This window comes from Theropithecus gelada, chromosome 1 (assembly GCF_003255815.1).
Source record: "Theropithecus gelada isolate Dixy chromosome 1, Tgel_1.0, whole genome shotgun sequence".
Classification (NCBI taxonomy): Eukaryota; Metazoa; Chordata; class Mammalia; order Primates; family Cercopithecidae; genus Theropithecus; species Theropithecus gelada.
The window spans coordinates 18,350,546-18,421,997 of NC_037668.1; the positions used below are offsets into that span (position 1 = coordinate 18,350,546).

At 39.7% G+C, this 71,452-nt stretch overlaps 5 protein-coding genes across 10 annotated transcripts; 4 read left to right on the forward strand and 1 right to left on the reverse strand.

Annotated features, from left to right (window-relative positions):
* The first annotated feature begins 280 nt into the window (after window positions 1-280).
* Window positions 281-2,017, forward strand: LOC112635980 (cornifin-like). Of its 2 annotated transcripts, none has more exons than XM_025404194.1 (2): window positions 281-318; window positions 1,397-2,017. In XM_025404194.1, the coding sequence occupies exon 2, from the start codon at window positions 1,430-1,432 to the stop codon at window positions 1,700-1,702; it is 273 nt and encodes a 90-aa protein (XP_025259979.1). In that variant the 5' UTR covers window positions 281-318; window positions 1,397-1,429; the 3' UTR covers window positions 1,703-2,017. The 2 variants fall into 2 exon arrangements, with proteins under 2 accessions (XP_025259979.1, XP_025259989.1); XM_025404204.1 differs by having other exon boundaries at window positions 1,411-2,017.
* A 16,303-nt stretch (window positions 2,018-18,320) lies between these two features.
* On the forward strand, window positions 18,321-20,402 carry SPRR3 (small proline rich protein 3). Of its 3 annotated transcripts, XM_025394047.1 has the most exons (3): window positions 18,321-18,367; window positions 19,150-19,233; window positions 19,548-20,402. In XM_025394047.1, the coding sequence occupies exon 3, from the start codon at window positions 19,567-19,569 to the stop codon at window positions 20,074-20,076; it is 510 nt and encodes a 169-aa protein (XP_025249832.1). In that variant the 5' UTR covers window positions 18,321-18,367; window positions 19,150-19,233; window positions 19,548-19,566; the 3' UTR covers window positions 20,077-20,402. The 3 variants fall into 3 exon arrangements, with proteins under 3 accessions (XP_025249832.1, XP_025249822.1, XP_025249842.1); XM_025394037.1 differs by lacking the exon at window positions 19,150-19,233; XM_025394057.1 differs by lacking the exons at window positions 18,321-18,367; window positions 19,150-19,233 and having other exon boundaries at window positions 19,567-19,738; window positions 19,976-20,402.
* Window positions 20,403-41,961: 21,559 nt separating this feature from the next.
* Window positions 41,962-42,542, forward strand: LOC112630008 (small proline-rich protein 3-like). The gene has a single exon (XM_025393983.1). The coding sequence runs from the start codon at window positions 41,962-41,964 to the stop codon at window positions 42,253-42,255; it is 294 nt and encodes a 97-aa protein (XP_025249768.1). The 3' UTR covers window positions 42,256-42,542.
* Window positions 42,543-49,740: 7,198 nt separating this feature from the next.
* On the forward strand, window positions 49,741-51,452 carry SPRR1B (small proline rich protein 1B). The gene is made up of 2 exons (XM_025393997.1): window positions 49,741-49,787; window positions 50,879-51,452. The coding sequence occupies exon 2, from the start codon at window positions 50,898-50,900 to the stop codon at window positions 51,165-51,167; it is 270 nt and encodes an 89-aa protein (XP_025249782.1). The 5' UTR covers window positions 49,741-49,787; window positions 50,879-50,897; the 3' UTR covers window positions 51,168-51,452.
* A 6,789-nt stretch (window positions 51,453-58,241) lies between these two features.
* LOC112630844 (small proline-rich protein 2D-like) lies at window positions 58,242-60,438 on the reverse strand. Of its 3 annotated transcripts, XM_025395423.1 has the most exons (3): window positions 60,282-60,438; window positions 59,176-59,288; window positions 58,242-58,874 (listed from the first exon to the last, which is right to left on the reverse strand). In XM_025395423.1, the coding sequence occupies exons 1-3, from the start codon at window positions 60,320-60,322 to the stop codon at window positions 58,684-58,686; spliced, it is 345 nt and encodes a 114-aa protein (XP_025251208.1). In that variant the 5' UTR covers window positions 60,323-60,438; the 3' UTR covers window positions 58,242-58,683. The 3 variants fall into 3 exon arrangements, with proteins under 3 accessions (XP_025251208.1, XP_025251209.1, XP_025251210.1); XM_025395424.1 differs by lacking the exons at window positions 59,176-59,288; window positions 60,282-60,438 and adding an exon at window positions 59,588-59,629; XM_025395425.1 differs by lacking the exons at window positions 59,176-59,288; window positions 60,282-60,438 and adding an exon at window positions 59,584-59,627.
* Window positions 60,439-71,452: the final 11,014 nt, after the last annotated feature.

Sequence of the window (71,452 nt, forward strand, 5' to 3'; positions counted from 1 at the left end):
GAAGCCTGCTGCTCAGCCCTCCCTCAAGGCAAGCCCTGCACCTGGGTCTGAGGATGAGGGTGGCAGTGAAAATTAGGCCAGTGACATCAATGTCAGCCAGTGGCAAAAAATATCAGATGGCGTTCATCACAAAAGCTGAGCCAAACGGTGATGAGGGTGGTAGTGTGAGTCATGTGTGACAGGTGAGGAATGAAAACAGAGCACCTGAGAGCTTCTATTTCCTTGAGGCAGGGCTCGTTCATCTTATAAAAGTCAGCTGGCCATTGCCTTCACACCAAACCCAAGGGACCACACAGCCCATTCTGCTCCATATACCAGGTAAGTCTCTGATTGCAACAAAAGGAATTCTTGTTTATTTTTTCATTATTAGAAATTAGCCAAAGGCAAATATATATAAGAAGGTTAATCCAGGGTTTCAGTGGGAGTTAGAGAATAGTGGAATATCTTTATTTTAAGTTAAATTACAATCTAGATTTGAAAGGACCTTAGAGATGGTTAGGGCTCCCACTTCAGTAGATAGTCATTGAACTGGGAGTCCTGGAGGAGACTGTTCAAGTGCCCATGGGAAGTTCATAGCAGAACTAGGGCTCAGGCCCAGAGCACTCTCAGTAACACTGCAATTTCCCCCTAAGATATTTACAGAAATTTAAATTTATTAGATGGATCTCTAATGAGCATTTATTCCATTTAAGACAGTATGCTAGGCACTTTGGACAAATCAATGCCTAACGTACTTACTTAACAAACATAAAACCTAGCAGGAAGGTAATACATACATATAAATAAATGAAATGAAAAGTAGATAGTAATTGGCATGAGGGAGAGGGGCAGGGAAGGGCTGTGCAGTTTTGGGAAACCTTGCTCAAGGAGACCCTCCTGGAGGTGTCAAGTGATGTGAGCTATGATGGAGGAGTATTTGGACAAGCAGAGATGGGAAGAAAAGCATTTGGAAGGGACCGTGTAAGCACAGACCAGAAGCAAAACCGTAGGGGCTTAGATGAATATAAAGCCATCCTATAAGTCACAGGCTTTCTACATGGTACTGGGAGAGGATAGACTGCAGTGGCCTGATGCCACTTTCCAAAAGACCTAATGTGCGGGCCTCATGTCCCTCAGAAGCCAGCTTTCTTAGGGCATTTTTCTAGAACAGATATAAGATGACTTGGGTAGGAAGGGAGCCAAGAAAAGAACTCCAATAAAATGGAGCAGAAGAAATTGCCTTTTAGTTCCTCCTCTTAAAAGGACCTGAAAATTATCCAAGTTTATTTCATTTTTAAATGTATTGAGGGGGGAGGCTAGAGGAGATGAAAGGCTTTCTCTTCTAAAGGGTCCCAAAATGAAATCTATTTGGCATTGAATTTGTATCCATCTTTCTTTAATTGAATCACTGTGTCAGCTTTCTGTCTCCAGAAAAAAGCACATTTGAAGCATGAATTCCCAGCAGCAGAAGCAGCCCTGCACCCTACCCCCTCAGCCTCAGCAGCAGCAGCAGGTGAAACAGCCTTGCCAGCCTCCACCCCAGGAACCATGCATCCCCAAAACCAAGGAGCCCTGCCTCCCCAAGGTGCCTGAGCCCTGCCACCCCAAGTTTCCAGAGCCCTGCCACCCCAAGGTGCCTGAGCCCTGCCACCCCAAGGTGCCTGAGCCCTGCCCTTCAACGGTCACACCAGCACCAGCCCAGCAGAAGACCAAGCAGAAGTAATGTGGTCCATAGCCATGCCCTTGAGGAGCCAGCCACCAGATGCTGAATCCCCTATCTCATTCTGCGTATGAGTCCCATTTGCCTATTGACCCTGCGGTTAGCATGCTGTCACCCTGAATCATAATCCCTCCTTTGCACCTCTAAAAAGATATTCCTTTCCCTCACTCTGGAGGGCTCCTGTGCCTCTGAGTAAGGCTGAAAGTCTCACTGACTGAACTAGTCTTCTTGTTGCTCAGGGTGCATCTGAGGAGGGATTTGGGGAGGGATCAAGTGAACTATCCCTGGTCTTCCCTCAATAAATAACTTTTAACTCCACATCTGGCTGTGTGTGTGTCACTGGCTCATTAAATCTCTGTTGCCTTCTCAGCGTGAAGCAGGAACTAACACTATGAGGGCTGGTCGTGAGGTCTGTAGTCAGAAGGTGCCCGATCCTGACACTGAGAATGTATGTGAATGTGTATGGCTGCTGTACACACAGGACACTGCTGGGCTGGCAATGGCAGTGTGCTCAGGGCCATGCACCCAACCTGTTACTTTGGGTAGGCACAGCTAGAATAAGGCTTTTTCCTTTCACCTTAATGTTTATATCTTAATGACTTGCAGTGAGTTGCACGTGAGTGTAGATGGTGCCTGCTTCAAGCCATCATCATCTGTGTTTAGTTGATTCCTTTTTAAAATTTTTTCCAAAGAAATAGTGCTTGTGCATAGTCTAGCCTAATGATCTGTTCTGCACTCATCTTCCTTTTCTGATGCCCCTAACACCTGGAGCCAAGCACTTGAACACTCACACCACACCCACAAACACATATCCAGCCCCACACTCTCACACAAGGATATACTCCCATACACAGACATTCAAACACACAGAGACACACACACACAGATCTCCAAAATCCCGACATTCACATACACACACCCCTTCACACACTTGGATCTCCCAAACCACCCAACACTGACATACACGCACACACACACTTCTCTCTGCCTCTCTCTCTCCCTCTGTCTCTAACTTAATCACCTTAGTCCTATTTTTTTTTTCGAGTGCCTACTGTGAAGATACCTGATGCTGCAGCAGGAAGAAGGAGATTCGAATCCACACCACCTGCCCTAGCAGAACCCTAAGAGAGGTGATCTTCAGCCCCCTTCCCATACAAACATAAGCTGACACACATGCTCCTCTCTCCACACACACATGCATGAGCATGCACACACTGTACTTCTGTAAGTAAAACATAAAAGTTGAATATTTTATCCAACAACTGCAGAATACACACATTTGTCTCATCAGCACATAAAATATTACAGACCACATGTTAGACCACAAACAAATCTCAACGAATTTTAAAAATCAAAACCATATCAAGTATATTTTCTTACAACAATAAAATAAAACTAGAAATCAATAAATAATAAGAAAAACTTTAGAATCTGTGCAAACATATGGAAATTAAACAATATGCTCCTGAATGATCAATGGGTCAATGAAGAAATAAAAAAAATTAAAATTAAAAAAATAAAAATGTTTTGAAACAAATAGAAATACAAGATACCAAAAGCTATAGAACATAGCAAAATCAATACTAAGAGGAAAGGTTTTTTTAGTAATAAATGCTTACATCAAAAAAAGAAAAAAAAACACTTTAAGTGAAGAACTTAATATGTATCCCAAAGAACTAGCAAAGCAAGAACAAACCAAACCCCCCGAAAATAATAAAGATAGCGCAGAAACAAATAAAATAAAAACTAAAAAGCTTTACAAAAGATTAATAAAACAAAAAGTGGATTTTTGAGAGAAGACTCAAATAAATAAAATCAAAATTGATAAAAGAGACATTACAACTAGTATTATAAACAACAACAAACAAACAAATGGAAAACATAGAGGAAATGAATAAATTCCTGGACACATACAACATACCAAGATTGAACCAAGATCAAACAGAAACCCTGAACAGACCAAGTAATGAGATTGAAGCAGTTTTAAAAAGTTGCCTAACAAAGAAAAGCCCAGTGCTAGATGGAATTACTGATTAATTCTACCAAATACTTAAAGAAGAACTAATACTAATTTTTCTCAAACTATTTCAGAAAATTGAAGAGATAATTATTTTAAAATCACTCCATACGGCCAGCATTATACTAATATGAAAACAAGACTAGAACATGAATAAAAGAGAAAACTACAGGCCAAAATCCCTAATGAACATAGGTACAAAAGTCCTTAAAAATGCTAGCAAACCAAATTCAACAGCACACTAAAAAGATCATCTACTATGATCAAGTGAGATTCATTCCAGGGATGCAAGGATGGTTCAACATATGCAAAGCAATAAATATAATACATCACATTAACAGAAAGAAAGACAAAAAACTTATGATCATTTCAATAGACACAGAAAAAAAAATTTCACAAAATCCAGCATACTTTAATAGTGAAAATTCTCAACAAATTAGGTATAGAAGGTACATACCTCAATGCAATAAAGGCCATATGTGACAAACCCACAGCTAACATCATACAGAATGGGGAAAAGCTGAAAGCCTTTTCTCTAAGATCTGGAACAAGACAAGGATGCCCACCCTCACCGCTTCTATGCAACATAATACTGGAAGTCCTAGATAGAGCACTGAGGTAAGAGAAAGAAATAAAAGCCATCCAAAATGGAAAGAAGGAAGTCAGATTATCCTTGTTTGCAGATGACATGATCATATATAGTAAAAAACCTAAAGGTTCCACCAAAACACTCTATGAACTAATAAATGAACAAGTAAAGTCACAGGATACAAAATAAACATGCAAAAATCAGTAGCATTTCTATACATCAATACTGAGCTACATGGAAAAGAAATCAAGAACACAATCCCTTTTAAAATAGCCACAAAAAATGCCTAGGAATAAATTTAACAAAGGAAGTGAAAGGTCTATAAAATGCAAATTGTGTTACTCTGATGAAAGAAATGAGAGAGGATACAGAAAAATGGAAAGATATCTTATGTTCATGGACTCGAAGAATTAATATTGTTAAAATGACCCTACCACCCAGAGCAATCGATAGATTCAATGCAATCCTTCTCAAAGTCCATGACATTTTCAAAGAAATAGAAAAAACAATCATTAAATTCACATGGAATCACAAAAGACCCAGAATTGTCAAAGCAATATTGAACAAAAAGAACAAACCTGGAAGCATCACACCACCTTACTTCAAAATATGCTACAAAGCTATAGTAACAAAAAAAGCATGGTATTGGCAGAAAAAAAAAAAACACACACAAAAACCAATGTAACAGATAAAGCACTCATAAATAAATCCATATAGTCACATCCAACTGGCTTTCAAAAATGGCCCCAAGAACAGAAACTGGGGAAAAGACAATCTCTTCAATAAATAGTTCTGGGAAAACGGGGGTCCATATGCAGAGGGATGAAAATAGATTCCTGTCTTTCATCATATACAAAAATCAATTCAAGATGGATTAAAAATTTAAATAGAATCTCTGAAACTATGAAACTACAAGAAGAAAACATTAGGGAAATGCTACAGGACATTGGTGTGAGAAAAGATTTTTGGAGAAGAACTCAAAAGCATAGGCAACAAAAGCAAAAATAGGCAAATGGAATTACATCAAGCTAAAAGGCTTTTGCGCAGCAAAGAAAGCAGTTAACAAAATGAAGAGTCAACCTACAGAATGGGAGAAAATATTTGCACACTATCCATCCAACAAGAGATTAATAACCAGAATACTATTTGCTAGCAAAAAAAAAAATTGATTTGGGCAAAAGACATGAGCAGACATTTCATAAAGGAAGACATACAAATGGCCCAAAAGGTATATTTAAAAATGCTCAGTATCACTAATCATCAGGGAAATGCAAATCAAAACTACAATGAGATATTATTTCAGCCCAGTTAGAATGGCTATTATCAAAAAGACAAAAAAAAAAAATGCTTCTGATGATGAACATAAAGAGGAGCACTTGTACGCTGTTGGTGGAATGTAAATTTGTATAGCCACTACGGAAAACAATATGGCAGGTCCTCAAAAGACTAAAAATAAAACTACCATACCCACTTCTGTGTATACATCCAAAAGAAAGGAAATCAGTGTATTGAAGAGGTCTCTGCACTCCCTTGTTTATAGCAACACTACCCACAATAGCAAAGAAATGGAATCAACCTAAGTGTCCATCAACAGATGAATGTATAAATAAAATACTGCATGTATACACAACGGAACATTATTCAACCACAAAAAAAAAATACTTAAATCCTGTCATTTGAAACAAAATGGTTGAGCCTGGAGGACATTACCTTTACTGAATAAGCCAGGCACAGAAAGATATATACCACATGTTCTCACTCATAGGTGGAAGCTAAATAAGTTTATCTCAGAAGTAGAGACTAGAATAGTGGTAACTAGAGGCTGGGAAGGGTGGGGGAGAGGGAGGATAGGGAGATGTTGGCTAATAGATTCAAAAATATAGCTAAATTGAAGGATAAGTTTGATTGTCCTGTAGCACTGTAGGGTATCTATAGTTGACAATTATTTATTCTATATTTTCAAATAGCTAGAAGAGAGGATTTTGAATGTTCTCCACACAAAGAAATGATGTTTGAGGTGATGCAGATGCTAATTATTCAGATTTTATCATTATATATTGCATACATGTATCACAATACCACACTGTATCTAATAAATATGTACAGTTATATCAACTAAAAATAAAAATTTTTTAAAAGGCAAACTATCTCTACCCCTATCTCCAACGCAACATGCCATCGTGAAACAGGGCTGAAAAGCTTCAATCAAAACTTCCATGTGAAAGATGAAGGATGGGAATCATGATCTGCAGTGAATCTGAAATCCTACCTAACAAGGATGTCAAGCCCCTCCACCCCTTGAGTCTGCTGTCTGGAAGGCACTCCCTGGTCTATTGTTCTCTGTGCCATATGTCTACAGCATCTTCTGTGCTCATTAACAACCACGGCCATGCTTGTAAATGCTTATATATCTTAAGAGAACCCTTGGACAGAATTTACTTTACAGAATTTACAAAAATTTGAAAGTTTTTACTGAGTTTTTCCTGACCTTCTCTACTCTTGCATGTTGGGTAGGGGCTGTGGGTGAAGATAGTTGGTCTTTTAATATCATAGTTTTCTGGAACAGGAAGAGTTACATAAGAACCTGATTGAGAAGATTGTGTATCTTGAACAGGTGAAAATGAAGCTCTTTTGTGGGTTCATTATAAAGCATATTAGCAGAGTACTGTTTCCCAAACTTTAGCATCTGTATTTGTGCATTGTCCCAATACACATATACCTCATAATTAGTTTGTATTTTGCTTTATCAAAACTGGTAAGAACTGATGAAAAAATTAGACTGGCCTTAGGTTAAAAATTACTATGAAATAATAGCATCAATATGCAAGTTATAAATTATTTTAATATAGATTGATTAAAATATGTATTATAACAGCAATTAAACATGTTACTATTTATCAACTAAGAATGGTCTTAATTATTTATAGCAGCACTACCCACAATAGCCAAGATATGGAATCAAATAAAGACTCAGACTATTCTTAGTTGACAAATAATAACATGTTTAATTGCTATAGTCTACATAAGAACTGATGTCTGCTAATGGAAAATATTCTGGATAAATACTTTTCCTATTCTCAAAAGACATTTATACATGACTTTAATCAACCCTTATGTGGTAACTCTTCCTCTGTAGGGCAGAAGCTCTCAAAAATAGAAATATCTGAAGATTGTAGGAACATTTGAGCACTGAAGAGATATTCTTTAGTGTACTTTAATTGCTTCTGCAGACTAGGCAGCTCAAAGTAGAGTCCATAGGAGAGATATCATCGAATATTCCCTGCGCCAGGCAGATACCGCAGAACCCTCAGCCTCCAGAGTAAACCCCCAGAATTCTTCCCTATCCCTTTCACTCCTTCACTCATTCCTGTCTCTCCACTCTGACCTCCATACACACTGGGCATGCTTCTGTCTTCAGGTGGTGGTGGTGGTGATGGTGGTGGTGGTGGTGATGGTGGTGGTGGTGGTGGTGGTGGTGGTGGTGGTGGTGGTGGTGGTTTGAGACGGAGTCTCCCTCTGTCGCCCAGACTGGAGTGCAGTGGCGTGATCTCGGCTCACTGCAAGCTCCGCCTCCAGGGTTCATGCCATTCTCCTGCCTCAGCCTCCCCAGTAGCTGGGACTACAGGCGCCAGCCACCACACCAGGCTAATTTTTTGTATTTTTAGTGGAGACAGGGTTTCACTGTGTTAGCGAGGATGGTCTCAATCTCCTGACCTCGTGATCCACCCGCCTAGGCCTCCCAAAGTGCTGGGATTACAGGTGTGAACCACCGCGCCCGGCTGTCTTCAGGTTGTTTTATTAGAAATTCTCTTTGCCTAACTATTTATTTTTCCAGACATCCATATGTCTCAACTCCCTCACCTCCTTTCTCTGCCAAAATGTCAGCTTCTCAATGAGGACTAAGTTGGCAGTACATTCAAGTCATAACAACCCAGTCCACCCATTCTCATTCTTGCAGTTACTCACACTGCTTTACTTTCCTTAGCAGTAATACATATTTTTTGCTTTATAATTCTATGTATTATTTATTGCTGTTCAACCTCCAATCATTACCACTAGCATGTAAGCTCCAGGAGGAAAAGGAATGTCATTTTTCTTCACTCATGTGTTCCAGTTAGTGGGACACTGTGGGTGTGCAGAAAATTTTATGAATGAACACATAAAAGAGTGAGCTTCACTGACCTAAAATTAAAGAATTCTCTAATTGTCCAGTTGCTACAGTCATTCAAACTGCCAGGTGAAGCGGGACCTCCAATCTTAAGCCTTTGCCCCAGTGTAGCAACACAACTGCCTGATCTGTTTAGGAATTCCAGAGGGTTTTTGTGTTAGGTGGGAAATCACAGCCCAGCCTAGTATAGGCTATTCCACTTCTTTATCACTTGGGCTGCCTGACCGTATAACTGGATATTCTTCATAGCTACCACTCTTAAAATTAGATTCTAGGTCCGTATTAGAGAAGCCAAGTAAGTCAGAACTTGGTATTCATGTCTTTTTTTAATTTTTTGTTTGTTTGTTTGTTTGTTTGCTTTTTGAGACCAAGTTTTGCTTGTCACTCACACTGGAGTGCAGTGGCATGATCTCCGCTCACTGCAACCTCCACCTCCAGGGCTCCCACCTCAGCCTCCCAAGTAGGCTGAGATTACAAACATGTGCCACCACACCCAACTAATTTTTGTATTTTTAGTATAGATGCAGTTCCACCATGTTGCCCAGGCTGGTCTCAAGCTCCTGACCTCAAGTGATCCACTTGCCTTGGCCAAAGTGCTGGGATTACAGGTGTGAGCCACCACACCCAGCCCATGTCTTTCTTTTTTTCAAGAAAACATACAAAAAATGTCAGAATATGAGATATGAAAGTTCTTCTGTGGCAGCATCTGGATCATTTTCTAGAGCACTTTAGTTTCATGGTATGTAATGATGATAATTATTCTGAACACAATTCAGAGTTTGAACCAACATTTGTTGTTTCAAAGAAGCAGAATTTCCTTTGAATGATGGATAAGAATGGTGAAAAAAATGAAAATGGTGAGAAAAAGGGAAAAAATGCCAAATAAGAAGTCAGAAGCCATTTATTATCATAATTATAGATTTAGATGATTAGAGACTATCTTCTCAGATTAGAGAATTTCCCAGTGTTACATAAGCGTTGATTTATCTTACCTCTACTAACGCCTTTACCTATTTCCTTTAGACTCACCTGAGTTCCAGTAAAAGCAAGGGCAGCGCAGTCTTTTCTACTGCCACCTGTAATTCTACCTACATGGTCCCCTCCAATGCGTAGAGACGTGGACCCAAAGTGCCCAGTACCTTACACACCTCCACTGAGCTCACCTCGCCACTGTCAGGACTTGTTCATTCAGCGTCCACCTATGGAGTGCCCGACTCTGAAAAGCCCACCTCCCCACGGTCTGCCGCACAGTGTTCACCCAGCAGTACCCACCGCCACAGGACCAGCCAGTGGGAAGGCACCTCCGTCTGCCTAGCCGTCCTCCAAAAAGCGAGAAAAGCCTCAAAAGCTTGCAGGACTAAAACACAACACACAGAAATGGTGCTTTCCTTTGGGGGAGTTCCAAATGAACACATTTTCTTCAAAGCCTGTTATGACTTGAGGTGGCATCATCCTTAGGTTACAATAGTTGGATTTTTATATTTTCTTCTGCATCCAATCTGTTGTATTATGTTATTTTGGCTGAAGTATACAAAGACAATCTGGTCTCATAAAGATGTAGTTTGAAAAATGGATTTTTACATAATTTTACTTTTTACATAATTATGGATATTCTTTGACACTCTGCCAAATTCAGCAAGTAGTACATACTTTCTTAAAGATTAGTTGCAACATGGAGTCTCAAACCACATTAACTAATTGTTCGTAGTTTGTTACATTAAAATCCATTTGTCAGAAAATAAAAAACAAAATAATCTCTACAGAAAATGTGATTTGCTATATAGACAATGCCAAGAGATTTTCTAACTTCTTAGAACTAAAAAGTGAGTTCAGCATGTCACAGGTTACAAGATTAACACAAAAAATCAATTGCATTTCTACATGCATATGATGAAGTAAAAACTGAAAAAAATGCTTATTTAAAATTTCTCTATAGAAAGTTAAACACTATACATTTTTAAATATGTACAAGAGTTATATGGTGAATATAAACTAAATGGGTAAAAGAACGTGAAGAACACCTAACTGTAGAGACACACGGTGCTTATCTGTTAGATGACTCCACACGGTAAAGATGTCAATACTTTTAAAATTGATCTATAGCTTTAGTACAATTCTTATGAAAAATTAAAATGTCCTAGAATAGCCAAAAAATTAAAAGCAAGAATAGAATAGATTCATTCTTTCCAATATTAAGGACTACTCTATACCTCCATTAATCAAGGTGGCACAGCACTAGGGAAAGGACAGACACACAGATCAATGAAGCAGAATATACACTCTGAAATCCACACAAATATTCCAATTTTTTTAATACAACGTTAAAGCTATACAATGAAGGAGAGGCCACTTTTTCAATAAATAAATGGTGTTAGAGCAATTGGACTGCCATAGGTAAAATATTTAACTTCAATCTAAACATTACTCCTTACACAAAAATTAACTCAAAATGGACAATGGGCTTAATTAAAAACATAAAACTATATTTTTTACAAACAGGAAAAATCTTTGAGACTTAGGACTAAGTAAAGAGTTTTTAGACTTGGCACCAAAAACATAATTCCAAAAAGAAAAAAAAATGACGAGTTGGAATCTACCAAAATTAAATAACTTTTGCTTTGTAAAAGACCCTGTTAAGACAATAGAAAGACAAATAAATAATAGACAGGTAGAAAGTATTTCCAGATTACATATTCAACAAAGGACTTATATATAGAATACATAAAATGCTCTCAAAACTTAACACTAAAAAATCCCATTAGAAAATGTACAAATGTCATGAGCAGACATTACATGAAAGACATACAGATGGCATATAAACACACAGAAAGACGTTCAACATCCTCAGCCATTAAAAATCATACGTTACAACCACAACGATGCATCATTATGGTGAGGACATGAAAAACTGAATCTTTCAGACATTGCTTGTGAGATGTAAAATAGTACAACCTCTCTGGAAAATAATGTTGTAGTTTCTTTTAAAATTATGGTGGATTTAGTATAGGACCCATTAATTACACTCTTGGGCATATATCTCAAAGAAATAAAATTTTTTTATTACCAGATACAAGATTGTACATGAATGTCCAAAGCAGCTTTATTAGAAATAACCCAAAACCAGGCTGGGCATAATGGTTCATGCCTATAAACCCAGCACTTTTGGAGGCCTAGGTGAGAGGATCATTTGAGCCCAGGAGTTTGAGACCAGCCTGAGCAACATAATGAAACCTCATCTCTAAGAAAAATAAAAAAATTAGCCGGGTGTAGTGGTACATACATGTGGTCCCAGCTATTCAGGAGTCTGTGACAAGAAGCTCATTTGAGTCCAGAAAGTCTGCAGTAAGCTATGATCATATCATGGCACCTCCAGCCTGGGTAACAGAGTGAGACCCCGTCAAAAAGAAAAGAAAAAGAAAAAAATAATTGGAAACTGCCAAATGTTCTTCAAAGGAGAAACGGTTAAACATACTGTGGTACATCCATACCATGGAATACTATTTAACAACAAAAAAGAGCAAACTATTGATAGAACTGATTGCCTGAATAAACCTTCAGAAAATTATACTGAGTGGAGAAAAACACCAATTTCAAAAAGATACAAACTGCAAGATTCCATGTATATAATATTCATGAAATACCATAAGTATAGAAATGACAAACAGATTGTTAGTTACTAGTGGTTTGAGATACACGGGGAGAAGGGAGAGTTTGGTTGTGAAAGGGTAAATGAGGGAGTCTAGAGATGATGATAAAGTCTTGTCTCTTGATGAAGGTGGTGGTTACACAAAGCTACATATGTGATAAAATTTCACAGAGCCATATACACACACTCAAATGAGTGCATATGTAACTGGTGAAATCTGAGTTAGCTCAACGGATTGTACCAATGTTAATTTTCTGGGTTTGATGTTGTTCTACACTTATGCAAGATGTTAACATTGGAGTAGGCTGGGTGAAGGTGTACGTTTCTTGTATGTTCTTGTGAATCTACAATTACTTCAAAATTAAAAGTAAATACTTTTAGCAACAGATTGAATGCAGAAACTGACATGAGAATCTAGCAAAATATTGATGAGATCTGCAGAAATGGAAAACAATTGAATAAATTGATTACAAAGTATTAGAGAAAGTATTACATGTGGAAATGATATGAAACTTCAAAATAAAATTTTTGCAGTTTTTTTTTAAATTAATTGCTCATATTGCATTCTTACCTATCATCTGTACCTGATTTGGTAGCTTCACAAATTGGTCATTTTGAAAATATTGGTTCACTGAATTATACAGATCTTACAAATATTGATACATTTCTTTATACAACAGAAAAAGATTGCATTCATTAACCCACCACCAATCTCATGAGAAAATTAATTCCGTATTGGGAAGCTGTGAAACTGGTAATGAACTAATTGAGACATTGCAATGAACTAATCGAGTCTTTCAATATTATAACTTTTGTTTAAAAGTGCACATTTTCTCACTGGCAATAAATACTGTACCAGTTTTCTATTATTGTATAATGAATTACCACAAATTTAGCATCTTAAAACAACACATATTATTTCATAGTTTCCATGGTCAAGGGCTCAGGTTTCAGAACAAGGCTGCAATAAAGGTGTCAGCCTGGCTGCATTCTCATCTGGAGCCTTCACTAGGGAAGAATCCACTTCCAAGCTAATTCAAGCTGTTGGCCAAATTCATTCCCTTGCAGCTCCATGACCAAGGGCTCCAACTTTTTGCAGGCTTCCCACTGAAGTCCTCCCTCTAGTTTCAGAATGCACCTGTGGTGCCTACCGGCAGCCCACAATTCTTGTGAAGCAAACATCCCCTCTATGGGCTCTTATATCATCAAGCCTGCAAGGAGAGTCCCTTCCTCCAGCCTGCCTGCTGTCAGTCTTGCCTAGGTCACATAATCATGGAATGATATCCTGTCACGTTTGTTACAGCCTATTGATTAGAAGGAGGCCAATCTCAGTGGCTCATGCCTGTAATCCTAGTGCTTTGGGAGCCTGAGGCTAGAGGGCAACCTGAGCCCAGAAGTTTGAGGCTGCAGTGAGCTGTGGTTGTGCCACGGCATGCCAGCCTGGGTAACAGAGCAAGATCCTGTCTGAAAAAAAAAAAAAAAAAAGGCAGGTCACACACAGGATTATATGAAGGCATAAATGCCAGGAAGGAGGCCACTGGGGCTCCCTTAGGGTCTTACTGCCACAAATACTGTCTGTTGTTTTCCTCAAAGCGAAAGGCTCATTCAGTTCGTTTTCAAGCAAATGTCTGCCAAATACCCAAGTCTGAGTAAACACAGTTTGCCCGGCAGCTGTTCTTTCAAGTAAAAATTTTGTTTTATAAAAAACAGCTAGTTCAGATCAAAATTCAGTCTCACAAATGCTTTTTCTAGAGACAGCCATTGTACTTTGAAATGCAGCAAAATAACTTTACGTGTATTTCCCATTTGATAACAAATAATTTCTAAAGGGTGAAGATTTTTTTTAATAACTTTTATTCAAACAGGAAGATTGAACAGGGCAAGTGATCTGCACAGTGAGGGTCTCTATGGTTCTCAGATTCAATATTTTTTGAGGCTGCTGTGCCTATTTGAGGATATGAGCTTTTTTGTAAATATCTGATTTCTGCATTCCAAAATGACAGACAAATAACCAATTCTTAATATCTGTGAGGACAGGGCATGCTAGTGGATAATAAGATGAGCTTTTTTCTGTTTGTAATTTGGTCTTATTTCTCAAATCCTCAGTAGTCATTTTAGTCCTCCTTCCAACTCATCCTTCTCTAGAGTAATACACCTGGCAGGATACTTTATTGAGACTGTAACTGTATAGTTTCTAAGTGTTCCCCATCTCAAGATTTTGTATGTTACCTTGCCTCAGGGTCCAGTGTGGCTGGGCCAACAATGGGAATTGCCTTCATTCTACAGATCTAGGCACCTTGATACTGTTATGCTAGATCAGTGTTTCTCAAAGTGTGGTCTGCAGGCTTTCAGGAATCCTTGAGATCCTATCAGGGAGGCTGTGATGTCAAGACTGATAACAGGATAACAATAAGACAATCTGTCTTTTTACTTCACTCATTTAGCACAGATGGCTCCATAAAAATGGGAGAAAGGAGTCAAATATCTGGCACTTTAGCAAGAACCAAGACAGTAACACAAAACTGTACTAGTAAACAATGCAGGGCGTTATTTTATCTACATCTGATTTACAAGTCCTAAGGAGTAAGCAGTGCAGGAAGCATTCAAGTTATTGGTACAGGCAGGGCGCGGCGGCTCACACCTGTAATCCCAGCAGTTTGGGAGCCTGAGGCTGGTGGATCAGTTAAGGTCAGGAGTTCAAGACCAGCCTGGCAAACATGGCAAAACCCCATCTCTACTAAAAATACAAAAATTAGCTGGGCATGGTGGCAGATGCATGTAATCCCAGCTATTTGAGAGGCTGAGACATAAGAATCACTTGAACCCAGAAGGAAGAGGCTGCAGTGAGCCGAGATCAAGTTACCGCGCGTCAAAAAAAAACAAAAAAAAAAAAAAAAAAAAAAAAAGGTTTTCTGTATAATCCGCTTTGTTATCAGATGCTGTTCAGTTTCCACTGACTTCTGAAACATGGGATCCTGGTGGACATATCACCTTATGACGGTTGTGCATCTATCATTGCTGGGCAGCCACGCACTGATCATCAGAATCCTGCTGGGTGGTGGGAGCCGTTTTCACTAAGAACAGTAGCAAGATTCTGATGGTAACAGAGATAGCGATACTAGATCACAGCGCGCATGCTTCGGAGACAGAGAACCAAGGCCTAGCTCCCTGAGCCAGCCTCATGCCTGGGGCATCTGCACATAACCCAGACCTAAAGTTGCCAGTGCACTTATCTCCTTTAAATCATGATGTTAACTTGCATTACTTTTACCAGGTCAGCTCCAGGGTTTTGAACTCCACAAAAACAAATCAAGATCAGAAAATCCTGTTTAGAGGAATATACATAAATATCTGATAACAGGATCTACACCAGAGTTCCAATTGCTCAGCGTGGCCACACTGTTCTTCCACAATCCAGATCCCAAATATCTATTAATACATTTACACTTAAATATTTACATATGACCAGTGCCTACTTTATTGGATAGCTCAGTTCCACAGTCTCCAAACACAGGCCTTACATCAGTTCCAAATTTCTTACATTTCCCCGCCAGATGATTCCTCTGACCTTGGCCTAAGCACTGATTTCCATCACTGGGCAATGTGTTTCTTTTTCTGTATTTTAAATGGGGCATGCATTTCATTATATACCCTAGCCTGGGTTCCCCCAAAACTGAGCCTAAGACAATATCTTATGTGGAGCTAGTTTCTTTGAGAATGTAATCATAGAAAAGGGGAATATGAAATAAACAGGGTGAGGCTAGGCAAAAGGAAAAATCAATATATTACAAAGTGTATGTTACTAAGCAGGCAACCAGTAAGGGTAACTGGAACTTGATCCCCAGGATCTGAGCTGACAGAGAATTATGTCACAGAAGGGTTTCCCTTAGAAATGAAAGAGGAAAGTATTATCTACCAGCTCGTGTCCTCCACTGGTGAAGTGTGGCCGCCGGATGCTAACAGTGAACTTCAAGCTTGCATATCCACAAGTGCATTACAGATTCCTACAGACAGCTCCTGCTGGGTCATCAGAGGCCCTCAGATCAGGAGAGGAGAGGCAGAACTCTAGGCAATGTGTGTGAGTGGTCCACATAGCCAAGGTAGAAAACAAGAGCAAGGTCCGGCAGATTTGGAGAGTACCGAAGAGGCACCCAGTACCATCCACACACAAGTCCCAAGAAAGTCCCAGAACAGTGCAGTTGGATGACTTACAGTATTCTGCCACCAGAGAAGGGAGCCAGTGGGAAAGACTAAGGTACCTGGGGAGGTGGGACTCGCCTTCAGAAGCCACTCAATGTACCTTCTCTAAAACCAAGGCCAGACTTATCAGCACACCCAACACTGCTCATGAAAAGACAAAGCTTCTCTGAAAGGCAGAAAGAGGCTTAACTTTCAGGTGCTGAGTGTGTTTGACTAAACAGGAATAACAGGGTTGGGGTAAAACGAGAACTTCAATAAGCTTATGGCAGAGAGGCTTTTGTTAGGGTGAATGAGGTATGAGTTAGAGAAGGGCAGGAGAGAGCCCGCCCACGGAAGGGACACAGGAAATCAGAAAGGAATTTCCTCTAGAACCAAGGTGCAGAATCGAGGAGGAAAATGAGGGAGACCAGGAATCATGGAGAAGCAGCAGGCAGCTCCCTCTGGGGAGGAAAATTCCAGGTGGAGCAGCAGGGTCTGGCCGAAGCCCCCTGGGTCTGTGGCTCCTGAGAGGTGGATTTGCTGAGGAAAGAAACTTGGACCCAACCGTGAAAAAGAGCTAATGTGATGCCAGAGCCCAGAGTTTAGGCATGGCAGTGGCCCTGGCCCCATCCCAGAGGGAGGTGGTTGGTCAAACAAATGCTAACAGAGAGGGAAGGAGATGGGTGTGGAAGGGAAGGGAAGCCTCTTCTCCTTCATGAATTCTCAGCTCACACCTCTTCTCAGCTCACACCAGGAGGCCTGGCATAGGACAGTGAATTATGCCCAAGAAGCTGCCTTGTGGCTTCCTGCCTTTCTCCCTCCCTCCGTCCCTGTCTTTCCTCTTTTCTTTTATTCTCTTTCTCTTCCTCCCTCCCTCTCTCCCTCCCTCTCTCCCTCTCTCTCTTTCTTTCTCTTTCTTTCTTTCTGTCTTTCTTTCTTTTTTCCTTCCTTCCTTCCTTCCTTCCTTCCTTCCTTCCTTCCTTTCTTTCCTTTCTTCTTTATCTATCTCTGTTTCTTTCTCACTTCCTTTCTCCCTTCCATGAACCTACAGCTCTATTCAGGAGAACAATGACTGTCCATTGACTTAACACCCACGATAACCAGGCACTGTGTGAAGCTGAAGTAGAACAAGGGGCTTTGGGAATCTGGTAGAAGGAGCTGATGGTGGAGGCACTGCCTGGGCATCAGGTTCAGGGGAGTAACACAGTGGTGGAGCACTGGGAAAGAAGGAGCTATTCACATGTCTGAGATGTAAGGATGTCTAGATTTCCCAAGGGCCGCACCTAGTAAGAGAGTGTGTATTGAGAGTAACTCTGAGTTAGTTCATCCTGTAGTGATCAGAGGAAATGGCTGGTGTATGAACCCAGGGAATTAGCACTCTCCTGTTCCTATGTCACCCCTGGAGAAGAAAGATACCACTGGAGGCAGGGTCTTCAGGGCTGAGCAACAATGTCACACAGATCCAGTCAATCCTGCCTGTTCATCTCAACGACATCTGCTATCCCTGATCAACATGGCACCTTCACAGTGAAAGCAACTTATTTCCAAAGCAGGCATTTTGTCTTCCATTGCCCCTCCCAGGTACGAACCCACTAAGAGATTGAAAATCAGATGATTCACTTGTTCTGCACCATCCCCATGGCCTCCCAGAAAAACCAGAAATGCCTATCGTTATTTCCGTGTCCACTTCAACCATGAAGAAGTCCAATAGGACTAATCTGGCTAAAGATTAGGCCCCAGGCCAAGAGGCATGGCTGTTTATGGTCCTAGCAGTATGCAACTTCCTCCTAATTTAATACATTGCCATTCAAGAAGCCCACTGCCCACAGCAACCACACCACAAAGGGTGGACAGTGAGTCAGGCCCAGGTGACATCACTGTCAGAGCTTAAGTGACAAAAATGTTAAGCCAGAGATATTTATCACAAAAGTTGGAATGAAGGTAGAGCAGTTTTTTTAAAAAATCCAATTTTCTTAAGGCAGGGCTCATTTTCTATATAAATATCAGCTAACAAGAGACTCTTCACCAGATCCCAGAGGCTGAACAACTCAACCTTCTCCGCACAGCAGGTGAGTCTCCCCATTGGGAACATCTTAATATTCTCCTATCGATTCTTTGTTTTGATTGAGACCTCTTTGCTATGCAATAAATATATTTATTTTAAATGCAATCATAACTTTTGTTTAAGGTGACCTTATACATATTTTGACTTTCCACTCAGATCACAGCTGTGGAACTTGGGATCAGAAAAGGGGAGTGATTTCTGTAAAGGCTCGTTAAGTTAGCAGGACAATATACCCACTTCAAGAGTACTCTCCTGTCAACATGTATTGGAAATTTTTAATTTAGAGGGCATTACATTGGCAATTTTGATGATCAAAAGATAAGTTTTTCTTTATTCCATGGATGTATAATCCATCAGAAAACATATACTTGGCTAAAATTTGCAAACATGGGGAGTGATTAGTAGAGAGGGAAAGCAGGTACCATGCTGTGGCAAAACAAGGAAGGGCCATGAGAGATGGGCATGTGTGGGGAGGCAGCAATGATGTGGAGAGCCTGCCAGAGAGCATGTGCAGTGGGCACAGGGTGAACGGAGGTTCCCAGGTGGATTGTTGGAGCCTAAGGGAGAAGTTTAGATAAAAGTTTTCCTGGGAGAACTATGGTACTCTATGAGGAGGACATGAGTGAGTAGATTCTAGACTGCTGACGTTACAATCTTTCCAAATCATTGAAAAACTGAGGTGTCACATCAATCTTCAGCCAATGACACACAGCCAAGAGTGGTATTAAAAGTGATTTAATCAGGGCAGAGCAAGAAATATGCATTTCTTTTCACTCGATTCCTCAGATGAACCCTGAGCAGCTGAAGACCAGAAAAGCCACTAAGACTTTCTGCTTAATTCAGGGGCTTAGAGGATTCTTCAAAGAGTGTGTAAGCGAAAGCTTCAGAGTATATATTTGCATATTTGTATGTGTTTTCATGTTGTACGTAGGTTTTGAGATGTAACAGGAAGAAAAGAAGCATAGAGAAAGGCTCCACTTAAAGGATGTGGAAGAAGTCAACTTTACCTTATTCCCTGGAAGATATGTAGGGATCATCAAAGCATCCCATGATCTCAAATTCAGGGAAAAAGAAAGAAAAGAGGCTCTCAGTTCTGAAGGAGAATGAAATGAGAGATATTTGTCATTAAACTGGGCTTAATTCCTATTTAATCAAAGCACTGAAATCAGCTGTTTTGTCTCTAGGTCCAGCATCCTTTGAAGCATGAGTTCTTACCAGGAGAAGCAGACCTTTACCCCACCACCTCAGCTTCAACAGCAGCAGGTGAAACAACCCAGCCAGCCTCCACCTCAGGAACCATTTGTTCCCATAACCAAGGAGCCAGGCTACACAAAGGTTCCACAACCTGGAAACACAAAGATTCCAGAGCCAGATTGCACCAAGGTCCCTAAGCCAGGCTACACCAAGGACCCTGAGCCAGGCAGCACCAAGGTCCCTGAGCCAGGCTGCACCAAGGTCCCTGAGCCAGGCAGCACCAAGGTCCCTGACAAAGGCTGCACCAAGGTCCCTGAGCCAGGCACCACCAAGGTCCCTGAGCCAGGCAGCACCAAGGTCCCTGACAAAGGCTGCATCAACTTTCCTGAGCCAGGCGCCATTAAAATCCCTGAGCAAGGTTACACCAAAGTTCCTGAGCCAGGCTACACAAAGATACCAGAGCCTCATCCTTCAACGGTCACTCCAGGCCCAGCTCAGCAGAAGACCAAGCAGAAGTGATTTGGTGCACAGACAAGCCTTTGAGAAGCCGACCACCAGATGCTGGACACCCTCTTCCCATCTGCTTCTGTGTCTTAATTGTCTCTAGACCTTGTAATCAGTACATTGTCACCCCGAGTCATAGTCTCTCTCTTACTTGTACCCTAAAAATATGTACTATGAAGCTTTTGCTTGCACACACTCTGAAGAGTCCTGTAAGCCCTTGAATTAAGCAGAAAGTATTAGTGGCTTTTCTGGTCTTCAGCTGCTCAGGGTTCATTTGAAGATTCGAATGAAAAGAAATGCATGTTTCCTGCTCTGCCCTCATTAAATCGCTTTTAATTCCAGTCTTGGCTGTGTGTGTCATTGGCGGAATCTTCCTCCTTCCTTGTTTCCCCATTGTGAGTCAGGACCTATAGACAGAGAGGAGTTGGTGTAGAAGTCATCTATCTAACCCCAGTACTGTTTGTTTCTATGGGTGTGTGGGGGTACACTTGAGTGACCCTGGAATGGAAATGGGCATTGTGTGACGGTGCACAGAGATTGTCACTTTGGGCAGCCACAGGCTCTCCTCTTGCACTGGACTGAGTCATGCCTGACTCCAAGCCACCTGTTCCAAGACACCTTTGATCCTCAGTATCGTGACAACAAATCTCCTGTCTGTTCCAAGAAAACTTTACTCCTACATATTTTGACTTGATAGTCTATTTTTCTTCATTTGTTTTACCTTCTAGATACCCCACCACACACACACACAGACACACACAGACACACACACACACACAAAGAGGCACATTCATTGTAAATAGCCACACACTCACATAATCACTCACACAAGCTCTACCCCCTCTAGCTCAGACAATGTTATTTTTTCTAAGCAACTCTTATGTGCAGAGATCCCTAAAGACGGACCAGCGAGAGAGAGAGGAGGATACACAGTGCCTCCCTTGTAGAATTTGCAGTCTTGTTTACGAGTTAGGATATTCACACCCTTCTAATACAAATGAGTACACAACCATACATACACACACACACACACACTCCCAGCGGTGTTCCAAAATAACCCTCAGAAATCTATTAAGTGATTTTTAAAAGGAGGTCAGTTTAAATAGGGATTACAAGGAGAAGGAGTGCTTGATCCAATTTACGTGAATTATTAGAAACAAATTTGTCAGTTAGAGAGCAGGTCATTAAGCTACAGAATTTCAGGCAGGAGTAAAAAGAGAGTTAAACAGTACGTAATAGAGTCCCTACATTTCAAGATCAAAAACTGATTTCCAGAAAGGCAGAGAAAAGTAATTAAGAACAATCAAAAATTATTTCTGAATCACACTTGGAGTCCAGTTCCCTGGGTTCCCAGCCAGCCCTCTACTCTTTCTCCTGCAGCCTAGTCTTGATTTCAGGAGTGACTGAGAAAGTCTGTGGTCTCTGTTGAGCTGATCTGGAATAGCAGGGAGCTGTTTCCAGAAGCAGTGAAGGCAACATAAAATTTCAGAAGGGTCATTGCAGTCACTGGGGGGTGAACCTTATTTTTCGAGAAGGTGGGTGGGCCATATCAAACAGGTGTGAGGTAGGTGATAGGTAGCACTTGCACAGTATAGCATTGGCAAGAACTCACAGACACCTGGAAACTGTAGACAGAAATTGTCCAGCAAGGTAATGAGTAGTTGACAAACTGGCAGGAGGGAGTAAAGTCACTCATGTCTGCTAGATACATAGGTATTAAGATGGCTTCATATTATTGCTGATTTCAATGATGGAAAAGTCTAGAGACAGCTCTAGGATCAATTACAATTAAATAGGCTGATCCAGAATGAAGAAATGTGTTCTATAGTATGCAGCTATTATGCATATAAAGTAGTTCAAACATTTTAAAAGGGAGTTTGGATGGGAAGAACAAAAAGATTTAAAGATTTCCCTGACCTTTGAGCCATGAATTCTATTTTAGAAATTCATTAAGAATTATTCATGCATGTACACAAAGATTTATACATCCCAATATTCATTTCAGCATTGTATCTAACAGTAAAATGTTGGTAACAACATAAATGCATACTAGTGGATAACGGCATCCAGAATTGATGGAGTGACCATGTATTAAAATTACACAGCATCTATTAAAGGAAACATTATCGAAGAATTATTCATCTTATTGAAAAATGATCAGGTTATATTAAAAAAGTAAGCCCCAAACAACATAAGCAAAAAAAGAATCTTATGAATAATATATGCATGAAAGTGGATTTATATTTTTAAAAAAATCGTGATACAAAATTCAGCAAAATATAACTGGTTATTTCTTCCGGTTCACGTGATAGTGTTCATTTGCTTTTTTGAATGGCTCTGTTTTTTCTTATTATATAATATGTGAAGTTATTTCATTTTTAAAATATTTTTATCATGATATTAAAAATGCAGAAGTCAGTAAAGATGCTGCTGAGTTAAGGAAAAATATGTGTCCTGCTTATCGAGAACATTCCTCAGGTTCTACACATATCCCAGATGAACAGTACAATGGTGGCGGTCTCCCTTCCATGTTGAAGTAGGGTCCATGGAGATAAATGCTTCAACATGCCTGGTACAGGCTGATGTCAAGGAACCCTAAACCTCTAGAGTAAATGGAGAGGACAAAGTACTCTCCTATCTTCTCACTCTTCCTCCCTTCAGTCGTTCTTGCTTCTCTACAAAGGTTAGTTGGAAACCTTTACCGAAAAGTGCTTTGTAAGCACAGACTCCATCAAATCAACCTTAGCCTCTTAAAAACTGTCTGGTCACATCTGGGTCCATGTGTCATTTTCAACTATGACATTTCAGTCAAAGCCTTGCTTATATAACCAAGATTTTCAGTTATATCCAGTTACAAGAAGGACAAGTTCCTATCGGACATATGCAAATAATTATGTTGTCATGAAAATAAGAATCCTCAATGAGTGCCAAATTCTAGAGGGATTAGGCAAGGAGAAAATGACACGTGCTCTATTTTTGTTTATAAAAGTAGAATCTAATTATTATTGCAAGTTATGGATACTATAAAAGAGAAAGAAGTGTCTTATAATCCATTCAGAAAATAGAACACAAAAGAATCAACAATGTTTCAAGTAAAAATCCATATATAGTATAATTGTGCTTCATCAATTCATCTGGTACCTGAAACTAATTTTTGTTCTGCCTGATCTTGGGTTAGCAGTTTTATCAACCCATCAATTTCTCCAATAGAGTTCTGGAAATCCTTACTCAGTCTAGTGGGATGGTCTTAAAGTCATTTAAGCAACGCCATCAGAAGCCTGTGCCCTAGCGTATCTGTTATAGTTTTTTTTCCATGTGTCTCTGAGACTTTTCCTTTTTATTTAAGATTAAGCACTTTGGCTTGTAGCTTATTAAAAACGTTTTCATACAGGAACCAGAGTAAAACAAAAACTATCTGTGGGTGACAAGACTTAAAATGGCTATGGTTAAAGATATGATCATGTGTTTGGAATTTATTCCTTCCAGTGGGTTCTTGGTCTCACTGACTTTAAGAATGAAGCCACGGATGCTTCCAGTGAGTGTTACAGCTCTTAAAGATGGTGTGTCCAGAATTTGTTCCTTCAGATGTTCAGATGTGTCCAGAGTTTCTTACTTCCAGTGGGTTCGTGGTCTCACTGACTTCAGGAGTGAAGCTGCAGGCCTTCGCAGAGAGTGTTATAGCTCTTAAAGGTGGTGTGTTCAGAGCTGTTTGTTCCTCCCGGTGGGTTCATGGTCTCCCTGACTTCAGGAACTAAGCCACAGACCCTCGCAGTGAGTGTTACAGCTCATAGAGGTAGTGCAGACCCAAAGAGTGAGCAGCAGCAAGATTTGTTGTGAAGAGTGAAAAAACAAAGCTTCCACAGCATGGAAGCACACCCAATCTGGTTGCCACTGCTGGCTCCAGTGGCCAGCTTTTACTCCCTTATTTTTCCTTGCCCATGTCCTGCTTATTGGTCCATTTTATAGAGCGTGGATTGGTCCATTTTACAGAGTGCTGATTGGTCCATCTTTACAGATTACTGATTGGTGCGTTTACAAACCTTTAGCTAGACACAGGGTACTGACTGGTGTGTTTTTACAGAGTGCTGATTGGTGCATTTACAATCCTCTAGCTAGACAGAAAAGTTCTCCAAGTCCCCACTGGATCCAGGAAGTCCAGTTGGCTTCACTTGTCAATAGGAGTTTATTATTAAGTAATTGACAAGGAAATTTGGTTGTCTCTGTAATAGATATTTAAAACAACAACCAGATTTGTAACTAAAATTATCCCAACACATACCCTGAGCAGTGGAGATATCGATAAATTCCTATGAATGTCATACAATTTCTGAAATAGTCATATTAAAAATATTTACCCATGCAAATATCATATAGAGAAGGTTAAGCATCTCTTCTCATTTGACAACACATTTAATGCAATTGAACTATGAAAAACCATTATTTTGTTTAAAATGTCTCTTTTTACAAGGTGAAAGAAAAAAATATTTCACAATTTTCCAGGGACCCTCTGGGAACTATCAAGGTCAATTTGAGATCAAGATTTCATTTCACATTTTATTTTGGGAATGCAAAACTGCCAAAAATGTTAAAAGGGTTGAACACTTAACTAAATAAGATTACTGATCACTATGAGACCATACTTGCCTACCTAGTTAACCAAAGTGACTCTAAAAAACTGCAAAAGTAACTATAGGAAGGAATCTTATTGTAAAATATCTCAGTTTTTTTTTCAAAGAGAGAAGACTTGGTTGTTTAAAATAGTCAGAACACGACAAAGGTCAACATAAAGCATAGCACGTCATTCTGATAAGGCACAGAACTTTTGTTTCCCAGGCAGTTACATACAAGGTAAATTACACAAACCATTTTATAAACTCTCATTTTTTTCTTTTTTCCCTCTGCATTCCTCTAGTCAATCTTGGCTGCCACAATCACAGACAAAAAGCATAAGGACCTTTTATTTCTTACATCTGTGGTGGAAACTTTAGCAGTAGACAGTACCTGCTACAGGCATGTCAGATAGATGCATTTCAATCTCATAAGGAGCAGGACATCCAACCACGTGATTACAACTCCTGGCTGGCTGACCACTGTGCAACTATAAACCTTGATGATCAAATGCAGGAAGGTCCTTGGTTATAATAGACACGATATGGCAGTAGGATGCCCAACATGCTACCGTGCGCTGTGAACAAATGTATATTACCCTTTTTGTTGTAGATGGAAAGTTATTAAACAGAGTCTAAAATTACAACCAGTTTCTGTTGGGGTTAAAGAAGTAGGTATTCTATGGTAGATCCAAATTATCCTGGAGAATGCCCCACCCAGAAACAAGGGAGACACTGAGGGGACTTATGAAATACTCAGACTAAACCACATCTGGATGTGACCACCACTCCTTTAACCCCAATGTAGGTGTCCAACATTTTGCATACAAAACATGGCTAACTGTGCTCTCAGGCCATTAGTACACAATGGCAACAATAAGCATGGTGGATTAAACGATATTGGCGTACCTGACAAAAAAGGGCTTTAGGAAACATAGGTGCTAATATAAACATTGTGGGACAATCTAAATTTCCCACCCTTTCTTAAACAGCTTTATGAAGCTATAATTGACATACTATACAATTCACCAATTTGAAGTATACAATTAAATTAATATATTCACAGATATGTGTAACCATCACAACAGTGAATTTTAGGACAATTTCATCACTGAAAAAAGAAAAATGCCACCTTCAGCTACTGTCTTCCTATTTTTTTACCCTCTCCCCAAACCCTAAGCAGCCACTAATCTACTTTCTGTCTCTGCAGATTTTCCTACCCTGGAAATTTTAAATGAATGACATGATATAATACATGGTCTTTTGTGACTGCTTTCTTTCACTTAGAATAAAGTTTTCAAGGCTCATTTATGTTTTGATATTAATCAGTTCTTCATGTCTTTTTAAAAATTTTTTGTTGTAATAAAAAATATATAACTTATCATTTTAAGCATTTTAAATATATAGTTCAGTAGCATTAATTACACTCGTATTGCTAAGTAATCATCATCACCATCCATCTCCATAACTCTTTTCATCTTGTAAAACAGAAATGCTATACCTATTAAAAAAACAAGCCATTTTTTCCTTTCCCCAGGCCCTGGCAACCACTACTCTATTTTATGTCTCTAGGATTTTGACTATTCTATGTACCTCATATAAGGGGAATAATAGAATATTTGTCTTTTAATGACAAGCTTATTTCACTTAGAATAATATCCTCAAGACTCATCTATGTCATAGCATATGTAAGAATTTCCTTCCTTTTTAAGGCCAAATGATATTCCACCATAGGTATATGCCACATTTGTCTTATTCATACCTCCATTGATGAACACCTGCATTGCTTCCACATTTAAGCTATTATGAATAATGCTGCTATGAACATGGGTATATAAATATCGCTTCATGTCCTTGCTTTCAATTAATTGAAGTATATACCCACATATGGAATTTATCGATCATATTGTAACACGTTTTAATTTTTTTTATTATACTTTAAGTTCTAGGGTACACGTGCACAACGTGAAGGTTTGTTACATATGTATATATGTGCCATGTTGGTGTGCTGCACCCATTAACTCATCATTTACATTAAGTATATCTCCTAATGCTATCCCTCCCTCCTCTCCCCTCCCTACAATAGGCCATGGTGTGTGATGTTCCCCTTCCTGTGTCCAAGTGATCTCATGTTCAGTTCCCACCTATGAGTGAGAACATGCGGTGTTTGTTTTTCAGTTCTTGGCGATAGTTTGCTGAGAATGATGGTTTCCAGCTGCATCCATGTCCCTACAAAGGACACGAACTCATCCTTTTTTATGGCTGCATAGTATTCCATGGTGTATACGTGCAACATTTTCTTAATCCAGTCTGTCACTGATGGACATTTGGGTTGGTTCCAAGTCTCTGCTATTGTGAATAGTCCTGCAATAAACATATGTGTGCATGTGTCTTTATAGCAGCATGATTTATAATCCTTTGGGTATATATCCAGTAATGGGATGGCTGGGTCAAATGGTATTTCTAGTTCTAGATCCTTGAGGAATCGCCACACTGTTTTCCACAATGGTTGAATTAGTTTACAGTCCCACCAACAGTGTAAAAGTGTTCCTATTTCTCCACATCCTCTCCAGCACCTGTTGTTTCCTGACTTTTTAATGATTGCCATTCTAACTGGTGTGAGATGGTATTTCATTGTGGTTTTGATTTGCATTTCTCTGATGGAGAGTGATGATGAGCATTTCTTCATGTGTCTGTTGGCTGTATGAATGTCTTCTTTTCAGAAGTATCTGTTCATATCCTTTGCCCACTTTTTGATGGGGTTGTTTTTTTCTTGTAAATTTGTTTGAGGTCTTTGTAGGGTTTGGATATTAGCCCTTTGTCAGATGAGTAGATTGCAAAAGTTTTCTCCCATGCTGTAGGTTCCTTGTTCAATCTGATGGTAGTTCCTTTTCCTGTGCAGAAGCTCTTTAGTTTAATTAGATCATTTGTCAATTTTGGCTTTTGTTGCTGTTGCTTTTGGTGTTTTAGACATGAAATCCTTGCCCATGCCTAAGTCCTGAATGATATTACTTAGGTTTTCTTCTAGTGTTTTTATAGTTTTAGGTCTGACATTTAAGTCTCTAATCCATCTTGAATTAATTTTCATATAAGTAGTAAGGAAAGGATCCAGTTTCAGCTTTCTACATATGGCTAGCCAATTTTCCCAGCACCATTTATTAAATAGGGAATCCTTTCCCCATTTCTTGTTTTTGTCAGATTTGTCAAAGATCAGATGGCTGTAGATGTGTAGTTTTTTTTCTCAGGGCTCTGTTCTGTTCCATTGGTCTATATATCTGTTTTGGTATCAGTACCATGCTGTTTTGGTTACTGTAGCCTTGTAGTATAGTCTGAAGTCAGGTAGCGTGATGCCTCCAGCTTTGTTCTTTTGTATTAGGATTGTCTTGGCAATGCAGGGTCGTTTTTGGTTCCATATGAACTTTAAAGCAGTTTTTCCAAGTCTGTGAAAAAAGTCTTTGGTAGCTTAATGGGGATGGCATTCAATCTATAAATTACCTTGGGCAGTACGGCCATCTTCACAATATTGATTCTTCCTATCCATGAGTATGGTATGTTCTTCCATTTGTTTGTGTCCTCTTTTATGTCACTGAGCAGTGGTTTGTAGTTCTCCATGAAGAGGTCCTTTACATCCCTTGTAAGTTGGATTCCTAGGCATTTAACTCTCTTTGAAGCTATTGGGAATGGGAGTTCATTCATGATTTGGCTCTCTGTTTGTCTGTTACTGGTGTATACGAATGCTTGTGATTTTTGCACATTGATTTTGTATCCTGAGACTTTGCTGAAGTTGCTTATGAGCTTAAGGAGATTTTGGGCTGAGATGACAGGGTTTTCTAATTATACAATCATGTCATTTGCAAACAGGGACAATTTGACTTCTTCTTTTCCTAACTGAATACCCTTGATTTCTTTCTCTTGCCTGATTGCCCTAGCCAGAACTTCCAACACTATGTTGAATAGGAGTGGTGAGAGAGGGCATCCCTGTCTTGTGTCAGTTTTCAAAGGGAATGCTTCCAGTTTTTGTCCATTCAGTATGATATTGGCTGTGGGTTTGTCATAAATAGCTGTTATTATTTTGAGATATGTTCCATCAATACCAAATTTACTGAGAGTTTTTAGCATGAAGGGCTGTTGAATTTTGTCAAAGGCCTTTTCTGCATCTATTGAGATAATCATATAGTTTTTGTCTTTGTTCTGTTTAGGTGCTGGATTACGTTTATTGATTTGCATATGTTGCACCAGCCTTGCATCCCAGAGATGAAGCCCACTTGATCATGGTGGATAAGCTTTTTGATGTGCTACTGGATTCGGTTTGCCAGTATTTTATTGAGGATTTTTGCATTGATGTTCATCAGGGATATTGGTCTAAAATTCTCTTTTTTTGCTGTGTCTCTGCCAGGTTTTGGTATCAGGATGATGTTGGCCTCATAAATGAGTTAGAGAGGATTCCCTCTTTTTCTATTGATTGGAATAGTTTCAGAAGGAATGGTACCAGCTCCTCCTTGTACCTCTGGTAGAATTCGGCCGTGAATCTATCTGGTCCTGGACTTTTTTTGGTTGGTAGGCTATTAATTATCACCTGAATTTCAGAGCCTGCTATTGGTCTATTCAGGGATTCAACTCCTTTCTGATTTAGTCTTGGGAGAGTGTACGTATCCAGGAAATTATCCATTTCTTCTAGGTTTTCTAGCTTACTTGCATAGAGGTGTTTATAGTATTCTCTGATGGTAGTCTGTATTTCTGTGGGGTCAGTGGTAATATCCCCTTTATCATTTTTTATTGCATCTATTTGATTCTTCTCTCCTTTCTTCTTTGTTAGTCTTGCTAGCAGTCTATCAATTTTGTTGATCTTTTTAAAAAACCAGCTCCTGGATTCATTGATTTTTTTGGAGGGTTTTTTGTGTCTCTATCTCCTTCAGTTCTGCTCTGATCTTAGTTACTTCTTGCCTTCTGCTAGCTTTTGAATGTGTTTGTTGTTGCTTCTCTAGCTCTTTTAATTGTGATGTTAGGGTGTCAATTTTAGATCTTTCCTGCTTTCTCTTGTGGGCATTTAGTGCTATAAATTTCCCTCTACACACTGCTTTAAATGTGTCCCAGAGATTCTGGTATGTTGTATCTTTGTTCTCATTGGTTTCAAAGAACATCTTTATTTCTGCCTTCATTTCTTTATGTACCCAGTAGTCATTCAGGAGCAGGTTGTTCAGTTTCCATGTAGTTGAGCGGTTTTGATTGAGTGTCTTAGTCCTGAGTTCTAGTTTGATTGCACTGTGGTCTGAGAGACAGTTTGTTATAATTTCTGTTCTTTTGCATTTGCTGAGGAGTCCTTTACTTCCAACTATGTGGTCAATTTTGGAAAAAGTGTGATGTGGTGCTGAGAAGAATGGATATTCTGTTGATTTGGGGTGGAGAGTTCTGCAGATGTCTATTAGGTCCACTTGGTGCAGAGTTGAGTTCAACTCCTGGATATCCTTGTTAACTTTCTGTCTCGTTGATCTGTCTAATGTTGACAATGGAGTGTTAAAATCTCCCATTGTTATTTTATGTGAGTTTAAGTCTCTTTATAAGTCTCTAAGGACTTGCTTTATGAATCTGGATGCTCCTGTATTGGGTGCATGTATATTTAGGATAGTTAGCTCTTCCTGATGAATTGATCCATTTACCATTATAATGGCCTTCTTTGTCTCTTTTGATCTTTGATGGTTTAAAGTCTGTTTTATCAGAGACTAGGATTGCAATCCCTGCCTTTTTTCATTTTCCATTTGCTTGGTAGATCTTCCTCCATCCCTTTATTTTGAGCCTATATGTGTCTCTGCATGTGAGATGGGTCTCCTGAATACAGCAAACTGATGGGTCTTGACTCTTTATCCAATTTGCCAGTCTGTGTCTTTTAATTAGATCATTTAGTCCATTTACATTTAAGGATAATATTGTTATGTGTGAACTTGATCCTGTCATTATGATATTAGCTGGTTGTTTTGCTCATTAGTTGATGCAGTTTCTTCCTAGCATCAATGGTCTTTACATTTTGGCATGTTTTTGCTATGACTGGTACTGGTTTTTCCTTTCCACGTTTAGTGCTTCCTTCAAGATCTCTTGTAGGGCAGGCCTGGTGGTGAGAAAATCTCTAAGCATTTGCTTATCTGTAAAGGATTTTATTTCTGCTTCACTTATGATATGTAGTTTGGCTGGATATGAAATTCTGGGTTTAAAATTCTTTTCTTTAAGAATGTTGAATATTGACCACCACTCTCTTCTGGCTTGTAGAGTTTCTGCTGAGAGATCTGCTGTTAGTCTGATGGGCTTCCCTTTGTGGGTAACCTGACCTTTCTCTCTGGTCACCCTTAACATTTTTTCCTTCATTTCAACTTTGGTGAATCTGACAATTATGTGTCTTGGAATTGCTCTTCTCGAGGTATATCTTTGTGGCATTCTCTGCATTTCCTGAATTTGAATATTGGCCTGCCTTACTAGGTTGGGGAATTTCTCCTGGATGACATCCTGCAGAGTGTTTTCCAACTTGGTTCCATTTTCCCCATCACTTTCAGGCACACCAATCAGATGTAGATTTGGTCTTTTCACATAATCCCACATTTCTTGGAGGCTTTGTTCACTTCTTTTTACTCTTTTTTCTCTAAACTTCTCACTTCATTTCATTCATTTGATCTTCAATCACTGATACTCTTTCTTCCAGTTGATCAAGTCAGTTACTGAAGCTTCTGCATTTTTCACGTAGTTCTTGTGTCATGGTTTTCATCTCTATCAGTTATTTTATTGTCTTCTCTGCATTGATTATTCTAATTATCCATTCATCCATTCTTTTTTCGAGGCTTTTAGTTTCTTTGCTCTGGTTATGTAGTTCCTCCTTTAGCTCTGAGAAGTTTGATCAACTGAGGCCTTCTTCTCTCAACTCGTCAAAGTCATTCTCTGTCCAGCTTTGTTCCATTGCTGGCGATGAGCTGCATTCCTTTGGTGGGGGAGATGTGCTCTGATTTTTTGAATTTCCAGCTTTTCTGCCCTGCTTTTTCCCCATGTTTGTGGTTTTATCTGCCTTTGGTCTTTGATGATGGTGATGTACTGATGGGGTTTTGGTGTGGGTGTCCTTTCTGTTTGTTAGTTTTCCTTCTAACAGTCAAGACCCTTAGCTGCAGGTGTGTTGGAGTTTGCTTGAGGTCCACTCCAGATCCTGTTTGCCTGGGTATCAGCAGCAGAGGTTGCAGAAAATAGAACATGGCTGAACAGAGAGTGTTGCTCTCTGGTCCTTGCTCTGGAAGCTTCATCTCAGAGGTGTACCCAGCCATGTGAGGTATGAGGTGTCAGTCTGCACCTAGTGGGGAATGTCTCCCAGTTAGGCTACTCAGGGTTCAGGGACCCACTTGAGTAGGCAGTCTGTCTGTTCTCAGATCTCAACCTCCATGCTGGGAGAACCACTGCTCTCTTCAAAGCTGTCAGACAAGGACATTTACATCTGCAGAAGTTTCTGCTGCTTTTTGTTTAGCTATGCCCTGTCCCCAGAGGTGGAGTCTACAGAGGCAGGTAGGCCTCCTTGAGCTGCGGTGGGCTCCACCCAATTTGGGCTTCCCAGAGGCTTTGTTTACCTACTTAAGCATCAGCAATGGTGGGCACCCCTCCCCCAGCCTTGCTGCTGCCTTGCAGTTAGATCTCAGATTGCTGTGCTAGCAATGAGGGAGGCTCCGTGGGCATGGGACCCTCTGGGCCAAGTGTGGGATATAATCTCCTGGCGTGCCATTTGCTAAGACCCTTGGTAATGTGCAGTATTAGGGTGGGAGTTACACGATTTTCCAGGTGTTGTGTGTCTCAGTTTCCCTTCGCTAGGAAAAGGAATTCCCTTCCCCCTTGTGTTTCCCAGGTGAGGCGATGCCTTGCCCTGCTTCAGCTCTCACTGGTCGGGCTGCACCCACTGACCAGCACCGATTGTCCAGCACTCCCCAGTGAGATGAACCCAGTATCTCAGTTGAAAATGCAGAAATCACCCATCTTCTGTGTTGCTCACACTGGGAGCTGGAGGCTGGAGTTGTTCCTATTCAGCCATCTTGGGCACCTGCCCCAGTTTTAATTTTTTAAGAAAATGTTGTACTGTTTTCCAGAGCAACTGTACCATTTTAAGCTACTACCAACAGTGCATAACAGTTCCAAATTCTCCATGTCCTCACCAACACTTCTTATTTTCTGATGTTTTGATGGTAGCCATCCTAATGGGTATGAGGTGGTATCTCATTATAGTTTTAATTTACATTTCTCTAATGATTAGTGATGTTCAGTATCTTTTCATGTTCTTATTGGCCATGGCATACCTTGGCCAATGTTTTCTGAACTTATTTAAATAAATGCTTTGGCATGTTATTTGCCTAATTTTTCTATTTTTAATTGGGACATTTGGGTTTTTTTGTTGTTGAGTTTCAGGACTTCTCTATGCCTTCTGGATATTAATCCCATATGATATATATGACTTGCAAATATATTTTCCCATTCAGTGAGATCCTTTTCTCTCTGTTGAAGACATTCTTTTGTATACATATTTTTTTTTAATTTTCTAAGTCCAATTTATCTATTATTTGTTGTTGTCTGTGCCTTTGGTGTCATATTCAAAAACATCATTGCTAAATTCAGTGTTGTAAAGTTTTTACCCTATGTTTTCTTTGAAGAGCTTTATAGTTTCAGGTCTTACATTTAGGTCATGGATCCACCTTGAGTTTAATTTTTGCATGAGTTCCTAAGCAAGAATCCAACCTTATTCTTTTGCATGTGGATATCCAGTTTTCCCAGCACCATTTGTTGAAAAGGCTGCCCTTTGAAAAACAACTTTATCATATATTTGATGGTTTCTTTCTGAGCTCTCAGTTGTATTCTACTGGTTTAAATGTCTGTATTCATGCCAGTACCACACTGTTTTGATTATTAGAGATTCATAATAAGTTTTGATATTAACAGGTGTAGCTCTTTCTGCTTTGCTCTTCTTTTTCAAGATTCTTTTGGGTATTCAGGATCTCTTGAGATTCCAGATGGATTTTAGGATGAGTTTTCATATTTCTACAATAAATATCATTGGGATTTTGATAGAGATTACACTGAATCTGTAGGTCACTTTGGGTAGCATTGACATCTTAACAATATTAAGTCTTCCAGGTCATGAACACAGATGTCTTTCCATTTATTTTATGTCTCCTTTAATTTCTTCCAACAATGTTTTATAGTTTTATTGTAAAGTCCATAACTCCCTTTGTTAATTCCTAAGTATGTTATTCTTTTTCATTCCATTATAAATAAAATTATTTTCTTAATTTCCTTTTGATTGTGTATTGTTAGTACATATAGACATAATTGATTTCTGTGCATTGACTTTGTATCCTGCTATAATTTGTTACTAGTTCTAACAATGTTTTATAGAATCTTTAGGTCATATCATCTATTAACAGAGATAATTTTTACTTCTTTTCCAATTTGGATGCCTTTTATTTTTTCTCCTGTCTAATTACTCTGGCTAAAATGTCCAGAACTACATTGAATACAAGTGGCAAAAGAAGGCATCCTTGCCTTTTCTTCATCTTAAGGAAAAACCTTTCAGTCTTTCACCATTTAGTATGATGTTTTCTGTGGCTTTTTCATGACTTTTAGAATGTTGAACACTTTCTTCTATTCTTAGTTTGTTGGGAGTTTTTATAATATAAGAATGTTGAATTTTGTCCAATGCTTTCTTTGCATCAGTTGAGGTGATTATGTGATGCTTTTCTTTGTTAATTTAATGTGATATATTACAAGGGTCAATTTTCATATGTTGAACCATTCTTACTTTCAGGAATAAATCCCACTTGGTCATGGCATATAGTCCTTTTAACATATTGCTGAATTCAGCTTGCTAATATTTGTTAAAGATATTTGCATCAGTGTTCTTAAGAGATATTGGTCTGTAGTTTTCTTTTCTGTCAGTGCCTATATCTGTGCTTGTCATCAAGATAATGGTGACCTCATAAAAAGAGTTAGAAAGGGTTCCCTCTGCTTTAATTTTTGGAAAAGTTTGAAATAGATTGCTGTGAATTCTTCCTAAAGTGTTTGATAGAATTCCCCAGTGAAGCATCAAGTCCAAGACTTTTCTTTACAGGAATATTTTCAATTACTGATTCAATATCTTTACTAGTTATAGATCTATTTGGAATTCCTGTTTCCTTGTGATTTGGTCTCAGTAGGTTTTGTGTTTCTAGGAATTTATCCATTTCATCTAGGTTACCCAATTTCTGGGTGTACAATTGTTCATAACACTCCCTTATAATCCTTTCATTTCTGTAGAATCACTATAATGTCCCCAATTTCATTTCTTATTTTAGTGGTTTGAGTCTCTCATCTTTTTTTCCCTATTCCATTTAACTAAAAGTTTGTCAATGATGTTAATCTTTTCAAATAACTATTGTTTTATTGATTTTCTCTATTGTTTATCTCTGTTTCGCTTATCTCTGCTCTAATCATTATTTCTTTCCTTCTTCTAGCTCTGTTTAGTTTGTTCTTTTTCTAGTACCTTAAGTTGTAAAGTTAGGCTGTTGGTTTGAGATCTTACTTGTTTTTTTAAGGTAAGCATTTATAGCTATAAATTTCCCCCATGGTACTGCTTTCCCGTTTTAGGTTTTGATATGTTGTGTTTTTGTTTTCATTCATCTCTAAATATTTTCTAATTTACATTGTTATTTCTTCTTTGATCCACTGTTTAAGATTGTGTTAATTTCCATAAATTGGTAAATTTTCCAGTTTTTCCTGTTATTGACATCTAACTTCATCCTGCTCATTGAAAAAGATACCTTGTGTGATATATATCTTTTTAAATCTACTGAGACTTAATTTTTGTTCTAACATATATTTTATCCTAGGAAATGTCCCACATACACCTGAGAAGAATGTACATTCTGTTGTGGGATAGAGTGTTCTGTGTATATCTGTTAGATCTAGTTGGTTTACTGTGTTGTTCAAGTCCTCTATTTCCTTACTTATTTTCTGTCTGCTAGCTCTATTCATATTGAGAGTGTTATACTGAAGTCTCTGGCTATTGTTGTGGAATTGTCTATTTCTCCCATCAATTCTGTCAGTTTTTACTTTGTATGTTTGATGGTGTGATATTAGGTACATAAATATTTGTAATTGTTATATCTGAAAGATATATATAGCTGAAAGCTGTATTATACCTTTGGATGTGTGTGTGTGTATATATTTATATATATATGTGTGTGTGTGTATATATATATATATATATCCTCTTTTTCTCTTACAACTTTTTTCCATTTAAAGTCTGTTTTATCTGATAGTAATATAACCGCCTCTGTTCTCTTTTAGTTACTATTTGCATAAAATATCTATTTTCATCCTTTCACTTTCAACCAATTCGTATCATTGAATCTAAAAAGAATTTTTTCTAGACAGCATATAATTGGATCATGTTTTCTAAATCATTTTGCCCATCTCTGTCTTTTGATTGGAGAATTTAATCCACAGACATTTAATTCAATTACTGGAGGGGAGGAGCCAAAATAGCTGAATAGGAATAGCTCCAGTCTGCAGCTCCCAGCAAGAAAAACACAAAAAGTGGGTGATTTCTGCATTTCCAACTGAGGTACCCAGTTCATCTCATTGGGACTGACTAGGTGGATGGCATGACCCAGAGAGAGCAAGGAAAAGCAAGGTGGGGTGATGGTTCACCTGGGAGGTACACAGGACAAAGGGACCACCCTCCTCCAGCCAAGGGATGTGGTGAAGGACTGTTACCCACCCAGGGTACTATGCTTTTCCCATGGATTTTTGTAGTCCAAGAATCAAGAGATCCCCTCATGGCCCTATACCATCAGGGCCTTGGGTCTCAAGCACAAAACTGGGCAGACCCACCACAGCTGCTCCCATTGGAGGCTGTTTGGGCAGGTACTGAGCTGCAGGAGTTTTTACCTACTCCAATGGCAAGTGGAACTCCAGTGAGGCAGGAGAACCATCCACTCCCATGAAAATGGGACTGAAACCAGGGAGCCAAATAACCTCACTCAGCAGGTCCTGCTCCCAAGGAACCCTGCAAGCTAAGATCCACTGGCTTGAAATCCCTGCTGGCCAGTACAGCAGCCTAGAGTATGCCTTAGATGACTGAGTTCCTGCGGGAAGGGGTGGCTGCCATTACTGTAGTTCTACTTGGTGGTTTTCCCCTGTCAGTGTTAAGGAAACTGGGAGGTTTGGACTGGGCAGTACTCCCCTAGCACAGCACAGCAGCAATGGCAGATCATGGCCAGACTGCTTCTTTAGGTGGAAACTGGATCCATCCCTCCTCACCAGGCAGGGCCTCCCTGCAGGAATTCCAGCAACTCCAGCTAGGGGTTTACAGACAGAACTGTCATCTCCCTGGAACAGAGCACCTGGGGAAGTGGCAGCCATGGCCTCAGGTTCAGCAGACTTAATCTTTCCTACCTGCTAGCTCTGAAGAGTCCAACTGATCTGGATGAGAGGGATTCTCCCAGCACAGTGCACCAGCTCTGCTAAGGGACAGTTAGATGGCTTCCTTAAGCAGGTCCCTGATCCCATGCTTCATGACTAGGTGAGACTTCACAACAGCTGTTGCCAGACACCTCACACAGGAGAGTTCCAGCTGGCATCAGGTCAGTACCCCTCTGGGACGAAGCTTCCAGAGGAAGAAGCAGGCTGCCATCTTTGCTGTTCTGCAGCCTCCACTGGTGATATTCAGGCAAACAGGGTCTGGAGTGGACTCCCAGCAAACTGTAGCAGACCTGCAGAAGAGAAACCTGACCGTTAGATGAAAAACAAACAAACAGAAAGTAACAACAACATCAACAAAAAAGACTCCACAAAGGCGGGGCATGGTGGCTCATGCCTGTAATCCCAGCACTTTGGGAGGCTGAGGTGGGTGGATCACGAGGTCAGGAGATCGAGACCATGCTGGCTAACACAGTGAAACCCCGTCTCTACTAAAAAATATAAAAAATTAGCCGGGCGTGGTGGCGGGCACCTGTAGTCCCAGCTACTCGGGAGGCTGAGGCAGAAGAATGGCATGAATCTGGGAGGCGGAGCTTGCAGCGAGCTGAGATCGCACCACTGCACTCCAGCCTGGGCGACAGAGCAAGACTCCACCTCAAAAAGAAAAGCAAAAAAAAAAAGACCCCACAAAAACCCTATCCAATGGTCAACAGCCTCAAACGTCAAAGGGAGATAAATCCACAAAGATGAGGAAAAAGCAATGCAAAAAGGCTGAATATTCCAAAAGCCAGAATGTCTCTTCTCCTCCAAATGATCGCAACACCTCTCCATCAAGGGCACAGAATGGGGCTGAAGCAGAGATGGATGAACTGATAGAAGTAGGATTCAGAAAGTGGGTACTAACAAGCTTCACTGAGCTAAAGGATTATCTTCTAAACCAATTCAAAGAAGCTAAGAACTATGATAAAAGATTCCAGAAGCTGTTAACTAGAATAACCAATTTAGAGTGCAACATAAAGGACCTGACTGAGCTTAAAAACACAGCACCAGAATTTCGTGATGCAAACACAAGTATCAATAGCCAAATTGACCAAGCAGAAGAGAGAATATCAGAGCTTGAAGACTACCTTGCTGAAACAAGGCAGGCAGACAAGATTAGAGAAAAAAGAATGAAAAGGAATCAATAAAACCTCTGAGAACTATGGAACGTGTAAAAGACAGAACCTATGACTGATTGGAGTACCTGAAAGAGACTGGGAGAATGGAACCAAGTTGGAAAATGCACTTTAGGATATCATCCAGGAGAACCTCTGCAAACTACCAAGACAGGTCAACATTCAAATTCAGGAAATCCAGACAACCCCAATAAGATACTCCACATGAAAATCTGCCCCAAGACAGATAATCTTCAGATTCTCCGAGGTCAAATAAATGAAGGAAAAAATGTTAAGGGCAGTCAGAGAGAAAGGCCAGGTCTCCTACAAAGGGAAGCCCATCAGACTCTCAGCGGACATCTCAGGAGAAACCCTACAATCCAGAAGAGATTGGGAGCCACTATTCAATAGTCTTAAAGAAAATAATTTTCAGCCCAGAATTTCATATCCAGCCAAACTAAGCTTTATAAGTGAACAAGAAATAAAATCCTTTTCAAACAAACAAATGCTGAGGGATTTCATCACTACCAGAACTGCCTTGCAAGAGCTCCTGAAGGAAGTACTAAACATGGAAAGGAAAATCCGTTACCAGCCACTACAAAAACACTGAAGTACACAGACACTATGAAGCAACTACATTAACAAGTCCACAAAATTAACCAGCCAGCATCATGATGACAGGATCAAATTCATACATAATAATATTAACCTTAAATGTAAATGGGCTAAATGCCCCAATTAAAAGACACAGAGGGGCAAGCTGCATAAAAAGGTAAAGGCATTAACTAACTCCTTAATAAATGTCATAAAGATTATAAAAGGTTTCTGGAAGTTATATCTTATGGTCAAGATTAAAATTTTATAGATGGTTTATAAAATTTTGAAAAACAAATTTAATTGACTTCATGCTGTTTTTATTAGGACTTATTATTTGGAAAATTAAGTATCCTTATTATGCTTCAAAAACTACAGTATACCTGTTGTTAGATTCCAGTCTTGCCTAATGTTCCTCAACTGTTATTATTTTCTACAGTTTGGACCAAATTCTAATTTTCTTGGCTACAAGTCTTCAAAATAATGTTTTCAATTCTTTTCCTTCTTTTTCCCTTCATTTTTCCTAATTGAGAGTCACTGAAACCTAAGCTGTGCTTTCTTAAAACCCTACAAACTGAAGCTAGACAACTTAAACTTCAGAAGAAAATAACAGCAACCTATTTACATATATAAACCACTTTCATACCTGCCTACTAATGTATGGACTTCAGAGTAATGTACCCTATATCGATTTTCCAGGGTTTTCCTTTTGTTTGTTTTTCTCCCTTCCTCTCACTATTTTCTCTTCATACAACAAGAGATTTCACAACCTGCTAAAATGAGCTTTCCTAATAACTCAGGACCTACCCATCTAGGAATAAACCATCCTAGCCATGAGAGAACAGATGAAACCTGGGAACAGAGACTCAATTTCTTCTAAAATGCTTTCTCCAAAAGATTTTTCAAAAGAAAAGGGGGGAAGAATGAAAGGAAAATAAATCTTGGGGCCCCCAAATCACTAAGCTAAAGGGAAAAGTCAAGCTGGGAACTGCTCAGGGCCAACCTGCCCCCCATTCTACTCAAAGTCACCCCTCTGCTCACTGAGATAAATGCATATCTGATTGCCCCCTTTGGAGAGGCTAATCAGAAACTCAAATGAATGCAACTATTTGTCCCTTATCTACCTATGATCTGGAAGCCCCCATCTCTGCTTCCTGTTGTCCTGTCTTTTCGGACCGAACCAATATTCATCTTACATGTGTTGATTGATGTCTGATATATAAAACCAAGCTGTGCTCTGACCACCTTGGGCACGTCTTCAGGACTTCCTGAGACTGTGTCATGGGCATGTGTCCTCAACCTTAGTAAAACAAACTTTCTAAATTAACTGAGGCCTTCCTGGTTTCACAGCTGGAATGAAGGTAAAGCAGCCCTCCCCAAATCCACTTCCTTATAGCAGGGATTATGAAAGCCCACTTGGCCAGAGACTCCTAACCAGACCTGAGAGGCCAGGGAGCTCAATCTTCTGAGGTAATACTTCCCACCCGAAACTGCTTAATATTCACTTAATTGTATCTTATTTGGATTGGGGTCTCCTTGCAATGCTAAGGCTATAGTTATTTGAAATGGATTTGCAGTTTGTACTTAAGGGTACTAAAGCAGTTCTTCTTGACTTCCCACTCAGATTACAGCTGTGGGACAGGGACTCAGAACTGGGAAGTGATTTATTTTAGAGTGCCATTCCTTGAGCAGGAGGAATGAATTAGACTCCATGCCCAGAGCACTTTTAGTGATATTTTAATCATCTGTATGATTTTGAGAATCGTCAGCATCAAAGACACTGCACTAGGCAATTTGGATGTTCAAAACTTAAATCTAGGTGCAGTGGCACATTCTGTAGTCCCACCAACATTGGAGGCTGAGGCTAGAGGATCACTTGAGCCCAGGAGTTTGAGGCCAGCCTATCAACATAGCAAGACCCCATTTCTTAAAAAGAAAAAAAAAAGTTAAATTCTTCCTTGCTACACAAATCTATGATCTATCAGAGAACATAACACGTGCACAAAATTGGCAAACATACAACATGGGGAGTGATAGTAGAGAGGACAAATCATGTACCATGCTGTGGCTAAATAAGGAAAATGAGTGTAAGGTTCTTGTATCATTTCGAACCCCAAGAACATGCCAACAGACAACATGAGACAAAACATGCTGTTTTAATGAGCGCCTGGGTGCAGGCGAGCTGAGGTCCAAAATGGCATCAGCCCCAAGTGAGGACAGGGCAAACGTTTTATAGCCTCCTGTAAACAGGAAGTGTCCTAGTCTGACGCAACTGCTACGTTGTACCTGGATGGCCTCTTTCAGGATCTTCAGGGGTACGTGTCTTCCAGCCTGGGTAGGTGTCTTCCAGCTGGGGTAGGTGTCCTCCAGCCACCTCTCTTCCTGCTTCTGCTATCTTGCTGATACACGCTGCTGACGCAAGTGGCCTTGCACCTTGGGACTGGTCCTGAGAAGGGAGGAGTTATTCACCTCCTTAAACCTTCAGGCCCTGGGAGAATCTTACAATGAGACCATCAGGGAGGACAGCCATGATGGGTGGGCAGGTGCAGAGAAGTAGTGTCGGCGTGGAGAGCCTTCCAGAAAACATGTGCAGTGGGCACCATGTGAAAACAGGGTCACAGCTGGATCATATGGGCCTCAGGAGGAGGTTTAGATGGAGTTTTCCTATGAGAACTATGGCACTGCATAAGGTAGGCATGACTGAGTAGACTTTAGACTATTGACCTTTCCAAATTATTGCAAATCTGGGGCGTCCCATCAGTCCTCAAAGGCTTGTTAGGCTCCCTCGCTAGTGTATGCTCTTAGATATACCAGGAAAAATGAAGCTTAGAGGATACGACTTATATGGAGCAGAACAAATCAACTTTAACTCTCTCCCTTTGAAACTGCATGGGGATTATCAAAGTTTCCTTTGATATTAAATTCAGAAAACAGGAAGAAAGAGAAGAGCCCAGGAGTTCAAGGTTCTCATTCCTCTGGGGACATGCAATAAGATGTTTGGCATTGAATTTAGCTTCATTCCTACTTAATCAAAGCACTGAATCTACTTTTTTGTCTCTAGGTCCAGCATCCTTTGAAGCATGAGTTCCCACAAGAAGAAGCAACCCTTTACCCCACCCCCTCAGCTTCAACAGCAGCAGGTGAAACAACACAGCCAACCCCCGCCTCAGGAATCATTTGTTCCCATAACCAAGGAGCCAGGCTACCCAAAGGTTCCACAACCAGGAAACACCAAGATTCCAGAGCTAGGCTACACCAAGGTCCCTGAGCCAGGCTGCAACAAGGCCCTTGAGCCAATCTACACCAAGGTACCAGAGCCGCATCCTTCAACAGTCACTTCAGGCCCAGCTCAGCAGAAGACCGAGCAGAAGTAATGTGGTGCACAGACAAGCTCTTGAGAAGCCGACCACCAGATGCTGGACACCCTCTTCCCATCTGCTTCTGTGTCTTAATTGTCTGTAGACCTTGTAACCAATACATTGTCACCCCAAGTCATAGTTTCTCTCTTATTTGTATCCTAAAAATATGTACTATGAAGCTTTTGTTCACACACACTCTGAAGAATTCTCTAAGTCCCTGAGTTAAACAGAAAGTCTTAATGGTTTTTCTGGTCTTCAGCTGCTCGGGGTTCATCTGAAGATTCGAATGAAAAGAAATGTATGTATCCCTCATTAAATCGCTTTTAATTGCAGTCTTGGCTATGTGTGTCATTGACTGAATCTTCCTGCTTCCTTGTTTCCCCACTGTGAGTTAGGACCTATAGAGACAGAGGAGTTGGTGTAGAAGTCATCTATCTAAACCCAGTACTGTATGTTTCTATGTGTGTGGGGGGTACACTTGGGGGGTGTTCCTGGAATGGCAATGGGTATTCTGTGATGGTGCATAGATATTGTCACTTTGGGAAGCCACAGGCTCTCCTCTTGCACTGAACTGAGTCATGCCTGGGTCCCATGGTGCCTGCTCCAGGCCACCTCTAATCCTTAGTATCCTTCCCACTAATTTCCTGTCTATTCCTAGAAAACTTTACCCCTACATATTTGAACTTGATATTCTATTTTTCTTTATTGATTTTACCTTCCAGATACCCCAACACATATAGACATACACATACACACTCATTAAAAGGCAGATTCATTTTAAATAGTCACACACTCACATAATCACTCACACAAGCTCTACTCTCATTGGCTCAGGCAATGTTACCTTTTGCTGGGTATCCGCCATGTACAGGGAGGTCTGAAGCTGGAAGAGCAAAAGGGAGTGGAGGATACACAGTGCCTTCCTTGCATAATTTTGCAGTCCTGTCTAGAAGTTAGAATAAGGAAGGAGACCAACCCCCATATTATCTTATGCCCAATTTCTGCCTCCAAAGAAAGAAGAAGTAAAAACTAAAAGGCAGAAATGAAATCCACAGGCAGACAGCCCAGCACCGCACCCTGGGCCTGGTAGTTAAAGATCAACCCCTGACCTAATCGGTTCTGTTATCTATAGATTACAGACATTGTGTAGAAATGCACTGTGCAAATCCCTACTTTGTTTTGTTCCGATCTAATTACCGGTGCATGCAGCCTCCAGTCACGTACCCACTGTTTGCTCAATCAATCACGACCCTCTCACACGCACCCCCTTAGAGTTGTGAGCCCTTAAGAGGGACAGGAATTGCTTGGCTCAGGAGGTTCGGCTCAGAAGTCTTGCTGATGCCCCTGGCGGAATAAACCCCTTCCTTCTTTAACTCGGTGTCTGAGGAGTTTTGTCTGCGGCTCGTCCTGCTACAAGGACATTCATATCTTTCTCACACAAACAAATACGCACTATACAGTCTCTCTCTCTTTCTCTCCCCCATCCCTCTTTTTCTTTCTCTCCCTCAGAATAACCCACAGAAACAGATTTGTTGAGTAATTCCAAACAAGATGTGGGTTTTAAGCAGGGATTAGGATTACACAATTTAGGTAAGGTGAATAACTGGCCACCAACTTAGGAAAGAGTAGGTAATTAAGGTATAAAACCTCAGGAGTGAAAGGATACTTAAAGAGCACCTGGTAGAGTTGCTCCATTTCTTAAAGAAATTGATACCCAAAAAGTTAATTAAGGTAACCCTGAAATTATGTTTCTGCATCACCCTGGAGCATAATTCCTCAGACTCCCAGCTCCCAACTCTCTCCTGCAGTCTTGTCTTTTTTATTTCAGGGGTGACCAACAGGTTTGCAGGTCTGTGTTGAGTGGCTCTGGGATATTGTAGAATGGTCTGTAACAGCAGAAAGGATGACAAAACTTCTGAAGGTCTACAGTAATCACTGGGGAACAAACCATTTCTTGACAGGTTGCATGGTTCATAATATCAAAGAAGTGTGAAGCCGGTGACAGGTTACACCTGCATGATACACAGGTACTCCAAATGGGTTTTGCCAGACCTCAGAGATATTTGGAAATGATAAGACAAAAATTGTCCAAAGAATCATTACAAGATGATGAGTAGTTGTCAAACTGGCAAGAGAGAATGATGTCACTTGGGCCTGTTAGGTATGTGCATGATGAGGTGGCTTCAAATTACTGCTGATTCTGTGATAGAAAGTCTAGAGATAATTTCAGGACCAATCACAATTAAGTAGGCTGATTCTGGGTGGGGAAGTGGACTCTATGATACACAGCTATTATGAATGTAAAGTCATGCACTTGCTTGTTCCCATTGTTTGAGACTGCTTTTTAAAAATACATATTTATTGTGGAAAATATATCTCACACATAAAAATTGTGCTTTAAAGCATTTTTATGTGGGTTTTTTTGGTATTCATTCCATTTACAATGCTATGTGTCTTTGTTAATATATATATATGTGTATGCATGTGGGTTGATGGAAGATAAAAAAATCCCGATACTTAATACAGCAAAATATAAACAGTGGTTAGTTATCATTGGCTGTTTAATGTTAGTGTTCATTTTAATAGCTGTTTTTCACATCATGAATTATATAGTATTTTTTTTCCTTTTTTTTATTTTTTGAGATGGAGTCTCACTCTATCGCCCAGTCTGGAGTGCAGTGGCTCAATCTCAGCTCACTGGAACCTCTGCCCCCCTTTCTTTCAGATATTGCTAAGTAACAAGAATAGTGTTCTTCTGGCAGTAGCCTTGCCAGTCAGCTCCTATAATCTTACCTGCATATCCTGTTACATATTCTTCCTGGGGTCTAGAGACATAGTCTTCCAGTGTCCAGCACCTTTCACGTTTTCACAAAGCCCACCTCACCACTGTCCACAACTACACTGTCTCTCCTTAGTGTCTACCTCTTCAGTAACCACCTAGACAGTGTCTACCAGAGTCTACTTTGAAGCCTCTTTCATCTGGTCAGCAGCAACACATTCCCCAAAGCAGTCTCAGAAGCTGGTAGTGGGGAAACATGACAAAGACAAATGGATCCTCCCTCTCATGACTCTCCATCAAATGTTCTTCAAAGCCTGAAATGATGAAGGCCTCTTCACCAAGCTTCAGTCTCTAATCTCCCTGGGATGAGGCTAAACAGAGAAGGGTTCTTTCCTGAATTTATTGTCATGCAGCATTCCAGGATAAGCGAGGAAAGGACAAGTCCCAGCCACATCAACCTTTCCAGAGTCTCCAAAAAAGGAACTTAAGTCAAGTTCAACTTTCTTACAGTGAACTGTCCAACTTTCTGTGCTCTGTGCATTGATTTCCATCCTTATAATGATTGTGTTTATATATCTGCTTCCTGAATTATGTGCCTCTTTCATGATCGTCTTAACCTGATTCCTACAGTAAGTTGTGCCTGACACTAATGCCTCATGGGCAGGAAGTTTATTTGGGAATGCAATCCCAAGGAAGAGGAATAATGGACAAAGGGAAATACGAGAAGGAAGGAATGTTCCTTCAAGAAGGCATTACCATTTTGCACATCAGAACAGCTGACAGTCAAGTCCATGGGACTTTTTTTTTTAATAGCAACTCAGTAAATGTATTGACTTATTTTAGGACTGTAACAATATAATTGTTTTCATTTCAGTACTTAGTCATTTATAATTGCGAAGACATTGCCTTATAGGTTCTTGGATAATGGGGAAAGGGAGAGAAAGTGACTTTGTAACTTAATTGGTATATATGATGTCAGTTAATGATTATTGAACAATCCCTGTACCGGTTACTCTTGTAAACACTCTGCTGTTATTAACCTATTTAGTCCTCCCAGCAACACTGTGAGATAGCTACTACCATCTTCATTTTATGTACAAAGAAATTGAAACATAGGTTAGGGAAATAACTTGCCCAGAGTCACCAATAGCTCAGTTGGGACCAAAACGCAGTAAGTCTGGCTGCAGAGTTCATACTTGTAATCATTATTTTATAGTCACTTCTCAAACATAAAGTACCTAATACGGGTGCTCTACTGATAGCTCGACAATTGTTAGTTCCTCCCAAACGTGTACTTTCTTCCTGAAATATTTTATTATAATTACTACAAAGCTATTGAAAATTGAATGTTGAAACGAGTGTCTTACCTCTTTTTTTATTGGGTCATATAGTAGTTTCTTCCTCCTCCCCTTCCCCCCTCCCCCCTCCTCCCTTTTCCTCCTCCTCCTCGTCTTCCTCCTCCTCCTCCTCCTCCTCCTTCTTCTTCTTCCTCCTCCTCCTCCTCTTCTTCTTCTTCCTCCTCCTCTTCTTCTTCTTCTTCATTCCAGAGGCACACATGCAGGCTTGTTCCATGGGTAAATAACATCTTGCTCAGGGTTGCTGTACAAATGATTTCCATCACCCAAGTTGTGAGCACAGTATCTGACGGGTAACCTTCCAACACATTCCCATCTTCCACCTCCCCCCAAGCACTCCTGAGTGTCTATTGTCCAACCTCCAACCTTTGTGTCCATGTGTATTCAATGCTTTGCTCCCACTTATAAGTAAGAACATGCAGTATTTGGTTTATTCTTGCATTAGTTCACTCAGGATAATGGCCTTCAGCTTCATCTATATTGCACAAAGAATATATTTTAGCAAAGATGTGAAATCAATGAAGATGCTCAGCAACAGTGAACTGAATAAAGAAAATGTGATTCATATACAAACATCATGGAATACTATGCAACCATAAAAAATCCATGGATGGGACTTTCTGATGATCTTTAAGAAGTAGTCTCAGAACTTTCTGTCCTGGAGATGAAGGCGGGAAGTATTTATCCATTGTCTTCTTTCACTTTCCCTCACTATCATCATTTGTCAAATCTGTGCCCATATGTATTGACTACTCCACACATCCCAGTGGTACACACACAAGCATTCCATGAGTGCCCTGCACTGCAGGATCATAGGAGCCCCAGATCAAGAAGAGAGAGGTATGCAGTATGGTCCTGCAGAGCAACTTTATCAGGTATCTTCTGCACAAAGCCCATCCAAGCCTACGTGAAAAGAGCCATATGACTGTGTACGGATAAAAGGCGGGGCAGAGAGAATTTGCAAGGAGATCCATGAGGTGTCAAGTACAATTAATCAGCAAGTCCAAGAAAGGTCAGGCTTTGATGTTAATAAAAACAATGAGCAGCATTCTTTCATCCTGAGAAGGACAGACATAAAAGTCAGAGGACTATGGGGATACATTAGTTGCAATCAGCAGCCATATGGCTTCCCAGTAAATCCATGGCTGATCCAGCACTACTGATGAGGAAACTGAGCTTTCTTGTATAGTGAAAAAAAAAAAGCAGCTGGGGGGTCTTTACACCTAGCTATTCAATGTAATTTAGAAAAAACAGCAGAAGAGTAAAATGAGAAAGTCTAGAAGCTAGACTGAGAATAGCGCTGACTGAGGGAGAGGAGATATGTCAAGTGAGTGCATCAAGTCAACACCTACAGAGCATCCTGAATGAAAGTTCCCCCAAGACATATGGGTCTAGGAAAGACATGGGAGGCAGGGGCCGAGCCTCAGAGCTGAGGTTCAGGATAGCCAAGTCCTGGCCCTGGTGGCATGGAGGACCGAGAAGCAGGAAGCAGGTTGCCTTGGGCCTGATAATCCCACCATATTGCAAACAAAGTGTGCCTATAATTCCCTTTGTAGGGTCTACAGGGAGCAGGTTTGAGGAGAGGCTTGTGTCCAAGTCTAGAAAAGAGCTCAACTGATGCAAGAGGCATGGTGATGACAGTGGCCACAGACCAAAGTGAAGTGACTACTTAAACAAGGAGAGAGAGAAATAGATATGTGGATGTATTCGTCCATTTTCATGCTGCTGACAAAGACAAAACAGGGACTGGGCAATTTACAACAAAAAGAAATTTAATGGACTTAGAGTTCCACATGGCTGGAGAGGCCTCACAATCATGACAGAAGGCAAGGAGAAGCACATCACATATTACATGGATGGCAGTAGGCAAAGAGAGAGCTCATACAGGAGAACTCCACCTTTTCAAAACCATCAGCTATCTTGAGACTTATTCACTATCACGAGAACAGCACGGGAAAGACCTCCCCCCATGATTCAATTATCTCCCACCAGGTCCCTCCCACAACATGTGGGAATTCAAAATGAGAGCTGGGTGGGAACACAGCCAAATCATAGTGGGTAAAATGACAGAAACATCTCTCTCTTGCTAAGCTCTTACAGCTTTTCTCAGCTTACACCATAGGGCCTGCCGCAAGGAAGGATTTCCCCTATAAAAAATTTCCTGGTATTCTCAAAACAGCCTCTGATGTCTCTTTGCAAATAATATCATCCATCCATCTCTCCATCCTTCCATTCATTCATTCATTTATTCTATAATTGTCAATTCTCTGAGCAGCTACTACACACCAGGCACCATGTGAAAATGGAAGGTAGAACGGTGGCTAAGCAGAGGAAACTCTGGTGGTAGCTGGCTGGTCCTGGGCTGAAGTTCATGAGAGGTGACACAGCTGTGCAGCCAGCAGGTGCTCTACAAACATTTAGATGAGTGAAAATAGTGAGGGAGTGACCATCCAACACCTGGATTTGAAGGATATTTTGGGTTCTCCAAAAACCACACTTGCAACAGGTTGTATACTGCAGGTAGGCCTGGATTAGTGACCTAAATTTCATCTTATCTTGAGGAGAGTGAACTTTGATATAAGGGCTCAGGGAATCCCAGCTCCTTTGTTCCTTCCCATGTTGGCTGCAGAGAAGGGATTCCCCATGAAAACCAGGGTCTTCAGGGCCTGCTGTCACAATGAACAGAATAAACAGATGGACTAAAAGGGCCAAGTTGCTCCAGAGCTTCTGAATGTGACTATTCTTCCCAGAGTTTCACTGCTCAGAACTCTCCTTCATAGAAAGAGGTTAGCCTGCCCTTATGCTATTTACCCTGAGTTCCTCCTTGGAGAAAAGGCTTTTTAGAACCAAAAGAATCATTTTAGTTTCTCCTTTCCCCTGCCAGGCAAGAGTATACTGAGTGATGGATTAACAGAATATTACTATTTTTCACCTGGTCACCATGCCTTTGGCCTTCCAGAAGAACCAGAAATACCTGTTGTTTATCTCTACATTCACTTCAAATATTAAACAGCCCTACAAGTGTCACCTGTGCTGAGGATTAGACTCTTGCAGAAGATAGGACTGTTTCTGGTTCCAGCAGCCCCAGAATGTCTTCCTTCTCTCTCTTTCAGCCCACACCACCCTCCCTGTAAACACTACACCTGGGAGCAAAGGGTGCTCAGGGGGATAAAGCCCGGGTGACATCCTTGTCAGACAGCAAGTGCCACAGGTTTCATCACAAAAGTGAGTCAACAGGTGGATAAGGGAAGAGGGGTGAATCATGTCTGACAGGTAAGGAATGTAGGCACAGCAGCCCAGATAGATCCTGTTTCCTTGAGGCAGGGCTTGCTCCCTGCATAAAAGAGCCAGTTGGCTGGGAACACTACGCCAGTTCCAAGGGATCAAACGGAGTATTCCTCTCTGCACACCAGGTCAGTCTCTTTACTTGGAACTCTTTAGCACCCATTCTATGTATTTAATTTTTATTAGAGTCTCCTTGGCCTTCTTGGTTCTTTCTTTTCCTCATTATTGAATTTGGTCACAGCCATGCAGACTGTTCAGCTGAATTATAACCTCTAGGAATATCTTCATTTTAAAAGTAATCATACTGTGGGCTTGAAGAGACTTTAGACATTATCAGTTCTTCTTCATTCACTCTTTCTGTGTCAGCAAGAAGGAGGTTGGTTTATTCAAGGATCCATAGTAAATTTGTCATAGAGTAAGGACTAGAACCCAGGTCCACAGCACTTTCCCTGACATTATAATTCCTTCTTATTTATAATTTTAATACAGAAAATTTTATTCTTTCAACAAATACTTTTGTGAGAGCTTACTATATTTGGCAATTTGGTTGTAAAGAAATAATTTAAGCAGCAGAAAATGTACTCTGTGATACTACAATTTAATCAGGAAATAAGAGCTAAAATGCAATGTATAATAGTAACATCAGTGCCAGGTGATTAGGGCAAGTTCTGTAATAGTTTGGGAATACAGAGATTTATGGAAGGCTTTCTCTAGAGAAGCCCCTAAAAGTCCCATATGAAGTGATTTGTGGTGTTTCGTTAGTGCTTGAATGAGCAGGAACAAAGAAAACATTTAAGACAGATGAGCACTTGAGCTAGGCCAGAGGTGGGATTGTGTAGTGTTCTAGAGAGGTCGGAGTTATATCATAGATGGTAAGCTATGATATTTATCAGAAATGAGTGGGTAGATTTAATTTATTAGGGTTTTTTTCAAATAGCCTCACATTTCCAATGATCCAGTGTTATGAGTCTCATATTCCTGCTAGAAGCCTGTTATTGTGCTGTGTAGGAAGAAAGAGAGCACCAGGTGAGGCCTTGCTCCAGTGGAGCAAGAGCAAATCATCTTTGAGTTCCTCTTCTTCCAAGGCTCAGAAATTAATCAAGTATTCTTTGTGGTCAAGAAGAGGGAAGAACATTTGCTTTTTAAGAGACTTGAAGTGGTATTCACCATGGCTTATTCCCTAGTTATTCTCTGTTGAAATCATCTGTTCTGTCTCTAGGACCAGCCACTGTTGAAGCATGAGTTCCCAGCAGCAGAAGCAGCCCTGCACCCCACCCCCTCAGCTTCAGCAGCAGCAGGTGAAACAGCCTTGCCAGCCTCCACCCCAGGAACCATGCATCCCCAAAACCAAGGAGCCCTGCCCCCCCAAGGTGCCTGAGCCCTGCCACCCCAAAGTGCCTGAACCCTGCCAGCCCAAGGTTCCAGAGCCCTGCCACCCCAAGGTGCCTGAGCCCTGCCCTTCAACGGTCACACCAGCACCAGCCCAGCAGAAGACCAAGCAGAAGTAATGTGGTCCACAGCCATGCCCTTGAGGAGCCAGCCACCGGATGCTGAATCCCCTATCTCATTCTGCGTATGAGTCCCATTTGCCTTGCAATTAGCATTCTGCCTCCACCAAAAAAGAATGTGCTATGAAGCTTTATTTCCTATACACTCTGAGTCTCTGAATGAAGCTGAAGGTCTTAGTACCAGAGCTAGTTTTCAGCTGCTCAGAATTCATCTGAAGAGAGACTTAAGATCAAAGCAAATGATTCAGCTCCCTTATACCCCCATTAAATTCACTTTCAGTTCCACTTTTGACTGTGTGTCATTGACTCTACAACTTCATTCCTTTCCCTCATGAAGCAGGAGCTGTACACAGAGATGGGTTGGTGAAAAAGGGCTTTGTCCAGAAGGCATCTGATACTCACATTAGGAGGGTGAGGGGCTGCCCCCACAAGCATTCCTGGGCTGCCTATGGGAAGTTGTGCAATGCCACCTGGAGGCTGTTGCTTTGGGCATCCAGGGCTGGAGCAGGGCTCTCCTCTTGCAACTCGATGAGTCATGCCAGAGTTTAGTTAGCACCTGTCTAAGCTGACTCTGACTCACTAATCCTGAATGCCTTCCCTCCAAATCTGACTTTTAGACTGCTAACTTATCAGCCAATTGCTGTTTATTTCAAGTAATGTTTCTACATATGCTAACCCGCTCCTTCTCACTAATTTCTCTCTGATACCTACAACCTAGATTTCCAAAGACGCACAGACTCCGCTCTTTATCTCAATTAGTCATTTCTAGTCTCTGAGTGCCAACTCTGGACCAGAAACAGAATAAGGGAGATTTAAGGTGCTTGCCAGGGGCATTTGCAGTGCCCTGGAGGGATGTACTTCACTCCCTACCCCACCCCTCATTCAAACACACATACACACATATACAACAACACACATGAGATCTGGAGTCCTCACAGAGTAATGCACAAAAGCTGATCCAGTTTGGAGACTGTTTCTCTCACACAGGTGCGAACCACGGAAGTGAGAACTGTAAAACCCACCCTCACTCATCTCCCTGTAGTATCAACATGTTTCCAGTCAAATTAAACAAGATAGAATTATCAACAGTGTATTCATATACATGTGCATATATGTTTATATTGATGGAAATATAGGTTACTTTTGCATGTAACTGGGAAACAAAGCAAGGTTTTCTGCAGTAGTATAAAAGAGATTCTTTTTCTTAAGATGGAAAATGAAATAATAAAACAATTACATGCCATTGATATAACTCAAGAAATTGTGATACTTTTGATCATGGCATTTTTACTTCATTGCATTATTTAAAATTACAAAGCCTATATGAAAAATGTTTACCCTAAAAGTTGTATTACCCTAAGGGTTTACTTGTTTAATTAGTAGGTAAAATCTAACATCATATCCAAATATAAGTGCCTCCTAGCACCAAACCAATTAGCCAAGCAGAAAAAAAAGTGTTGTAATCATGCTAGTCAGCACAGATTAGCTACTATAACAACACCCACTATGTTGTTGGGGCTTCATCGAGTAAAGGTTACTTTGCACTCATATAAAAGTCCAATATGGGTTAGTAAAGTCTTTGTTACACAGAGTCATGAAGAGACAGTCCTTCCTTCGTATGTCTCACCATCTCTAAGTGCTGTGCCCTATAAATCCAAGCACAAGAACAGGGAAATAGACTGAATATAAAGGTGCCCCTGCACTTACCCACTTGGAACAAGAAACGGCACCCATCCCTCAGTTCTTATTGACTTGTGTAGAACTTGGTCACATAGCCCTGTCAATCTCACAAAGTTAAGAAATGTAGTTTCTGGTGTGCTCAGAAATAAGAGGAAGACACAGATTTGGGTGAGCTTCTCAAGCTTCAGTCACAGAATAGCCTGCTTGTTCTCAAATATCCATCTGTTCCTTTTGTCTCATAAGCGGAACACAAACCCCTAAGAAAAAAAAAAACCTTATGGTCCCCGCCAGCTCAAAATCTAGGATCTCTAGAAAACACGAAATTCTCTCCATCGTGTCTTCCTATGGCTCCTTTTGTTCAGCAAATTATGAAACAAACAAATGGGCCATTTCTTCCTGTTATCCAGCAACCAATGACAATGCAGGTACAGGAGAGCTAAATCAAAGCTACCATGTTCAAAGGAAGATAATGGTGACACATGGAAGCCACTAGGCCTTAGTACTCTGAAATCCAACTGGGCAGGCATTGTGAAGCCACAGTCTTCCCACTCCAATATACCAGAAGTGGTAGAAGTTCCTTTTAAAGTGTTAATTCTGTTCTCTGAAAGGAACTCCTTTTAATTTTGCTATTCATTGTTCTGCCATCTGTAGAATTATCCTTTTTTTAATACTCTTCTCTATGATCAAACCTGAGGTGTGTACGGTGGATTGTGCCCTTCTTGGTTAAGTAAGCTTTGCAGCTCACTTTTCTTTCTTAAATTTTTTATTATTTTTTTCTTTTCTATAATTTCAACTTTTTTTTAGATTCAGGAGTTGATATGGTTTGGTTCTGTGTCCCCATCAAATCTCATGTGGAATTGTAATCCTCAGTGTTGGAGGAGGGGCCTGGTGGGAGGAGATTGGATCTTGGGGGCAGACTTCCCCCTTGCTGTTCTCATGATAGTGAGTGAGTTCTCACAAGATCTGGTTGTTTAAAAGTGTGTAGCACTTCCACCTTCGCTCTCTCTCCTGCTCTGCCATGTGAAGATGTGCCTGCTTCCTTTTTGCCTTCTGCCATAAGTGTAAGTTTCCTGAGGCCTTCTCAGCCATGCTTCCTGTACAGCCTCTGGAACTGTGAGTCATTGAAACCTCTTTTCTTTATAAATTACCCAGTCTCAGGTAGTTCTTTATAGCAATGCAAGAACAGACTAATACAGGGGTATACACTTGTAGGTTTGTTACATGGGTGTGTTGTGCGATGCTGAGGCTTGGAATATGAATGAGTCCATTACCCAGATAGTGAGCATAGTAACCAATAGGTAGTTTTTCAACCCATACCCACCTCTGTCCCTCCCCCCTCTATTACTCACCTGTGTCTATTGTTGCCATCTTTATGTCCATGAGTACCCAATTTTTCAGCGCCCATTTGTGAGTGAAAACATGTGGTATGTAGTTTTCTGTTCTCACATTAATTTGCTTAGGATAGTGGCTTCCAGCTCCATCCATGTTACTCCAAAGAACATGATTTAATTCGTTTTTCTGACTGTGTAGCATTCCATGGTGTATATGTGCCACATTTTCTTTATCCAATCCACTGTTGATGGGCACCTAGGTTGATTCCATGACTTTGCTATTGTGAATAACACAGCAATGAACCTACAAGTGGATGTGTCTCTTTGGTAAAATAATCTATTTTCTTTTGCATATATACTCAGTAATGGAATTGCTGTGTGAAATGGTAGCTCCATTTTAAGTTCTTTTAGAAATCTCCAAATTGCTTTCCACAATGACTGAACTAATTTATATTCCCATCAACTGTGTATAAACATTCTCTTTTCTCCACAGCCTTGGCAGCAACTGTTGGTTTTTGACTTTTTAAATAATAGCCATTCTAACTGGTGTGAGATCTCGTGGTGGTTTTGATTTATATTTCTGTGGCGATTAGTGATGTTGAACACTTTTTCACGTTTTTTGGCCACTTCTATGTCTTCTTTTGAGAAGTGTCTGTTCATATCTTTTGCCCACCTTTTAATGTGATTGTTTGGTTTTTGCTTGTTATGTTGTTTAAGTTTCTTTTAGATTCAGGATATTAGACCTTGTCAGATAATTTACAGATATATTCTCCCATTGAGTAGGTTGTCTGTTTGCTCTGTTGAAAGTTCCTTTTGCTGTGAAGAGGCTCTTTAGTTTAACTAAGTCCCATTTGTCAACTTTTAGTTTCGTTGCAATTCTTGTTAAGAACTTGGTCATAAACTCTTTCCCAAGACCAGTGTCCAGAATGGTGTTTCCTATGTTTTTTTCCAGGATTCTTATATTTGAGGCTTTACATTTAAATCTTTAATCCATCTTGAGTTAATTTTTGCAGATGGTGAAAGATAGAGGTCCAGTTTCATTCTTCTGCACATGGCTAGCCAGCTATCCCAGCACCATTTATTTAATAAAGAGTTCTTTCTCCGTTGCTCATTTTTGTTGACATTGTCAACAATTAAATGGCTGTAAGTGTACAGCTTTATTTCTGAGTTCTCTATTCTGTTTCATTGGTCTATGTGTCTGTTTTTGTGTCAGTATCATGCTGTTTTGATTATTGTAGCATTATAGTATAGCTTAAAGGCAGGTAATGTGATGCCTCCAGCTTTGTTCTTTTTGTTTAGGATTGCTTTAGCTATTTGAGCTCTCTTTTGGTTTTATATAAATTTTAGAATAGGTTTTTCTAATTCTGTGAAAAACAGCATTCATAGTTTGAAAGGAACAGTGCTGAATCTGTAGATTGCTTTGGGCAGTATAGCCATTTAACAATGTACAAAATCATCAATAATGTTCAATCTGAGAGTCAAATCAAAAATGGAATCCCATTTACAATAGCCATGGAAAAAAATAACTAGGAATACATATAATCAAGGAGACGAAAGGGAGAATATACAACATCCCTACAGGGAGAACTATAAAGAAATGCTGAAAGAAATCATAGATAACACAAACAAATGAAAAAATTCCATGTCCATGGATGGGAAGAATGCAGCTCACTTTCTAACAAAGTGTGGTTTAAGGCTCTTAGAAAGCTGTTTTGCTTCATTTCCTTTTGTTTTGTTTTAAGATCTAGCTTGTGCTTACCTTGGGAATATGATTCCTCAAAAATTTAGTAGATTTCTAATCTATTTTCTTCTAGCCAGTTCTATATGCTAGTAACTATACCCACATTTCTTTCACAGATGAAATTATTGTGCTTATTTATTCCTTCCTTTTTCCATGTCTTTCTTCCTCAACTGTGGCTTCTTCGACACTATTTGGAAAAATAAACTTAGATGTGATGACACTAAAACTTAATCTAATCTTAACTCCAAACCTGAGTTTTAATGAACTTCTGTCTCTCAAAATTATTCTCGATTTTATCTTTCTATTTAGAAGTGATCGAGTTTCCCAACTTTGCAGATTTTTGGTTTCCTTGTATTCTCTTGCATTAATGTTTACAAAAGAGCCCATTTTCTTTGTTTTTAAAATACCTTTATTGACACAAAATTTACATACCATAAAATTCACCCTTTTGAAGTGTACATTCAATAGTCCTTCGTAGGTTCACAGTTACACAATTATCACCAGTATCTAATTTCTGAATCCTTTAATCACTCCTCCTCCAGATAACTCCATACCGATGGGTTGTCAATCCTCATTCCCCTGCCCCTGGACCCCAAGAAATCACAAGCCTACTTTCTGGTTCTATAAATTTGCCTATTCTGGACATTTCATATAAATAATATTATACAATATGTGGTCCTTTGTGTCTGGCTTCTTTAACTTTGCATAATATTTTAAATACTGATTTTTGCTGTAGCATGTATCAGTATTTCATTCCTTTTAATTGCCATCTTTATGTCATGAGTACCCAATGGTTAGCTTCCATTCATAAGTGAGAACATGTGGTATTTGGTTTTCTGTTCTCATATTAATTTATTCAGGATAATGGCCTCCAGTTTCATTCATGTTGCTGCAAAGGACATGATTTCTTCCTTTTTCATGGCTGTGTAGCATTCTATGGTGTATATGTAATTGTATGTATTCAATTGTAACTTTTTAATTTAATTGTAACTTTGTACCCATTTAATTATTATTTAATCATAATTAAATTGTATTATTTATATTTTGTTACTGTAATAATACAATTAATTGTATAGTTTAATTATAAATAAAAATTATAATTCATTATTATGTTTATTTATAACTTTATACCCATTTAATTGTAACTTTGTATCCATTAACTAACCTCTCCCCACCCTTCCCTCCCTCCCCTACATACTCCCTAATCCCTGGTAACCACTGTTCTACCCTCTATCTTCCTGAAAGTAACTTTATTAGCTCCAATATATGAAGGAGAACATACAATATTTATCTTTCTGTGTCTTACTTATTTCATTTAACATAATGTCCTGTAGGTTCATCCGTGTTGTCACAAATAAGATTATATTCTTTTCATTGCTGAATAGTGTTCTACTGTGTATATAAACCACATTTTCCTAATCCATTAATCTGTTACTGGACACTTAGGTGGATTCCATATCTTGGCTATTGTGCAAAGTGCTGTGATAAACAGGGGAATGCAAATATCTTTCTGACGTACTAATTTCATCTCTTTTGGGTATACACCCTGTAGTGGGTTTGCAAGATCATATATTATTTCTATTTCTAACTTTTGAGGAGCTTTCATACTGTTTTCCATAACGGCTGTACACATGGTATTAGGTTTTCTGTTTCTGATTTCGTTGGCTTAGCATAATGGCCTCCAGTTTGATCCACATTGCTACAATAGACATGATCTGATTTTTTTTTATAGCTGTGTAGAATTAATGACATATATTTATCACATTTTTTAAATCCACTCTACTATTGATGGGCATTTAGGTTGATTCTATGTCTTTGCTATAGTGAATATGGCTGCGATAAATATACACTTGCATGTGTCTTTATGTTAGGACAATTTATATCCCTTCGGGTATATACCCAACAGTGAGATTGCTGGGTCAAATGGTAGTTCTGTTTTCATGATGATGTATTGCTGCTAATAGACTACTATCAAATGAGTAGTAATGATATGTCAGGAATTGTGTCAACCGAATTCCTGATATTAATTCCATTTTATGCCCAAGATAAGTTTGTAATATAAATATTATTTTCCACATTTTGGAATAAAGAGATTAAAATCCTGGTTGATTTGTTCTTCAAATCAATCAAACACTAATTAAGGAAAATAAAAGGGGTTTAGAATGATATAAAAATAATCATTGATATGACCCAAAATTCAGATGACAATAATTGTGAAATCCTGGTCCTGGGATAAGAGAAAGATAGAACTAAATCCAAATGATCATATAACATTACTAATAAAGCAAATTTGAAAAGAAACAAAAGATTCATTGACACATATTATGCATAGATACTTTATTCAGGGAGTGAAAGGAAAGTGACAACTACACAGGTGGTAGAAGCTCATGCCCAGGGGACAGACAGACACAGAACACATCAACAGAATTCTCTGATGGTTCCCAAGGAGAGAGCTGCAGCTCTTTCTTCTGAAGCTCTGGAAGCCGGCACAGCCCAGGACTTCCTTTTCTCAGCTCCACCTGGACAGTGGCAGTATGGCAGCCTCAGAAAGGAAACATTTTGCTGTCACGGATCATCACGGGCAGGTCACTGGTTAAGGAGAAAGAAGCTCCCTGTGCATCCATAGAAGGCTTTGGTGAGAAGATGCAGGTGGAGCTGTGGAACAAGGTGAGCCCATTATCTTTATCCTTTCATGGTCCTGATGAATCCTGAAGCTGTTACTTGCTCTTGGGTGGACACTTTGGCTGGCAGGGTGGGGAAGGTGTCACCGGAGGATATTTCTGCTGGCACTGCTGAGGTGGGCAGGGCTGTGGACACTTTGGTGGTGGGCAGGGCTCAAGGCACTTCGGGGGTGGACATGGCTCTGGGCACTTTGGCGTGGGGCACACAGGAGGTAGCTGGCAGGGCTGCTTGCACTGCTGCTGTTGATAAGACATCCTGCTGGAGTGTCAGAATCTGAAAGAAATTATACGACAGTGTTCACGGGAAGGGACTCCTCCAGAGAGAGAAGCCAAAGCTTATGTAATACCATGAAATATTATTGCTCCCTCTCCAAGAAATTATTTAAACTCTTAACTGCCTTTTCAAGACTCCCTCATTTCTCCCTTCCACTTTAGCAAATTGCTTCCTTGGCCCTGGGAAATCTTGTGTTTTCTCATACAATTTTTCCAAGGAAAATATCTCTGTAGTAATGAACCAAGCATGTCATCTCTGTGAAAATAACATCTTTAGGAAAGGCAGTGGCAAGTTCAGATACCATAAGCAATCTCACAAGCCATTTCTATTATCATTATCTGTAGTAAAGTCCCAGTGGGTTGATTTGAGCACAGAACAAAGGGCTGTTTGGGAAGGATTGTAGACTCTTGGCACCTGTTAAGACACAAACCTTTGAAAAAGACACCAGGAAAACATGGGGAAAAAATACTTTGTTCTTTTTTCTTCTTAAATTCAAAGCTTTCCTATTAAATTCTCTGTCCATATGGACACCTAACTGTATACAAGAAACAAGCTAAAATAGAATATCACCATACTCTAATTCTAAATTTCCATCTACTAAGTAACATCAAACCCATGGTCACAGAATTGTATCAACCAAACTTGCTGTTTTCAGATTAAATTCAACATTTTCAGGGCATAAAGAACTGAGGAACTTAAGGACTCACACTCACCAGGTTCTCCAAAGCAGATCGGTACTAGAGTACCAGGAGTTTAAGAGTGGTGCAACAGGGAACCTCTTTATAGGACTTGCTGCCCCACCCAGTGGGAAGTGGGAACTGCCTAAAAGTGGGCTTGTCCAGCAACGTCCAAAGTAAAATACAAATGTATCCATATGTGGCATGAGAGGGATTCTCAAACCAGGAAATATCCTGTTCTGGAATCTCCCCACTGGGTTAAGTGCTTATGACTCACAGAGGACCTGCCTTAGATCTCAGTTTCAGTGACTTATGTCAGAGAGATAATCAAGGGATTCTCTAACTGGTTGTCCAGGGCTCTCTTTCTTGATTGGGAACAATGATCCTTTCCTATCTTACCCACTCTGAGTCACAAAACTTCCTGTCCTCATCCACTCTAGCTGAATGCCATATTGTTGTACATGAACCCAACTCTACCTCTACTTTCCTCCTACAATTGGCCAATGTGCTAGAAGGAAGGAGAGACCTAACAAAGGCCTGAGCTAAGCTTTTTCTTTGCTAAGTTCCATGACGGCAGGCATGTCACCTCTCCTCCCTGGGATTATAAACAGAGGAGAATAATACTTACCTCTGGGTTTGCAGGCTGACCACATTGTGCTATCTGCTGATCCTGTTCAAGACTGAAATTTTCTTTGCCACCTATTTCTCGCATAAAACCTCAGATTTTTACGTATATTCCTTTCCTCTTTGAAGCTGTCTTCTATACCACATTTGTAGCTTCTACACTACATTCGTAGAGGCAATTGCATCCCAGGACAGATTCGAGAGCAAGATCTAGTCTCCCCAGCACGTTTGCTACTTTCTGCCATTAAGGATGTGTACTACAGCCTTTTTGTTTATAAAAGGTAATGGAGAGAAGGAAACCAAAGTTACAAGTATTCACTCAAAATCTATGTATGGAACCATGCCTATATGGTTCCCTGTGAGCATCCTATAGAGAACAAGCTGCATAGACATTATCGTATGTAAATAATTAAAAGTAGGTTTGCAGAGTGAGGAAGGTCAGAGCACTTAAAGTCTAACTCTGAGGGAAAATACAAACAAAGGGTAATCCAATATGTATTCTTCCTCTCTACTTCCAAACAACTTTTAGATGCTTCTCAGTGTTTTTTAATTTGTTTGCATGTTCTTCCTTTTTCTTTTCCATAAACCTTCTAGTCCCGCAAACTGCTAGATTATCAACTCATACCCCAATGTACACCTCTCATCTGTCCATTTTGGTACATATTGTTCACGTAACACATATATTGTCAATGCACTTAGTGATTGTTCTTTCACAACTTTTTAAAACTCTTCCTGCAATCAGTGAGCTTTTCTAAGTATTGTGTATTAAACATATAAAGTGATGTTGCTACAGCTTCCTTATCTGGACCATTAATCAGGAAGTTCTCCAATAATGTGGTTTTAGAAGTGAATAAGAAGAAAGGAGAATGAGGAAGAGGAAAGACTCAAAATCACTGGAGCAGTCACCAGCTGTCTCCGGGAAAGGCAGGAGTGTTGAATGAAGCCAGCGTAACATCCCTCAGTTAAGTAGGTTAGGTACCCAGAACAGCTGTTGCTCCTGTCAGTAAGGAAGAGCTTTTGGCCAAGATCACCACTGCCCAGGACACTACAGAAATAGAGTCATCATGTCAGCACCCTGAAGCCAGGTGTTTACAAATGGTGTTCTCACTAAATGCTTCCTATAGGCTATTACACATGCCAAGCACTTCACTGGGCAAAGTAAAGGTCATTTACTCAATAAATCACCTACTACTCCCCAAGAGCCTCACATCACATCTAAAACATAAATCCATAGAGAAATGTCTGATTTCTGCCATGCAAAACTGAAGAATTCGCTGCCAAATGAGATCACTGTGTGAGATAACACAGTTTAGGTCACACCCTGAGACTCCCCTTCTGAGGACACCCCACTCAAACAGGCTGCTTATCGCAGCAGTACAGGCACCAGAGTGGCAGCAGCCCTAGTGCCCCCAGCATCTCAGACAGGGTCACTTTACAAGTTGAGGTGGCGAACTGGAAACTCACAGTTCCTCACAGACCATACATGAAGAGCGACCACAACATGAAGAGGGGCAGCTAGGAGTCACAGTTTCCCCACGTTAGGACATCCAGGCCCTGAGACATGGAGCAAGGCACACTTCACCACACACACACACACACACACACAGAGACACGCACACCTCATGGGTCTTTATCATCTATCTTCATGTCTAAAGAGCTTAGCTTTATGTTCTTTAAGAGTCTAATAGCCTGGCTGGGCGCAGTGGCTCACGCCTGTAATCCCAGCACTTTGGGAGGCCAAGACGGACGGATCGCGAGGTCAGGAGATCGAGACCATCCTGGCTTACACGGTGAAACCCCGTCTCTACTAAAAATACAAAAAAAAAAAAAAAAAAAAATTAGCCGGGCGCGGTGGCGGGCGCCTGTAGTCCCAGCTATTCGGGAGGCTGAAGCAGGAGAACGGCGTGAACCCCAGGGGGCGGAGCTTGCAGTAAGCCAAGATCGCGCCAATGCACTTCAGCCTGGGTGACAGAGCGAGACTCCATCTCAAAAAAAAAAAGAGTCTAATAGCCTTAGGTTCATTCCTATTACTTCCACTCCATAATTTTCTAGGGGATCATTAAGTATGAATTATTAGTACTTAAAAATGACGGGAAAGAACAAAAAATTTATTTGGTCTAATACTTGATTCAACATTTTATCTCACATTTTACTATGATACATTCCACTAAACCAAATAGTGCTAGCAAATGAAGTTTTAAAATTAAATATGTAAACAAATAAAGAAACAAGAATCATGGCAAAATATTCTTCTTATGCTCAGAGAAATGGTAACTGTAAGCCCCCATGCATATCTGCCTTCTGCTTTTATTTCTGAATGGAAGGTTTAGTCTCCATTGTCTTTCCATAATTCGATGTATCAGATAAATATACGGTAGAATTCTGAAGATAATTAAGAAGGATGTTTTGAAAGATTATTTAATATTATTTAAAACCTTCAAATTTTACTAAAACTTATGTAAAGGATGATAACATTTTCATTAACATGTATTTATTAAAAGTTAGGAAATATGTAAAACAACCAATTAAATGTGATTATATTTGGCTGGTATAATTATAAATGATGTTTATTTTCCGGTTTTACTTTTCAAAATATTCTCCCAATGTTACCTATTATTGAGTAAGGAATCTTAAAATCCTACTTTGAAAAGCTGGCAGAGACAAGCCTGTCCATTGTCCAATTAGTGAGAAAGCGGTCTTCCTTCTTTTCAGCATTTTTGGCCAGACACTAAAGGTGGGACTGGATGTAAGCAGCAGTTGTTTTATTGTTATAGCTCTACATTTGATCACCTCACTACTAAAATCTTTCTTGAAGAAAACCCCAGTAATAACTCCCGTCCTCATAGCATTGACATATACACACAGAAGCCACAGACACTCCATAGCCATATGTATCTCATATGTATCTATGAAACAGTTTACCAAAATTAGGAGATCATACTAGGGTAAAAAAAATCAGGAATGAGTTTGACTACTATCCAAGAGCCAGGGGGATGGAAAGCATAAATTGGCCATAATATGATGAAATTGGAAGAAATGGGTGATTAGTAGAACAGGTAGTAACGATAATAGAAGATAGTGATAATAATAGTACCTACCGCTAATTGTCATGAGAAAACAACTAAAGCAGAGACTGCATTTAAAGTATTTAGCACAGGCTACAGATAGGACTCAAAATGCTAAAGAAATATATTGTTAATGAAACAGATAGAGACAAGATATCCAGTTCAAGTTGTTTATGGTTGAGAAAGTTATTTGCTTCACCTTTAACATCTTTTATATTATCTTATTGAAGTGTGTGCCAGAAGTTTTTAGGACAAAGCAAATGCAAATATGTGATTTAAATGAAGTGTGCAGAAACAATACGATGGGATGATTTTGACACTTATTCTATGTGATGAAAATGAGAGTTAACATAAGCAGAGATTTTGAGCATAGGATAGAAACCAGGTGGTTTAATTGTTCCCTGATGTTTGGACTCTCTCTGACTTTCCTCTGAATTCAGTTAATATAAGAAAATAAATCTAAATACAATAAATAGCAATATGTGGATTTGTTCATGTGTAAAAACAAATAGCATTTACAGAGATTTAGTATTCTGTGTGAAAAAAATATACAATGTTACCTCCAATTTAGTTTGCTGTTACTGTAGTTAGTTGTTTAGGATAATAAAGAAATCATTCCTTTAAATATCACTTTCCTTCTGGTGGCAAATTACCTAAATTTTAAGCTAAATCCTTATAAGAAACTGAATAGCTCTTTAGCATTAATCTTCCCAAAGTGAATAGACCCTATATATTCTACTTTTATTGTCTCTATATGTTAGATTAGTGTATTTAAAAGCATAATTTCAAGAGCTATTAGTAATATAAAGGAATCCCATATGCTTAGTGTTAAGATGAGAATGAGAAGGATATGTGGTAAATAATGGAATGAATCAGATACTTCTTTTTGTAAGAATCTTTTCAAGATAATGAACTTGCATAGGCCATGGTTTCCCTCCAAAAAAGTTAAAAAGGAAAACAAAGAAACACAGACAAAATTGTGAAAACATTTGGAGAGAAAAAACTGTTTGAACTCTAACATATAAGACAAGAGACCTGAATTCTGCTGTAAGTGGGAGAAAGGCTAAATAAAACATAAAAGTTATGAGAAAAGTCAAAACTAATTCACAATCTTAAAGAGATAAACATAATTTTATTATATGAGTCAACAAAAGCACATTCAAAAATTGATCTAACAGATTTCAAAATATGTTGACAAAAAATAATCTGCATTCAAATAATTATAGCAGCTTTATTCATAATCTCCAAGATCTGTGATCTACCAAGATGCCCTTCAATAATTCAATCGATTAACTGGGGTGCATCACACCCAAGCAATGGAATATTATGCAGTGATAACATGGAATGACCTATCAAAACTCACAGACATGGCTGAATTTTAAATGAAGCTGATACATAAGAAATAGTCTCAAAGGCTACATACTGTATGGTTCCATTTATACAAATTCTGAAAAATGCAAAATTACACATCCAAAAAGAACAAAAAACTCCCAGTTAAATTAATTCAATGACACCCATACTGAGACGTATAATAATTAAACTATCAAAAGAGAGAATATTGAAAGCAGCAAGAGGGAAGTGAATCATCATATCTAAGGGATTATTAATAAATAGTTGACCAAATTCTTACCAAAAATCTTTAGGATCAGGAGGCAATGGGATGATAAATTGAAAGTTAAAAAAACCTAGACTTCTTTCAACCTAGAATTCTACAGTTGGCAAAATTGTCCTTAAAAATGATGATAACATTATAATGTTCTTGGAAATCAAAACTTAAGGCAGTTCATTACCCCTAGATTTTCTGTATGAGAAATGATAAAGAGAGCCTCTGAGGTTGAAAAAAGTGCTGGAGAGAAATTTGAAACTGTATGAGAACACAAAAATCTCTGGTAAGTGTATACAGGTACATAAAAGCCAGCATTATTGTAATTTTAGCTTGTAACTCCACTTTTTATTTTCTACAAGATTTAAAATGCAAATGTGTACAAAATAATTGCAAATCTGTGTTAGTGAACACACAATGTATAAAGATGTAATTTGTGAACTCAACATAAAAAGAGGATAAGATTGTATGAGTGAACTTTTCTTGTTTTTATTTTTATTTTTATTTTTGAGACAGAGCCTCACTCCATCACCCAGGCTGAAATGCAGCGGCAAGATCTTGGCTCACTGCAACCCCCGCTTCCTGGTTTCAAGCAATTCTCGTGCTTCGGAAATCACGCCCAGCTGATTTTTGTATTTTTAGTAGAGACAGGGTTTTGGCACGTTGGCCAACTGGGTGTGAGTCAACTTTTCTATGCTATTGCAGTTACATAGTGTTAATTCAAATTAAATTACTATAACTTTAGAATATTATACATAATCCCAATCAAAATCAAAAAATAAATATTTTCAAGTATACACAAAAGTAAAAAGGCAATAAAATAGTTTTAGTACAAAAAAATCAAGTAAATATAAATCAGAAAGTGTTGAAAGACAAATAATATACAGAAAAGAGTGAATGCAGAAGGAAGACCTCCCTTATCAGTAATTACTTTAAATGTGAATGAATTAAACTTTCCCCAACACCACAAACTGGGGAACTGAATCAAAAAGAAAAAAAAAATGATTCAACTATTTGCTGTTTAAAAGAGACTGACTTTACAGCTAAAGACACAAAGGAGGTGAAAGTAATAGGAAAGAAAAAGATATTTCATATAAATTGCCAGAAGAGACCAGACGTGGCTGCACTAACATTAGACATCATTAACTTTAACTTGAGAACTGTTATACAGTACTACAAAGGACATATATATTGATAAAGAGATTTATTCACCAAGAAATTATGCAAGTTATAAACATACATTTACTGAACATCAGAACTCCAAAATATATGAAGATAGAGTGAGAGAAATTAAAAGAAGAAATAGATAGGTCTAAAACAAATGTTGAAAACTCTAATACTTCCCTCTCAAAAATGGATAGAATGATAGAAATTAAAAACAATAGCGGACTTAAATATATAAACCAATTGGAACAAACAGACAAATATAGAACACTCCAACCAGAAAGAACAGGATATCCCTTACAGTTTTCTTAAGAGAAAATGGAAGAACACTCTCCAGGATAGACCACATAATAGGCTACAAAACAAGTTAATATATTTTAAAAGGCTAAAATCATACAAAGTACTTTTCCAATCACAATAGAATAAAATTAAAAACCTATAACCCAATTAAAACTGGAAATTTCACAAATTTGTGGAAATTAAACAACAAACTCTTAAATGACCAACAGGTCAAAAAAGAAATCACAAAGAAAATTAGAAATCACTTGAGACTACTGACAACAAAACACATCAAACTAAAACTTATAGTTTGCAGCAAAAGCAGTGCTAACAGGGAAATTTATAGCCATACCCACATACATTTTTAATGACAGAAAAATATCTCAGATCAATAACCTCATGTTACAGCTTAGGAAACTACAAAAACTAAAGCACACTAAACCCCAAAAAAGTAACTACGAGTCTAGAGTAGAGATACTAATAAAGTACAAGCGAACCGTAGAGAAAAATCAATAAAATTAAGTTTTATTTCTTTGTAAAGGTCAATAAAATTGAAAAATCTTTAGACAGACTAACTACAGGGAAAAAATGCAATATAACGTTCAAATAGCTAAAATCTAAAAGAAAGTGAGGAGGTTACTACTGATTTTACAGAAATAAAAAAATTTTAAGCAGAAACTATGAACAATTCTGTCAGTTTATCAGATAACCAGTTGAAATGAACAAACTCTTAGATATACACTATCCAGCAAACCAAATCTTGAAGAAATAGAAAGTTTGAAAAGATACAATAAGTAAAGAATTTGAATCACTAATCTAAAATTTCACAAGAAAGAAAAGTGTTGACCCAGAAAGATTTACTGGAGAAGTATATACCAATCCTTCTCAAACCCTTTCACAAAAGAAAACTGAAAATAGGGACTACTTCCTGTCTTTTTCCATGAGGCTCGCCATTATCCTGATACAAAAGCCAGACAAAGACACTACAAGAAAACTATAGACCAATATTCCTCATGAATATTGATGCAAAAAAAGCCTCAAAAACATTTAGCATGCCAGATAATTCCTGTGGCCCTGGGCAAGATGGCCAACAGGACGCAGTCAGGTGGAACAGCTACCACTAAGGGACGGAGATGACAGGTGCACTTCTAACAGATATTCAGAGAGAAGGCACTGAGAGTGAACGAAGAGAAGATCCTGAAGCTAGGCTGAAAAGAGAGAAAGTTGGGAGCCCTGCACAGGGACACTACACACCAGGACTGGTTCCTAGCCTCCAGTAACTCCAGGGGAACAGCTAAGTTGAACCCGCAGGGAGCAACCCACTCCCGCCATGGGCCTCTGGAATCCCTGCAGGAGGAGACCCCCTCAACCACCAGGGACACTCCAGTTGGCAGGGAGAGCTGCTTAGAGAAGTGACAGGGGCAGCATGCCAGCTGATGTGGAGCCCAAAGGGTTTGGTTGGGGATTGTCTGTAGTGGAGCAGGGCCAGGGATGGCCATCTCACTAGGCTAAACTTGCTCACATTGGAGACTTTAGCCCTTGGGGAGCTGTTGGACCTGAACTGTGCAGGTCAATCTTGTGCTTCAGATGGGGAAAGTCTGACCTGAGCACTCCGTGGTCAGCTGGTCTCTCCCGTCTTGCCAGCCTGGCTATACCTGCTTGCAGGGCAAACTCGTGTGACCTTGGGACCCACATTGTAGCCTCTGTGCTGACAGATCACAGCTGACAAGTGGAGAACTCCAGCTGGGCAGCCACCCACAGTCACCTACCAGCCCATCTGCTCACTCCACACACTACAGCTTCCCCTGGGCCCAGAGCAACACTCCATGTCACTTTGCTGGCATGTGTGTGCATGAATGGGTTTTGTTTTCCTCTCCCTGCCAGTGCATGTGAGTGTGTGCATCCTACCCTGCCACTGCTGCAGTGAGAGTACAGTCAGCTCATTCTCCCTAGCGATGACCATTGTAGTCACAGAGCCATGGCAAGCACAAAGCCAGGAAGCCACACCCCTGCCAGTGCACTGCCCATGCCAGTGTATACCCTTGTGCCAACACTGCCATAGGAGTGAAGCTAGGCACTGAAAACAGTGGAAACTCCTCACCCCAAACAACCACCCCTGCCCACAGCACAGAGAGAAAGCACACAGACCTGCACCCACCACACCCCACCCACAACCCAAGAACACTACAAGTACGACCACACACACACAGTCTCCAGCAGGGACCCTGTACCCTGCCAAGAAACATTGCTTCCACCACTGTGGTAAATGTCCCCACAGAGGCAAGTACACTAGCACCTGCAAGAACCCTGCCCCAGCCTAAAAGTATGCACCCTGCCATGCTGCCACTGCTCCTGGCATATACAAACAGGAATGGATCCCCCTGCCCCTACACTACAAAACACTTTGGCTGACACCACTCATCATAGTGTAGTGACCAGGGGTCAGGGAGCACCTCAGCCTCCAAACCACAGTGGATTCCTAACCTGGGGGAGCCAAAGAACAAAGTCAGGCCTGATACAGTCCCCCAGAGTTACGGCATGCAGTCCATGAGTTGGGAGCTGAGTGCTGGGACCCTAAAATCTTTCACAAATGAAGCCAGTCATCTGAATTGACCTTACACCATAATCAAAACCTCAAGGTTATCAAATGAGATTTAAAAAAATAAAATCCGTCTAAACATCACCAACCTCAAAGACTGAAGGAATATAAGACACAAAGATAAGAAAGAAGCAATGCAAGAATTCTGAAAACTCAAAACACCAGAGTGCCTTCTTTCCTCCAAATGACCACATGACCTCTCCAGCCATGGTTCAGAACTGGGCTGAGATGGCCAAAATGCTAGAAATGGAATTCAAAATATGGATAGGAAGGACAATCAATAAAATGCAGGAGTATTCTGAAACCCAATCCAAGAAGACTAAAAATCACCATATAACAATGCAGGAGCTGACAGACAAAATAGTCAGTATACAAAAGAACATAACTGACCTGATAGAGCTGAGAAACACACTAGAAACTATACATTTTGTCGTGTGTTTCTCAGTTCTATCAGGTCAGTTATATTCTAATGCAATCACAAGTATTAGTAATAGAGTAGAACAAGCAGAGAAAAGAATTCCAGAGTTCGAAGACTAACTTTTTGAAATAAGACAGTCAGACAAGAATAGAGAAAAAAGAGTTAAAAGAAATGAACAAAATCTCAAAAAATGGTATTTTCTAAAGAAAAAAAATGTGAATCATTGATGTCCCTGAAAGAGATAGGGAGAGTGTAACCAGCTTGAAAGCATATTTCAGGATATCATCCATGAGAACTTCCCCAACCTAGCAAGACAGACAGACATCAAATTCAGAAAATGCAAAGAACCCTAGTAAGATACTACAGCAGAACATCATCCCCAAGATATATAATCATCAGATTTTTCAAGGTCAAATGAAGGAAAAAATGTTAAAAGCAGCTAGAAAGAAAGGTCAGGTTTCCTACATAGGGAAACCCAGCAGACTAACAGCAGGCTTCTCAGCAGAAATCATGCAACCCAGAAGAGATTGGGAGCCAGTTTTCAACATTCTTAAAGAAAAGAAATTCCAACCTAGAATTTCAACTAGAAACTAAACTTCAAAAGTGAAGGAGAAATAAGATACTTTTCAGACAAGCAAATGCTGAAGGAATATGGTACCACAAGACATACCTTACTAGAGCTCCTGAAGGAAGTGCTAAGTATAAAAAGGAACGACTATTATCAGCCACTACAAAAACACACTTAAGTACACAGAACAGTGACACTATAAAGCAACCACATACATAAGTTTGCAAAATAACCAGCTAACATCATGATGACAGGATCAAATCCACATATTTCATTAGGCTGTAATCAAGAAGATCTTTGAAACTAATGAGAATGAAGATACAACATACCAGAATCTCTGGAACACAGCTAAAACCATATTAAGGGGAAATTTATAGCACAAAATGCTCACATCAAAAAGTTACAAAGGTCTCAATTTAGCAACATGACATCACAACTAAAAGAACTAGAGAATCAAGAGAAAACCAACCCCAAAGCAAGCAGAAAATAAGAAATACCTAAAATTAGAGCTGAACTGAAGGACACTGAGACATGAAAAATCATTCAAAAGATCAACAAATCCAGGAGGTGGGTTTTTTAAATTAATGAAATAAATAGACTGCTAACTAGACTAATAAAGAGGAAAAGAGAGAAAATCTAGGTAAACACATTTAGAAATGACAAAGGAGATATTACCACTGACCCCACAGAAATACAAATAACCATAAGAGAATATTATGAACACCTCTATGCACATAAGCTAGAAAATCTAGAAGAAACAAATACATTGTTGGACACATACACTCTCCCAAGCCTGAGCCAGGAAGAATTTGAATCCCTGAAAGGACCAGTAATGAGCTCCAAAATTGAAACAGTAATAAATAGCCTACCAATCAAAATAAGCCCAGGACAAGCCAAATTCACAGCTGAATGTGACCTGATATACAAACAAGAGCTAGTATCTGCTCTTGTTTTCTGCTAAATCAATATTCCTGCTAAAACTATTTCACAATATTGAGGAGGATGAACTCCTCCCTAGCTCATTCTATGAGGCCAGCATTATCCTGATACCAAAACCTGACAGGGACACACACACACACACACAAACAGCAGGTCAATATCCTCAATAAACATCAATGCAAAAATCCTCAACAGAATACTGGCAAGCCGAATCCAGCAGCACATCAAAAAGCTTACCCACCACTATCAAGTTGGCTTTATCCCTGGGATGTAAGGTTGGTTCAACAATAAACATATCAATAAATGCAATTCATCACATAAACAGAACTAAAGGCAAAAATCATATGATTATCTCAATAGATGCAGAAAAAGCTATCCATAAAATTCAAAATTCTTTCATATTAAAAACTCTCTATAAACTAGGTACAAAAGAAACTTACCTCAAAATAATAAAAGCCATCTACGTAAAACACACAGCCAATATCATACTGAATGGCAAAAAGCTGGAAGCATTGCCCTTGAATACCAACACAAGACAATTATGCCCTCTTTCACCACTCCTATTCAACCTAGTATGGGAAGTCCTGGACACAGCAATCAGGGAAGATAAAGAGAGAAAGGGCATCAAAATAGGAAGACAGA

What these genes read in the sequence shown, in the direction of transcription:
- SPRR3 (XM_025394047.1), top strand. Translation starts at nt 19,567, where the DNA reads ATGAGTTCTTACCAGGAGAAGCAGACCTTTACCCCACCACCTCAGCTT.
- LOC112630008 (XM_025393983.1), top strand. Translation starts at nt 41,962, where the DNA reads ATGAGTTCCCACAAGAAGAAGCAACCCTTTACCCCACCCCCTCAGCTT.
- LOC112635980 (XM_025404194.1), top strand. Translation starts at nt 1,430, where the DNA reads ATGAATTCCCAGCAGCAGAAGCAGCCCTGCACCCTACCCCCTCAGCCT.
- SPRR1B (XM_025393997.1), top strand. Translation starts at nt 50,898, where the DNA reads ATGAGTTCCCAGCAGCAGAAGCAGCCCTGCACCCCACCCCCTCAGCTT.
- LOC112630844 (XM_025395423.1), bottom strand. Translation starts at nt 60,322, where the DNA reads ATGTGGTATAGAAGACAGCTTCAAAGAGGAAAGGAATATAC. An exon ending in CAAAGAGGAAAGGAATATAC is followed by an intron (nt 59,289 to 60,281) that starts GTAAAAATCTGA and finishes GTGTCTTAACAG; the next exon opens with GTGCCAAGAGTCTACAATCC. An exon ending in GGCTTGTGAGATTGCTTATG is followed by an intron (nt 58,875 to 59,175) that starts GTATCTGAACTT and finishes AATTTCTTTCAG; the next exon opens with ATTCTGACACTCCAGCAGGA.